General features: G+C 40.6%; 1 protein-coding gene and 1 pseudogene across 2 annotated transcripts; one reads left to right on the top strand and one right to left on the bottom strand.

Annotated features, from left to right (window-relative positions):
• Positions 1 to 24,800: 24,800 nt before the first annotated feature.
• On the top strand, positions 24,801 to 33,955 carry CRADD (CASP2 and RIPK1 domain containing adaptor with death domain). 2 transcript variants are annotated; one of them, XM_053472471.1, is made up of 2 exons: positions 24,801 to 25,179; positions 33,324 to 33,955. In XM_053472471.1, exon 2 carries the CDS (start codon positions 33,346 to 33,348, stop codon positions 33,937 to 33,939), a length of 594 nt encoding a protein of 197 aa, XP_053328446.1. In that variant the 5' UTR covers positions 24,801 to 25,179; positions 33,324 to 33,345; the 3' UTR covers positions 33,940 to 33,955. The 2 variants fall into 2 exon arrangements, with proteins under 2 accessions (XP_053328446.1, XP_053328447.1); XM_053472472.1 differs by having other exon boundaries at positions 24,801 to 25,414.
• Positions 33,956 to 39,863: 5,908 nt separating this feature from the next.
• Positions 39,864 to 56,791, bottom strand: LOC128503834 (zinc finger protein 106-like; annotated as a pseudogene).
• Between the last annotated feature and the right edge of the window lie 15,298 nt (positions 56,792 to 72,089).

Below are 72,089 nucleotides of genomic sequence, written 5' to 3'. Positions count from 1 at the left end.
CAAGCACCAACTAGAAAGGATTCTTGTCTGGATCTTGTTTTAACAAACAATGTTGATCTATTGTCAAACATTCAAGTAGGGAAACACTTGGGTAATAGTGATCACAATATGGTGTCTTTTGAAATAAACCCAAAAAAGAAATTGGACATGGGGAATACTAAAACAATTTTAAAAAGGCCAATTTCAATAAGATAAGATTGAACCCAATGTTGTTTAGTAAACTAAGAAATTAAAAATAAGAAAAAGGCTTTTAAAGCATTTACATCAGACAAATATAGAGGCATTCTATATATGATATAAGGAAGCCAATAATGCATGTAAAAATGTGATTAGATTGGCGAAACTAGAAAACGAGAGAGTGATAGCCAAAGAGAGCAAAACCAACCCCAAAAGTTATTTTAAGTACATGAATTCTTAAAAAAACAAAAAATGAAAGTGTAGGTACACTAAAAACAGGGATGGGAGTGTTTGTTAACGAGGACCAGGAAAAAGCAGAAACTTTAAGTAACTATTTTTCCTCCGTATATATTAAGGAGGAACCAATGGCGATGGATATGCAAATGACTATTGCAAAACATTTGCAGACAAACTTTGATTGGATGACTCGGGACAAGATGCTGCAGCAACTAAAGGAAGTTAATATCAACAAAGCTCCGGGGGCCTGTCGGTATTCACCCACGAGTACTTAAGGAGCTAAGTCTGGAAATAAGTGAACCTCTGTTTCTAATCTTCCGGGATTCTTTTCTTTCAGGATTTGTACCAGAGGATTGGAGGAAGGCAGATGTGGTTCCTATATTCAAAAAGGGTTCAAACTCTTTGCCTGAAAATTACAGACCTGGGAACTTAACTTCTGTTGCTGGGAAAGTATTTGAAGGGCTATTAATGGATAATATTCAGGAATTCATTGGGAAGAACGGTGTTATTAACAACAATCAGCATGGTTTTATGAAACATAGCTCATGTCAAACTAATTTAATTGCATTCTACGAAGAAGTAAGTAGAAGCGTAGATCAGAGTGTTGCAGTGGATGTAATCTACTTGGATTTTGCCAAGGCTTTTGACACGGTTCCACACAATAGGTTAGTATTCAAACTGAAAGAAACTGGTCTAGATGCAAGTTCTTATTCTTGGGTTGAACATTGACTTAGTGATAGAGCACAGAGAGTTGTTATAAATAGTACATTTCAAGCTGGACAAAAGTAGTAAGTGGTGTCCATCAGGGTTCTGTTCTGGGGACCGATTTTTATTCAACTTATTTATAAATGACCTTGCGATAGGCATTGAAAGCCATGTTTCCATGTTTGCAGATGACACTAAACTCTGTAAATTAATACAATGTGAGCAGGATATTACTTTGCTGCAGATGGATTTAGATAGACAGTGGGACTGGGCACACAAATGGCAGATGAAGTTTAATATAGATAAATGCAAAGTTATGCACTTCGGGGTAAGGAATGCACAAGCAACTTACACCCTAAATGGTAGTGAATTAGGGATAACAACAAATGAGAAAGATTTGGGAATTGTTAGACAACAAACTAGGAAACAATGTGCAACGTCAGTCAGCAGTTGCTAAGGCCAATAAGGTATTGTCATAAAAAAGGGGCTTCATGAAATACGTGTTACTTTATATATCTATACTTCTAATCTGTGTCATATGCTATGATGCACTGTTTTTCTAATGTTGTATGGCAATTTTCTAACAATATTGTGCTACAATCTCAGATCTCAATAAAATTTTATTTGAAAAAAAAAGGGGGGCTTCAATTCGCGGGATAAAAATATAATTTTGTCTCTTTCTAAATCAATGGTAAGACCACACCTTGAACATGCTGTGCAATTTTGGGTACCTATACTAAAGAAGGATATTATAGCAGAGGCACCCGATGGAATGCAACACTTTAGTTATGAAGAAAGGTTAATTCATTTAAATCTGTTAACTTTAGAAAAACGGCGCCTCAGAAGGCGATATGATAGCATTATATAAATATATTCGGGGCCAATACAAACCATTGTGTGGAAATCTATTCATGAACAGGACTATGCATAGGATGCGTGGTCACGCATTTAAACTGGAAGAACGGAGATTTAGTCTAAGGCAAAGGAAAGGGTTTTTTTTTACAGTAAGGACAATAACGATGTGGAATGCTCTCCCTGCAGAGGTAGTTTTATCAACAACTGGATGAACACTTGCAAAAACATAATATTCAGGAATGTAATTTTTTAATTATGGGGAAACAGGTTCTTGACCCAAGGAGAGATCTGACTGTCATTCTGGGGCCGAGAAAGATTTTTTTCCCTAGTTTGTGTAATATTGGAAAGAGCCACAACTGGGTTTTTTGCCTTCCTTTGGATCAACAGCAAGAAATTAACAGCTATGGTAAAGGCTGAACTTGATGGACGCATATCTATGTAACTATGGCCTCACAGTTACAAGTACCGGATGTTGTGGTTAAAAAACCATTTTTTTATTTTGTATTTATTTTATTTTACAAGACTTTGGATTTTTTTCTTTTATTAACAAAATACAAAAAAGATAAAAAGGATTACAAGAATAAATAACATGCATTCTTAGACATATAGAGGGGTTACATATGTTTAGTCAAGCAAATAAAGATATGAGAATATATCTTTCTCGAGCATGATCTTTCATTCTGCCTCTTATTAACTGCCTATTCTATCTAGTCTTCATAAGAGGAGATTTCAACTAGCTCTATCTTCTCCGCTGTGTGTGTTTGACCTCTCTAGGAATCCCCCTATTACATATATACAGCAATCATGGCACGGTCGGAGGGGAACAGTATATGTGTAAATGTAAAAACACTAGCTAAGAAACAGTAATTGCACTTATATGGTCAAAACACAACTCTTCGAGTATTTTAAACCAATAATCCCAACACTGGAAAGATTTAAAAGAGTTTAGGAAAGGCCAACTGATTGCTCTTTACATTTTAATCTGGAAAATTAATTGATTATAGAAATGGTTCCACATAGGGGGAGTAGAGAGTTTCCAGTTTCTAGTAATTGGAATTTTAATTGCTTCTAGGCAGTGGGTTACATAGTTACATAGTTCATAAGGTTGAAAAAAGACCTAAGTCCATCAAGTTCAACCCTTCTACCTAACCTTCCTATTCTTGATCCAAAAGAAGGCAAAAAAAAAAACCCTAATTAAGCTACTTCGAATTCTGCCATCAGGGGAAAAAAATTCCTTCTTGACTCCAAGAGGCAATCGGATTTCTCCTTGGATCAAGAAGCTCTAAAATATTAATGTTATTCTATTTATATCCCTGTATGTCATGCCTTTCTAAGAAAATATCGAGGCCCTACTAATAGTAGTTTATCTCTCTTACCTAAATTCGGCCAATTTAAGTGGAGTAAAGCCACTTCTGGTGATCTTCTAATTTTAGTTTTTATTAGAAACTCTAGTAGATCAAAAACCCTATTCCATATGGTGCTAATCCCTTCACATTTCCACCAAATGTGGAGATAGGTTCCCTCCTCATTAAATCTCTAGCAGATAGAAGAGCTAGATGGATACATTAACTTTATCCTAGATGGAACTAGGTACCATCTGTTAACGACTTTATATTTGGTCTCCAACAGACTTATAGAATGTATGGCCCTGTTTGTGTTCAACTGTGCTTGGAACCAATCAGACGGGCATGTTACAATTGAATTCTTTTTCCCATAATTTTATATAGGGGGTCTGATGTTTTGTCCCACTCTCATACTAACTTCAGAGCTTTGGCTATTACTCGGACTACTTTGAATTAAAGGTTTCACTAAATTGGTCAGTCTGAAAGGTAGATTGCATAAAAGATCCTCTAAGAGCATTCTTTATTCTCAAATATTTGAAGATCTCTATTGACGGGAGTTGAAATTCTGCTTGTAAATTTGGGAAGGTTTTTATTTCACCGCCTATGACCAGTTGATCAATAAGATGTATACCTTGTTGTTTCCATCTTTTTATATTAAGGTCTTCCATATTAAATGCAAGGATCTCTAGTCGGTGGAAGTTACCAATTTTTTATCTATCTTCCATTGTTTTTTTTTATTCTCCCAAATAGAGATCAACTGTTCGAGGATTAGACTGCCTCTAATATTTTCTTTTATATATTTTAGACCTCGTATATTCCAAATAAGGGAGTCTAAATCTAGTCCTCCCCTAGTTCGTTCTCTATCTCATACCAGCCCTCATTTGTATCCTGAGCTAGTTGCATTCTATAAACGTGAACAATCATAGTGGCTAGGTAAAGGTTTCTTATACTCGGCGAAGGCAATACCTTCACGTTGAGGTTTTTTAATTAATATGCTTTGTTTTAACCTAGGTTTTTTCCACCTCCAGATAAAATTTGAGAAACTTGTTTGGATCAGGGAAAGCTATTGACCTGAAATTTTCAACGGTATCATCTGGAACAAATATAGCCACTTAGGTAAAATATATACATTAATAGAATTAATTCTTCCCCACTGTGATAATTCTTTACATTCTTTTAGTTGTGGATTTGTGTCTTTCATCAAATTAAAAAAATTAATTTCCATTAACCTCTTAATGTCGGTAGAGATAAAAATACCCAAATATTTAAGGTCGCGTTTTGCCCAGATAAATCCATAGTGTTGACTTATTGCTTCTTTTATATCTTTATCTAGGTTTTTCCCCAGCAGGACAGTTTTAGTTGTATTAAACTTATAATTTGAGACCTTACTATAACTTCTGATTTTGTCCATCAAGGATTCGACCAGGTCAGTTAGTGTAATTAATACATCGTCTGCATACATATTCAATATTAGGCTATTAGTTCTAGTTTGATTTCCTGTTATCTTATCATTTCTTCTAATATTAATAGCTAAAGGCTCCATTGAAATTATATATAGTAAGGGTGATAGTGGGCAGCCCTGACGGGTGCCGCTTCGTAATTGAAACCATGGAGAGCATAAATTAGGGCCTACAAGCCGAAGGGTCTGAATACATGCAAAAAATTATATTTTAACGTCTACATTAAAGATATCGGACGGTAGTTTGTAACAATCGTAGAGGATTTACCTTCTTTTAGGATTGGTAAGACATTGGCTCTCATAATTTCTTGTGGAAAGCGACCCATCTCTACCGTGTCATTAAACATTGTTGTTAACTGTGGAACTAGTTGCGTCCTAAAAACTTTGTAAAAACAGGTTACTAAAACCATCCGGGCCCGGTGTCTTGTAATTGACGAGTTTCAAAATTTCTTTATCTACTTCATCCTCTGTTATTTAATATGTCCCTTTGATCATTGGAAATGTGGGGTATCTCTGTTCTCGCTAAATAGTTAATTAACTCTTCCTCTGAATTTAATATTGGTAGGTTATATAGTTCCCCATAGTATCTATTAAAAAAGTTACCTATATCTTTAGGAGTAGTTAGTGTTCGACTACCATCTACTAGCTTTATTATTCTATTAGTTGCTCTTTGTTTTTTAAGCTTATTAGTGAGCATCTTGTCAATTCTATTTCCTCTAGCATAGAATTTAGTTTTTGATCTTTCCATATTTCTGGTTATTTTTTCAATTAGTCTCTGATTAATCTGATCCTGTATTTCTTTTATTTTTTGCGCTAATATTCGTGATGGTGCCAATATATTGTCTTTAGAAGTTTTACTCAGTTGACAATATAATTCAGAGCTCTTCTCTGGTTGATATTTATTTCAATAAGCTGTCCTCTGATGACTGCTTTGAACGCACACCAATTATTTCTACTGGAGGTATCTGTTGGAACATTAGTTCCAATAATTAGTTATTGTATTGGAAAGGGCAATTTTTTCCTTTCTGGATTTTCAATATACAGTCATTAATTCTCCAGGTAGTTCTTGTCTTTGGGTATTGTGCATCTTTTAACACTAAGCAAACAATGCTATGGTCTGACCATGTATTATTTTTTTATACTGATTCTTTCTGTTTTATGGATCAGGTCTGCATCTCCCCACATCATATCTATCCTAGAATAGGAAAGATGGACTCGTGAGAAGTGGGTAAAATCTATTTCTTGTGGATTAAAGGTCCTCCAGATATCAAAAAAAATATTGTAGTTTAAAATCTTATTTAATGCTTTAGCTTGTTTTATTACCCTAGTATGTATAGTACTTCCCTTCGGTAGCTTTTTATCCATAAGAGGGTCCAAGACACAATTAAAGTCACCCGCGATCAAACATCTTCCTATCTTAATGTTTTCCCTTTCTCCTAGGATTTTATTTAGTAAAACTACTGGTGAAGTGTTTGGGAGATAGATATTAATATAGAAGAAAAAACAACCCAAATTACACGTATAAAATTGTAAAAAATATATAATAATAAATACTCCCCAAAAAAGCAGCTTCCAATAACACTCTTCCTCAAGATGTTTAGCAACACAATATGACAACCATGGAGCGCATCTATATGCGCTCCATGGTTGTCATATTATGGAGATAGATATTAATAAACGTATATTTTTCGTTATTGATTTCACAGATCAAGATTAAGTATCTGCCTTCTGGGTCTGATACTTGGTGATCAATTTTAACTTGTATCTTTTTGGAAAACATTATGGCAACCCCCTTTTTTTTTTCTTAGTCTTGTCTGAAGCATGATATACTTTAGGAAATAAATTCCCTATCTTTCCTATTTTCAAGTTGTCTCCAGAGTGTTTCTTGTAAGAAACAAATATCGACTTTTTCTTTGCATAGATAATTATATATTATTGATCTTTTTAGGGTAGTGTTTATCCCTTATGCATTCACTGAAATAATTGTAACCATTGTATCTGCTATGCATTTCCCACTCCATATCTCGCGCCATGACACAGACAACATATAACAACAGGGTCACATATTTAGTGACCAATCTACGCTTCCCGATCATTAGATGAACTCTGGTATCCCTTCTCAGAGTCATCCTTTCGCGTCTTGTTCCTTTCGATGCAAAAAATGTCTATTTTTAAGACATAAGGCAGGAGGCTTCCCCCCCGCCGTGAGTATACCCCACTGGAGAGACTGTTAACAATATAGGAAATGGAGAAAAAAATAAATATATATATTTTCTACAACTACAGCCTATAAGGCGTAATAAGGAAGTAACAATCATTTTATTCTTACTTTTTATTTTCTTTATTTCACCTCTACGTGTCCTTTTAATTATCTTTATATGTGTTTGTAAAAAATAATATGTCTAAACAAAGTGAGTATATTTGTCATGAATGGAATTTTTTCTCAGACCGAATCCTTTATATTTTTAAAAACTAATAAAGTTCTAAATTAAGTTAACTGTGTCCTCATTTAGTGCATCATAAATTGCATTAGTACTGTCACGGCACAGCGTACAGAGGAGACACCGTAGTCAGGTAGGACTGGCAAAGGATGGTCCAGAGAGCCGAGGTCAGGATACCGGAGAGCAGGATAGTCGAGGAGCAAGCCGAGGTCAGGATACCAGATATCAGGATAGTCGAGGAGTAAGCCGAGGTCAGGATACCAGAGATCAGAGTAGTCGTGGAACAAGCCGAGGTCAATAACAGGAACAACAGGAACCAACAAGAACGCGTACTGGGAAGGCACTACCGAGATAGGCACGACCATCAGAAGGCAAAGTCTCTGAGTTAGGAAGTCTCTTTAATAGGCACAGGAAATTAGGCACTAATTGGAGATTTCCCGCCAAAATTCAAAGTGCCGATACGTCACTTCCTGCGCGGCCATCTTGTGTTTGGCGATTACGTAGTCTTCCCATATAAGTCGAGGTAGTACCTGCCAGCGCCACTAGGTGGCGCGAAGAAGAACGAGTCCGGATTCCAGAGGAGGACCCATCTCCCGGCTGCAGCTGCTGGGGACGCACCGTGCAGGTAGGCGGTCTCCCTCTTCCTCGCAGCGGCGGCTGCTGTGTAGAAGCGGGGGATCTCCCCCTTCTTCGCGGCGGCTGCTGTGTAGAGGCGGGGGGTCTCCCCCTTCTTCGCAGCGGCTGCGGCTGGAGCTGCCGTGCAGAGGCGGGGGGTCTCCCCCTTCTTCGTGGCGGCTGCGGCTGGAGCTGCCGTGCAGAGGCGGGGGGTCTCCCCCTTCTTCGCAGCGGCTGCTGATCCGAAGCGGGGGGTCTCCCTCTTCTTCTCGGCAGCTGCGGTTGCTGCCCGGCGGGTCTAACCGCCGGGTATGTGACAAGTACATTACTTATTTATTTTACAATAGTTCCTTATATTAAGTGATAGGGTATCCTTTCTTGTTCAGAGTTCTAGTAATGAGTGGTTCATATTTAAAAAATTCCTCTTCTATTTGTTCCTTCGTTTTAGTGTAAGTAATCCTGTATGTATCTCTTAAATGTGTGCATGTTCAAATACTCACTCGTATAGTACTATAACCTTTCCTATGTGCATTTTTAGTACATATATGTTAATATATTAAGTGTTATGTGCAATCATATCATTACACACACAAATACAACCTGTAAGCCGTAATGGGGATGTAGCAATTATTTTATTCTTACTTTTTATTTTCTTTATTTCTTCTACGTGTCCTTTTATTTGTCTTAGTATGTATTTATAGAAGTTAACCCCTTCAATCCCCTATAGACGTACCGGGACGTCCAAAAAACGCCCACAAAGAAACCCCTATGGACGTCCCGGTACGTCCAGCCCTTCGTGCAGCGTCAGGGACACATCCCTGCCGCTGCACGGGAGACCAGGCTGTCGTTTGACAGCCTGGACTCCCCACTGACAGCAGAAGCCGGCTTTGCCTACTTTCTGCTGTCCGATCGCCCGTAACAGCTTCCGGCATGAAAGCCGGTAAGCTGTTACCGGTAAACTGCCCGATCGCGCGATCGCGCAGTTGCAAACGCGCGATCGGGCATTCCCTTCCCTTCCGGAAGGTCATCGGAGGACAGGATATCCCCTGCGGGGATATCCTGCCCTCCGATGAGGCACAGAGACGCTGCGATCTCTATGCAGGTCTGTGAGGACCTGCATAGAGATCACAGTGTGATCGGTGCAGGGGGATCGCGGGGAGGGGAGTGAGAGACCATCTCTCTCACTCCCCCTCCCGTCCTGAAAGAGAAAAGCAGGAAAAAAAAAACGGTTAGTGATTTAAAAATAATATTAAATAAATCATTAAAATATTAATATAAATAATACAAAAAAAAATTATAACGTGAGCTGCCCTAGGAGGACCTCTAACCATTTCTGTGTAAAAATAATATATAAAAAATAAAAAAAAATGTAAAAAAATTAAAATTAAAAAAAAATTAAAAAAAAATATATAAAAAAAGATAATAAAAAAATTATTAAAAAACCTTACTTCCCATTGCCCTAGCATAACATCTGGCCAGTATAACCCTCCTGCCCCCGTTCGCAACCCCCAAACCCGTTAAGCCATAGGCATAAAAATTATACAAAATTGTACACCTAATAGTATGCTCCCTGGAGCTGGCAAATTCTGGAAAATCTATATAAATTAGGTATTTCTGAAATCAGGACACCTGAACTGATAAACTTGGAGGGGATTTTCCATCACTTTACCTAATTTTGTGAGGATTCAGAGGGAAAATGTAAAAAAAAAAATTAGTTTATTTTTCTAATCTTCGCTAGTTTTTACTAAATTTCTCATTCTAAATTTTCAGCTAATCATCCAACTATGGTATCAAACGAAAGCTCTATCTCTCCTTGAAAAAACAATATATAGTTTACATGGGTACACTATTCACAGGAAAAGAGAATCATCGCTAAACCGACATACCCCAAAAATGGCAAAATTGCTCCGGGCTTTGAGGTACCAAAAACCCCTGGAATTGAAGGGGTTAATATATCTAACGAGGCGAGTATATTTGTGATGAACGGAATTTTTTCCTCAGGCCAAATCCTTTATATTTTCAAAAACCATAAAGAATTCTAAGTTAAATTAATTGTGTCCTCATTTAGTGCATCATAAAAATAAATTTATTGGGGGGCGTGATGACGTGACGACGCGCACGTGCGTCGAGGGAGGTGCCGTGAGGCCGGGACGCCGAGTGTTCTACAGCCCGTCTCGCCGCCAAGAGGGGAACGAGGAAAACAACGAGGAGACACTGCCATTTGCCGCTGCCCGAGTCACTGCTTGAACGTTACCTTCTGCCACCGGTAACACAGGAGTTCCGGAGTGCCGGAGCACCGGTGTGTTGAAACACCGAGTGCCGGAGCCCCGGAGTTGCGGTATACCGCAGAGCCGGGCTGTGGGGGTGCCGGAGTTTCGGAGTCGGCACGGTGTTCTTCTCCCGGAATACGGGAATAGAATCAGGTGCTGAAGGCCGACGGAGGGTCCCCAACAGCCTAAGTGAATGCAGGAGATACTCCTGCCACGAGGAACGTGAAGAGCATTGCTGAGGGCATAAAGCTGCCGTACTTGTCCACCATTCCTGGGGCTGATGCTGCTAAGAAGTTCCCCTACATGAAGTTGGGGTGATGTATACTTGGAAATATATTCTATTTTTTTTTTTTTTTTGAAATTACATAGTATTATTTTATATTATTTACTATATGCTATTATATTACTATTACTAATAGAAAGCTGGAAGTGGATGCAAAGAACATAAAATCATCTGTTTCTCACCTTTGGGATTACATTATGGGGCGAATACTTCTTCCAAAACTTCAAGGAATCAATTGAATATATATTATAAATTAAAGATAATTGAATAGACCAATACACAGTTTGATTTTATGCTGAATATATCCGATAAACATTCTGCCATTTGCTGAATTTTGTATTTTTGCTTAAAACTTGAAGAACCAATTGAATAAGAATAAGATTGAATACATTACAGAGAATATAATTCTATCCGAGATATCTTTTTAAAATGGCCACTAGAAAAATGGCTGAGCAAAAACTTCTTTCCAAACGGGACAAGGATAGAAAGGATAAGCAAGATAGACAAACAAAAAGAATGTCCAATTTTTTCTCGCCACAATCGGATAAAAGCTCAAGAGAACAGTCTCAGACTAACACTCCAGATAAAGAAATGGGACAGAAAGACATTCAAGATTCAGCTGAACAAATTTCAATGCAATTGTCTATGGATGATCAGGCAGTAACAACGCAATATATCAAACTGTGCTTTGATCAACAATTGACTTTGATTAAACAAGAAATTCAGGATAACATATTAGATTTGAAGAAAGATTTGGGATACATTGGTCAAAAAGTTAAGATAATGGAAGAAAAGTTGATGAGTCTAGACTTTACAATACTTACCCAAAAGGATACAATCTCTAAACAGCAATCTGAACTAAGAGATATGGAGCTGAGAATAGCAGAAATGGACAATAAATTAAGACGCAATAACTTAAGGCTCCGAAATATACCTGAAGATGTTACACAACAAGCCCTGGAGGACTATTTAATACAACTTCTTAAAGAAATAGGCCTGCAAGTGGGGGAGGGGAGCAGGGTTTTGGAAAATTATTATAGAATGTCAAAACCTACATCTGCACCGCCCAATGCTACCAGAGATGTTATGATTACTTGTCAGTCATTTAAAATGAGAGATAACATTATGAAAGCAATAAGAGCCTCCAAAGTAAAGGAGGGCCCATTCCGAGATATAAAATCTTTTCAAGATCTATCATTTCAAACTAGAAACGCTAGGAAAGCCTTTTCAGAGGTAACCTTGATAATGAGAAAACACAATATAAAGTATAAATGGGGTTTTCCCGCAAAAATTATCATTCTATTAGATGGTAAAACTGAAATCCTAACATCTCCGGAAGCTGTTAAGAAATGGTTGGAGCAGCGTGCATATTGCTGAGTTAAGTAATAGTAAATATAGATAGTAATAAGGTCATACAATAGGCGAGTACGATAGGCTCTTTTTTTTTATATATATATATACACAATGCACAGATTAGACACATATGGAAGTCAAACAAAATAGGAAAATATAATTGGGTCGATATATCCCACTAAAGATTATAGGGACTACATGCACTTAAAGGGATTATATAAATGGATAATCTCTTATGAGGTATAATATGAATAGTAATGAATATACTGATCACATTATTTGGTAAAAGACGACATATTGTTTGACTTCTATTAATAAAAGATTGTAGATTATATATCACAAGATGTTGAAATTCTAAATTATACACACATAATAATTCAAATGATATAGGGAAACACACTTGGGATGATATTTATTAATTTCATTAAAGACAGGAGGCTCATATTATGCTTTACTTTCTTTACTACTCCCAATAGCAGCAAAAATGGAGTAAACTTTTTTAAAACATATAGAAAGAGAAAAAAGACTTATCAAGTACATATACATGTGCATAACATAACCTAGATAACTGATAACCAATCACAGTGCAGCACAGGCTATAAAAGGTAAAGTCACAGAGTGTAGTTCCTCTTTCTTTGCTGCTCCAGCACAGAGATAAGTACAATTTTGTGTTTCTCTCAAGACAAAATTTTTTCTGGTGTTAGCCTAATTTCCTTTATATTTCTGTGATATATTATTATATTTATCATATTTAATACCTTTATTTTGAATCTCTGTACCTTTTATTTTATACATTTAGTCCCTGTATATTTGTATCGCCTCATAATTTGGGCGGGAAAACAGATCTTATGAATATTTATTACTGGGCAGGCTACATTTCCAGCTGTTACAGCGTTTTTCCTGTCAGAAATATCAGTTTAGCCTGTCAGCTTGCTTTTTCTTTCCCCTTAGTGTGGGAAGTTTATTTTTCTATTAGTTTTCATTGGCCTTTAGTTCCCTGTGGTCTTTTACCCTCAGTTATTAGTATAGTATATATAAGTACATTGTGGCAAAAATATTTCCCCTCAGATTATTATCCTTTATATCTGTCATGACCTCTAAAGGATCTGCACTGTCCTCTCAAGAGGACTTATCTAATATAGTTGATAACATGCCTGAGGAGCAAATTAAAGCCCTTTTGGATGCCTCTGTCCAGAAGTCTGTTCAGGATGCTGTTAATGCAGCAATGATTAATATGCAACATACCCTAACGAAATCTGTTGCAGCTGCTGTGGCAATGTCTAAGGCTAGGCCTCAGAGTAAGAAAACTAGTTTATCTCCTGCTGAAACCTTTTGGTCTGTAGCTGATGTTAATAGTGATTCGGATGAACACTATACCCCTCGCAAAAAACTCGAGAAGAGGAAACACATTGACGGTCCCACTACTCACTCTTCTAAAAAGTGTAACTTGGACCAAGACAAATCTAAGCGTATGCTGCAAAGTTCAAGCAGTTCTCTGACGTGTGCACAAAGTTCACACAAAAAACCCTCACCCCGGGAGGAGGAAAAAACCGGAGGTAAACCTTCTCGACGAGCGAAACCAGACTCGTTTGAAACTAGTGATAGCGAGGTGGATGATGATAAATCAGAGCCTGATCATAATTCTGACTCTGAATGGGAGGATGCCGACAATACTGGTGATCCTTCAGAAAAGGTTGGCTCAGATTCAGATTCTGGCTTAGTAGATTCCTTAGGGAATCCCTTTTTTAATCCTGAGAAGATCAGGCATCCTAGATCAGCCGAATGGATTCCAAATTCCACTGTAGCGAAATTTGTAGAGCATTGGGTCCGGAAAGCTTTAACCAAGGCCTCTAGGAATAAAATGCGGGCTGAATGCCCCCGTCCAACGTTGGCTAATAAGGCTTGTTGGACGCCAGAACTTGATCCGAAAATTGTCCAATATCTGAAAAAAACTGGCAAAGATCCCAAAAAAGGAATGGATAGATCATTTAGAAATTGCCAAGACAGGCTTTTGGATTTGGTTGGACCTGTCACTAAAATGCTTGATCTAACCGAGGAGTCCCTTAACACAGACACTCCTGTCGATGTCCATGTTATACGTGGATGGTTGCAACGATTAATGTGCCTATTAGGGAACGCTAATGTGTCACTATCCTCTGAAAGACGTAGGTCTATCTTAATAAAAATTGACCCCCAATTGGCCCATATGGCCACTGAGGAGCCAGGACCATCTGCTGATGGCTTATTATTCGGGGATGAGTTTCTAAAGAATATTGGGAAATTTGTGGGCATCTTCTCATCTCTGGACAAGGCCCAGAAATCTCTAAAAAAGGTTTTTCAGCCCCAAATTTTTGGCCGGGCCGGAAGAGGTAGAGGCCGCTCTTCCGGCCGCGGGGATTCATTCCAACAGGGTTACAGAGGCCTTTCCTCCTCAAAAAGAGGCAGAAGCTATTCCGGATATCAACCCGGGTATCAGTCCAATTACCAATCTGGGAACCAATCCTACCCATTCTTTCCGTCACGAGGAAGACCATGGCGTGCTCGGGGTCAGCGAGGTTTCGCTAGAACAACACCTTCCTCAGGTAAGACATTTTGCTTTGAATTCTTCTCGTGTTTTGTTGGGTGGCAGACTCGCCCATTTTTTCCAGACCTGGTCGGAACTCAGTTCCGACCTCTGGGTTTTAAACACGATCAAAGGATACAGAATAGAGTTTTACGAGTGGCCGGAACAGGTAAGTCTTCCGTCTCCCTTCCTTTTCTCCAAGGAAGAAAGCAGACTTGTAGACAACGAAATACAAGAATTGATCACCAAAGGTGCTGTCCAGCAAGTACCTTTTCATGCTCCAGGGTTCCTCAGCAACATCTTCTTAGTGAAGAAGAAAGAACAAGGCATGAGACCAGTCATCAACCTGAGAACTCTCAATCATTGGGTGAAGTACAATCATTTCAAGATGGAAGGAATCCACTATCTAAGGGACCTCCTGAAGCCCAACGATCTAATGGTGAAGATAGATTTAAAAGATGCATATCTTACAGTACCTGTTCACCCGGAATCCAGACCATTCCTTCAATTCATATGGAAACGGACAAAATGGCAATTCACATGCCTTCCCTTCGGTCTATCTTCAGCGCCTTGGTGTTTCACCAAGTTGATGAAACCAGTGGTGGCAAACCTCAGGAGCAGAGGGATATGTCTCATCATTTATTTGGACGATATCCTCATCATGGCCTAGGATTGGAAAACTATCCACATTCATACCTCTTGGACGCTCGCTTTGCTTCAGCAACTAGGTTTCTGCATCAACTGGGACAAGTCGAATCTCCGACCATCTCCCCATATGGAATTCCTGGGGTTTACGATAGTTTCTATTCATCAAACTCTCAGTCTACTGTCAACAAAACTAAAGATTATTCGCAAGGAAATCAAAGCAGTTCTTCGCAAGGAGAAGTTATCCCTTCGTCTGCTGGCACGAATAGTGGGCCTGTTATCATCTTCAATCCAAGCCATATTTCCAGCTCCGCTTCATTATCGTGCGCTTCAAAGGTTGAAGGCTCGACACCTTCGTCAAGGCTTAGCATATTCCGACGAAATTTCTTTGACCATCGAAGCCAGGGAGGAACTCCTTTGGTGGCTCAAACATATAACTGCATGGAATGGAAAAACCATTTTCAACTCTCTTCCAGACTTTATCATAGAATCGGATGCCAGCCTCATAGGATGGGGAGCTCGAGCAGGCCAGACCTCTACAGGCGGGAAATGGTCCATGGAGGAAGCGGATCTTCATATAAATTGTCTGGAATTATTGGCAGGGTCCTTTGCTTTGAAAAGTCTAGCCAAAGACAAAGTCAACTGCTGTATCCTCCTTCGCATGGACAATATCTCAATATTCGATCAGCTTTATCATCTCTGGGGTCCTCTCGACGTCGATCTGTTCGCGTCTCATTTAAATCGCCAATTACCGAAGTTTTTCAGTTGGCGCCCAGACCCGGAAGCGTCAGGATTGGACGCCTTCTTTCAAGATTGGCCCATCGGCACAAATTATGCCTTTCCACCGTTCGCCATGATCCCGAGAGTTCTGTCTCAAGTCGAAAATCAACAGGCGACTTTAGTCCTAATTACCCCATTCTGGACGTCTCAACCATGGTTTCCCCATCTTCTAGAATTAACCATGGACACACCTCGTCTACTTCCGAGGTGGCAGAATATTTTGACAAACTCCAAAGGGGATCATCACCCACTGATTCTACAGAACAACCTTTCTCTCATGGCGTGGCTGATCTCCGGGAATCCGGTTTCCACGAGCACTTTTCATCATCTACTCATGAACTCTTATCAGAGGCATGGGCACCAGGTACCAGAAGTACTTACCGATCAGCCTGGAAAATTTGGGTTAGCTGGTGCGTGGAACGAAACTTGGATCCCGTATGTGCACCTATTCCACGAATAATGAATTTCTTGTCATCCATTTACGACCAAGGCAAAGCATATCGAACCATCAGTGTATATCGTTCTGCTATTTCTGCCCAACATATGTTTGTGGACCAGGTGCCGATCGGAAAACATCCATTAGTCTGTCGACTGATGAAAGATATCCGTTTGAAGAGACCTCCTGTTCCTAAATATCAAGACACCTGGGATGTTAACTTAATCATTAACATGTTTCTATCTTGGGAAGATAATGATAGATTGTCTATTAAACATTTGACTTTAAAATTATCCACCTTGTTATGTTTGATTTCTTTTAAAAGAGTCTCTGATGTTAAGGCCTTAGATGTCTCAAATAGAATCTTTAGTCCTGATGGTGTACGTTTTAATGTCGTTAGACGCACTAAGACTAATTTAGCTGAGGTCTTTTACCCTGCTTTCCCACATAATCCAAAATTATGTGTTGTGCAATGTTTACAAATATATGAATCGTTGACTAAACCCTTGCGATCACATTCATGTACTCAATTACTCATTTCTTTTCGCAAGCCCTTTTTGCCAGTTTCCACAGCTACTATAGCTAGGTGGATCAGGTTAATTATGGCTAGGGCAGGGATTGATACTACTAAATTTGGAGCGCACTCTTCACGTGCCGCAATGACCTCTAAGACTTACATTGCAGGCGGTAGCTTACATGACATTATTAAAGCAGCCAATTGGTCTGCAGAGTCTACCTTTAAAACATTTTATTTTAAACCCATTCAACATGTTTCTAGTCACGTATTTGTATAGTTTTATTTTATGTCAGTGTTAGCTTTAAACTAGCATAATATGAGCCTCCTGTCTTTAATGAAATTCCAGATTTTTCGAACGAATAGTGACATAAAGTCACAATTTTATTAAAGACAGGAGGCGAGTATTATCCCTCCACTTACTATATGTCTAATGACTATATTTAGTAGTCCCACCGCAGGTTGTTATATATTTCTTAGTCCGGTTTACATTTGTTAATGGCATGTGTTTTATCCTTTCAGCTTGATTATTTTTTCCATGCCCTTCGGATTCAAGATTCATCTCTTGGATTGTCCCTCCGTTTTCTTCAAATTCCGGCTCCAGTACTCTTCTTATGCTGAGTTTCAAGGAAGAGATTATGGTTTTCTTCATGTTACCTGTTGTTTCATCATATACGGTCGCAGAAAGAAAGAGGAACTACACTCTGTGACTTTACCTTTTATAGCCTGTGCTGCACTGTGATTGGTTATCAGTTATCTAGGTTATGTTATGCACATGTATATGTACTTGATAAGTCTTTTTTCTCTTTCTATATGTTTTAAAAAAGTTTACTCCATTTTTGCTGCTATTGGGAGTAGTAAAGAAAGTAAAGCATAATACTCGCCTCCTGTCTTTAATAAAATTGTGACTTTATGTCACTATTCGTTCGAAAAATCTGGAATTAAATTTCACTACACTTAAGGGTTCTACACAAAGAGAAGGAAAAGAGAAGGAATTTTTTTTTTCTTTTTTATTAATGAATGTATTCTATTTTAGAAGATGGTAAAAAGGGATCTTAAGCACAGTATAATTTTTTAAGATGATTAATTAATAGTAATGAATATATTGATCACATCATTTAGGAAAAAATGACACACTGTCGGACTTTTATTAATTATAGATCGTAGATTATATATCACAAGACGTCGAAAATTTAAAATAAATGCACACAATAAAACAAAGGAAATAGGGAAACACATTTGGGATGATACATATTAACTAAAGTTTATTTAAAGGTTCTATATATAAAGTAGAAAACACTTGTTCTTCTGGTTTGTTTGTTATTTTTTGTTTTTTTCCTCTCTTTCTCCTCGGCCAACGGCCTCACGGTTTCACTTAATATCATATTTCTTATGTATAATTCGAAAATGATACTCTTTAACCGTGGTAGGGGGTTATTACCACGGAATATAGATGGATACCTTATAATTATTATAATGAGAAATGATGTTTTTCTATTTTTAATTATATGTAATGTGAATGGTCTAAATGTTAATTTTGTGTTACTTGAGATGAGCAAGGAAGGAATCCCTAAGAATCAAAGAAATAAGGATTATGGTTAAGATCATTTCTATAAATACCCAGGGTCTAAACTCTCCCAATAAGCGTTCAATTTTATTTGATTATATTAGAAAGGAAAGGGCTCAGATTGTGTTTCTACAAGAAACCCATTGGAAACAACCTGATTCTAAGAGATTTATTCCTAAGAAATTTAGCCATGTGTTCTGCTCTTCATTAGAGACGGATAGGAAAAGAGGTGTGGCAATTCTTATTAGCGATGAGCTTGACATAAAGATCATTTATCATGAAGCTGATGTAGAAGCCAGAGTTTTAATAGTTATAGCCGAGATTCAAGGCGAAATATATACCTTGATAAATGTATATGCACCCAATGGATCCTCTAACCTATTTTTTAAGAATCTTTTTCAGAAAATAGACAGATTAAAACAAGGTAACCTACTCCTGGCAGGGGATTTTAATCGAGTAATAGATCCGATATTAGATAAAAAAATTACTAGAGGTAAGCTTCTAGATAAAAATATAAAATCACAGGCGGCTCAATTTAAGAAATTTCTTAGAAGCTAAGGACTTTCGGAGCTTTGGCGGATATATCATCCTGAAGAGATGGATTTTACTTGTTTTTCTAAAACTTTCCTTTCTTATTCCAGAATAGATTTATTTTTAGGGGATGATCAAATGATTAAGAAAGTAAAAAATGTGCTGATTCATGAGATAACCTGGTCAGATCACAATGCGATAGTGCTTGATATCACACCCTAAACTCCTAAAAAAAGACAAACTGGCGTTTAAATGAAAATATATTACTTTAAAAGGAGAATAGGGAGTATATAGCGAAAATCTCAGAGAATTATTTTCTTGAAAATGAAAGTGAAGAAGTTACCTCAGGTGCTATTTGGTGTGCATATAAATGTGTAATTAGGGGGCATATAATTAAACTTGGCTTCATTTTAAAGAAAGCTAGAGGAGAATCCTTAGCAGATCTTTATGTGAATTATTATAGACTCTCACATGAAAATAAACTTTTTCCAACTCATCATAAAACCGAACAACTAGGTAAGATTCAAAATAAAATTAATGAATTACTTATTGAGGAAAATAATAAAAATCTATATTATTTAAAAACTAAATGGTATTATAAAAATAATAGAGCAGACACATTACTATCAAATAAATTAAAAGGCAAGAAACAATCTAAAAGAATCAATAGGATTAGATCTAATGGAGAGCTATGCCTTACCCCCGAGAAAATTGGTGCCGCTTTTAATAATTATTATAAGACTCTCTATAATTTAACAAGGAAAGAACAAAATCCACCTCAGGACTATTTTTTAAATAGGAAACTCCCTAGAATCTCAGAAGAACAATTAAGGGTTTTTAATAGACCAATTAATACAGTAGAAGTTAAAAATGTAATAAAGGAATTACAAATTAATAAGACGCCTGGACCGGATGGATTTAGCAATAAATTTTACAAAATATATAAAGATCTTTTGGCAGCTAAACTCACTAAAACTTTTAATGAGGCTATAGTGAAGGGGAATTTCCCTCTGGATATGTTAAGAACCAATATAATTCCTATTTTAAAACCTAATAAAAACCCGGAGATCCTTTCTAATTATAGACCAATTTCGCTATTAAATGGCGATATTAAAATCTATGCGGCTATATTAGCAAAAAGATTAAAAGGAGTGATAGTGGACTTAATTCACCGAGATCAATCAGGTTTTGTACCAGGTAGATCATCTAAAAATAATATTAGAAGAGTAATAGATATCTTAGATGTCTCCCAACGATTAAGTATCCCCATTCTGGCCCTGTCATTAGATGCCGAAAAGGCTTTTGACAGGGTCAGATGGGATTTCTTAGGACATACACTACAGGCATTTGGTTTTGGGGGTAATATATATCAAGCAATTATGGCACTTTATACTTGCCCTTCTGCTAGGACGATCGGACCAAGTATAGACGCTGAATGGTTTGAAATTAAGAATGGTACGAGACAGGGCTGTCCTTTATCTCCGTTGCTTTACATACTGACAATTGAGCCTCTTGCCTGTGATATTCGACAAAACCGGGATATATATGGTTTTAGATTGAAAACATTAGAGAGTAAGATTAGTCTGTATGCGGACGATATTTTAGTCTTTTTAGAACAACCAAGAAAGTCGTTACCAAGGTTAATTAAAGTAATTGAAGATTATTCAAAATATTCAGATTATAAATTGATTGTTAACAAAACTAACATGCTTGCATGTAATATGAACCAGGTTGAAATAAAGTATCTCCTCGACAACTTTAACTTTTCATGGGCCAAAGATAGCTTAGAATACTTAGGTATTAAGATCACTAAGGATCCGACAAAAATTATACAGACAAACTTCTTACCCCTTTTGAAATTTACAAATAAATCTCTAAAAGATTGGATGAAAAAAGAAATATCTTGGATAGGTAGAATTAACACAATCAGATCATATATACTGCCAAAATTGACTTACCTTTTCCAAATGTTACCATTAAAGGTTCCTAAAGCATGGTTAGGAATGGTACAAATGGCTTTTAACAAGTTTATTTGGCAAGGTAAGAAGCCACGATTGAGTCTGTCACTCCTTTCTAGGAAGACAAATAATGGGGGACTCGGGATACCAGGCATTAAGGATTACTATGAAGCCTGTATGATTGCGCATGTGATGTCTGTTCAAATTAAAGATAGAAAAGAGGAAGTTTGGTATAAAATTGAGGAAATAACAACAGGCTTGAAAAGCTTAGCATTTGCCCCATGGTACATCAGAGACTCAGACGGTAACTGTCAGGAGGTTTTAGGATCTTTGGTTGCTACAGATACCCTAGATATATGGAAAAAGATTAGGAAGAAGTTAACCACAAACAAGTCCATAGCGGATTTTCTCCCATTGGAACTTCTAGAGTCCAGTATGGAGAATATTAGCCTACAAACATGGAAACAGGCGGGCATTCGGACTATTTATGATCTCTGTCTGAATGAGAAAGTAAAACCTTTTTCTCAGATACAACAGGAATATTTACTTTCTTCTAAAGAAGGGTTAAAGGGTTTCTTCTGAAATATGGTATCTTAAACAGTGGAGAAAAATGGGCTCTTCTTAATGTCTTATACAATATGATAAATACTAAGGGAATGATCACTAAATGTTTAACTCTTATTAAAATTGATTATGAAAATAACCCAGTAAAGGTAATTAAGACGTGGGAGAGAGAATTGAACAGGATAATCCCTTGGGATAGTTGGAAATCTACAATTCAACTGGTTAACAGTGAGTTTCATTGTCTAAATATGAGAGAATTTTTATAAGATTTATCACAGATGGTATCTTGTTCCAACAAAGCTAGCAAAAATGTACCCACAGGTTAAAGAAACCTGTTGGAGATGTGAGAAAGATACTGGGAATTTCATGTATATCTGGTGGACCTGTCAACATATAGAGGTTCTCTGGAAAGAGGTCTATAATAGTATTGAACAATTAACGGGTGTATATTTACCTTTTACACCAGACTGCTTTCTTTTACACTTAGATTGGCCTAAAACTACTAATCTTTATAGAAGTTTAATAATCCATATCCTTGCATTTACTAAATTACTTATAGCAAGAAATTGGAAAAATAAAAGACTCCCCAATTGGGAAGAGATTAAAACAATTACAATTTATCATTGTAAAATGGAATTGGGTATAACTAAATTAAATGGATTTAAATCATATGAAAATTAATAAATGGGAAAAACTCCTAAAAATATTAGAAGCTTAAACAAGAGTGATTTGGGGTCCTTTCTTTCCTACCTCATCTCAAAGTAAAGTATTTTCTATGTTTGTATGGTCTTGTTGTCTTGATTATGGACTAAATGAAAAGCATACTTATGCAGTGTCCATAAATTTGTCGTTTATTGTTAAAATCAAATAAAAATTAATATAAAATAAATAAATAAATACATTTATTCCCTGTATCAAGTGATAGGGTGTCCTTTCCTATTCAAAATTCTAATAATAAATGGTTCATATTTAGAAAAAAAACATTTAAAGACCATTTAAGAAGGCAGTACAATGCATGGCTCTTTTCTGATGATTCTCACTTCAACAGGAAAAATTAAAAAGCAATCCATCACTCTTTTATGTGAATGGGCACTTCATGCCAGGAGTCTGGTTTCTGCTGAAAGCAGTGTTCTTGGCTTCAAGAAATGCTGCATTACTAATGCCATAGATGGCACGGGGGATGATATTTTGTGGCATGACACACCACAGAGCAGCACTCAAAACAAAGGAGATAAGGAGGACAAGGACGATGATGATCATTGATTAAAAAAAAAATATAGAAACAAACTGTTGTTTTTCCCTCTGATACATGCTAGGTTTTTTTTTCCATGTTTCCTACTTTACAGATAATCTGGTTGTGTTTTAATAATTAAACTATTTTTTTAGGACAAAAACAGAGGTTTTGATTTCTTCCCCACATGGTAGTCTTATATTCAGGCCATTTTTCCCCAATAAAATCCAACATTTGGGGGGTCATTTTACAATCTGGGTCATTTTATAATTGAGATGATACAGTATGCTTTGTCCTAAATAGGATGTGCATGCAGGGTGACTAGATTTGGAAAAATATGGTTTTATAAAAATCAAGACCCTACTTGTACATATTGCCCTATAACCTGCAAAAACTGTGGGTATTGCTAAGCTCTGGACAAATATTAGAATCTATTTAAACAGTTTTTTTCATTAACTTTTCTAGGTAAATATTTTTTTTTTTAGTAAATTTGATGATAAATAATGGTATCTAAAGAAAGCCCTTCTTGTCCTGAATAAAAACAATATATAATTTGTAAGGATCCTAAATTAGAAAATGACAGTTTAACACTAGCACGACAAAAACGTTATAACACCCACAGTCACGAAGGGTACAAAGTAAAAAAAACTGTCCAGCCCTTAAGGGGTTAAGTTTTGTGTCAAGAGACTACTTTGACTTCATATTCTCAGTTACTAAGGGACTTCCCTTAACCCCTTAGATCCCCTATAGACGTACCGGGACGTCCAGAAAACGCCCACAAAGAAACCCCTATGGACGTCCCGGTACGTCCAGCCTTTCGTGCAGCGTCAGGGACACATCCCTGCCGCTGCACGGGAGACCAGGCTGTCGTTTGACAGCCTGGACTCCCCCCTGGCAGCAGAAGCCGGCATTGCCGGCTTTCTGCTGCCCGATCTCCCGTAACAGCTTCCGGCATGAAAGCCGGTAAGCTGTTACGGTTGAAAGTGCCCGATCGCGCGATCGCGCAGTTGCAAACGCGCGATCGGGCATTCCCTTCCGGGTTACGTCAGCAGTGACGTAACCCGGAAGGTCATCGGAGGACAGGATATCCCCTGCGGGGATATCCTGCCCTCCGATGAGGCACAGAGACGCTGCGATCTCTGTGCAGGTCTGTGAGGACCTGCATAGAGATCACAGTGTGATCGGTGCAGGGGGATCGCGGGGAGGGGAGTGAGAAACCATCTCTCTCACTCCCCCTCCCGTCCTGTAAGAGAAAAGCAGAAAAAAAAAAGGTTAGTCATTTAAAAATAATATTAAATAAATCGTTAAAATATTAATATAAATAATACAAAAAAAAATTATAATGTGGGCTGTGATGTCATTGTGACATCACTGGCATGTTCAGGAGGTCCCTAGGAAGACCTCTAACCATTACTGTGTAAAAATAATATATAAAAAATTAAAAAAAATGTAAAAAAATTAAAATTAAAAAAAAATTAAAAAAAAATATATAAAAAAAGATAATAAAAAAATTATTAAAAAACCTCACTTCCCATTGCCCTAGCATAACATCTAGCCAGTATAACCCTCCTGCCCCCGTTCACAACCCCCAAACCCGTTAAGCCATAGGCATAAAAATTATACAAAATTGTACACCTAATAGAATGCTCCCTGGTGCTGGGAAAGTCTGGAAAATCGATATAAATTAGGTATTTCTGAAATCAGGACACCTGAATTAATAAACTTGGAGGGGATATTCCATCACTTTACCTAATTTTGTGAGGATTCAGAGGGAAAATGTAAAAAAAAAATAGTTTAATTTTCTAATCTTCGCTAGTTTTTACTAAATTTCTCATTCTAAATTTCCAGCTAATCATCCAACTATGGTATCAAACGAAAGCTCTATCTCTCCTTGAAAAAACGATATATAGTTTATATGGATACACTATTCACAGGAAAAGAGAATAATCGCTAAACCGACATACCCCAAAAATGGCAAAATTGCTCTGGGCTTTGAGGTACCAAAAACCCCTGGGATTGAAGGGGTTAAAAAGAAAATATTCTTCAAACAATCTGAAATTACTCTTTATGATGCCCCAGGGGGGGGGGAATACTGATTGAGGTCTGAATATGGGTGCTATCTGCTGTCTGATAATTTTAATTTGTAAAGAGATTCGCATGCATTTAACCTCATATTCCCTTTTGACGCCGGTTGCAGGAAGTGCGAATAAACCATTTAGTTTGAAATTACCGTACGTATTTATTTCAGTGCCCCTCCCCTGTAGAGTAACTACATCCGGTTAAAGCTCCACGCTTGGTCACATGACCTGAATGTCCGACCTTTGCACGTAAACGGGGCGAAACCACTAGTCAATGACAACTGTCAATAAAAAAAACGCTAATGTCACTGCCAATCATTTGATTATGTTTATCAACCCATTTAATATATTTTTAAAAAATAGAATTGATTTAGATTTCTTTTTATAGAATGCGGTGACATTGAATATCAGTTTGAGAGTGCCCGTTCAAGCTGTTGGTAGCGCTGTTTGAAAAAAAATACCAAGATGGCGCACCCTGCTTGCAACCAGGAGAAGCGGCAAATTAACTGACGTTGCGGTCTAATGAACGTCTAGCCAGTGGGGGATACGGTTTTGCTTTTACACTGGGTTGGAGGTAATGGTCAAACCCGATTAGAAGGAGCACCGTGCATGAGCGCTCATATAGTTTTGTTGTGACAGCCTTTGCTTGATGCAAAGAAACTATGCCTCCTCTTAATAAGGGTGTTTGCCTCGTCGTGTATTACATTAATATAATGCAAGAATGACTGGGAGGTGATGATACACTGACGCCTTGTTGCTAAGAGGGAGACTTTCGGAGGTGCTGACTTTGCATTTTGTCTTCAGCTATAGTAAAGTTGCAAGGGGTGTTTGAGTATGGTTGAGACTAGTTCCTATCCGGTAGAAGGACCATGTCCTTTACAGGGATAGGAAATAGCTTGCTCAGTGTGTGTGAGCTATTTTCTATCCAGCAAAATTACCTTTTGCCCCCTAGTGGTCAGGTCCTGTACAGGGATAGGAACTATCCAACTCATGTAAAGAGAGCTAGTTTCTATCCCTGTAAAGGACCTTTTGTTCCATTGTGGCCAGGTCCCGTTAAAGGATAGGAACTAGATGGTTCATGGTGAGAAATCTAGTTACCATCCATCTTAAGGACCCTTATCTCTCCAGCTCACACAGGTCCCTTACAGGGATAGGAACTAGACGGTTTATAGTGAGAAATCTAGTTTCCATCCAGCTAAAGGACTTTTATACCTTCAGCTCACACAGGTCCTTTACAAGGATAACAATCCCTAGTTCCTATACTGCGAAGGGACTCATATCTCCAGCTCACACAGGTCCCTTATAGGGATAGAAACTAGACGGTTTATAGTGAGCAATCTAGTTTCCATTCAGCTAAAGGACTTTTATACCATCAGGTAAAAATGGTCCTTTACAAGGATAACAATCCCTAGTTCCTATACTGCAAAGGGACTCATATCTCCAGCTCACACAGGTCCCTTAGAGGGATAGGAACTAGACGGTTCATAGTGAGCAATCTAGTTTCCATCCAGTTAAAGGACTCTTACACCTTCAGCTAACAATGGTCCTTTACAAGGATAACAATCCCTAGTTGCTATACTGCGAAGGGACTCATATCTCCAGCTCACACAGGTCCCTTACAGGGATAGAAACTAGACGGTTTATAGTGAGCAATCTAGTTTCCATCCAGCTAAAGGACTTTTATACCATCAGGTAACAATGATCCTTTACAAGGATAACAATCCCTAGTTCCTATACTGCAAAGGGACTCATATCTCCAGCTCACACAGGTCCCTTACAGGGATAGGAACTAGACGGTTCATAGTGAGCAATCTAGTTTCCATCCAGCTAAACGACTCTTACACCTTCAGCTAACAATGGTCCTTTACAAGGATAACAATCCCTAGTTGCTATACTGCAAAGGGACTGATATCTCCAGCTCATGCAGGTCCCTTAGAGGGATAGAAACTAGACGGTTTATAGTGAGAAATCTAGCTTCCATCCAGCTAAAGGACTTTTATACCTTCAGCTCACACAGGTCCTTTACGAGGATAACAATCCCTAGTTCCTATACTGCGAAGGGACTCATATCTCCAGCTCACACAGGTCCCTTACAGGGATAGAAACTAGACGGTTTATAGTGAGCAATCTAGTTTCCATCCAGCTAAAGGACTTTTATACCATCAGGTAAAAATGGTCCTTTACAAGGATAACAATCCCTAGTTCCTATACTGCAAATGGACTCATATCTCCAGCTCACACAGGTCCCTTAGAGGGATAGAAACTAGACGGTTTATAGTGAGCAATCTAGTTTCCATCCAGCTAAAGGACTCTTACACCTTCAGCTAACAATGGTCCTTTACAAGGATAACAATCCCTAGTTCCTATACTGCGAAGGGACTCATATCTCCAGCTCACACAGGTCCTTTACAGGGATAGAAACTAGACTGTTTATAGTGAGCAATCTAGTTTCCATCCAGCTAAAGGACTTTTATACCATCAGGTAACAATGATCCTTTACAAGGATAACAATCCCTAGTTCCTATACTGCAAATGGACTCATATCTCCAGCCCACACAGGTCCCTTAGAGGGATAGAAACTAGACGGTTCATAGTGAGCAATCTAGTTTCCATCCAGTTAAAGGACTCTTACACCTTCAGCTAACAATGGTCCTTTACAAGGATAACAATCCTTAGTATCTATACTGCGAAGGGACTCATATCTCCAGCTCACGCAGGTCCCTTACAGGAATAGGAACTAGACAGTTCATAGTGAGAAATCTAGCTTCCATGGTCTTGCCATGGTCATTAAGGCAAGAAAAATTCCAGAAACATTGTGTATTAGATTTTATTTACTCTAACGCGGTTTCACATATAACATACCCATAGATATTCCTAATAATAATTGTGTTAATGGGTACCAACATGTCCAATTGTCTTCCATCTGTCGTGGATTCACACCTTAACCCTGTGTGGTCCCTAATCTGAGCAGGAGAAAGACACAACCAATGGAGCCTTTCTTGGATATTCTCCCTTGTGTATGGCGGTCCGACGCACACAGCTGTTCCCACTAGCTTTGGACTTTACCGCTGCACAATACTCTGTGGGCAACAGTTTATGCCTGGCTCCTATTCCAAAAAGCCACCACCATGAGGACGTAATCTATTAATCTACCCACGTCACTAAAAAGCTAATGTTTTGTGAGTGGTTGAGATAGACTGTAGAAGAAGAAAAAAAGAGTATAAACATCTATTTAAAGAAAATAAACTGATTTTTAATTGCAATTCCAGATATATTATATGCGTTATGTTCATTTAATTATTTGTGAACATATATTATTATTATTACTATTATTTTGAAACATATACAGCTGTTGCTTTATTTTATCACATTCTCATATACATTGTGAAGATCTCAATTACAGACGTGGCATTTAGTCTATAACAAATGAGTCTATTCACTAAAAAATGATGTGCAGTAGAGTTGAGATCCCTGGCTTAACTAGAGTGAGTTATCTCTCTCTCGGCGCGCGCCCGCGCTCTCTCTCTCTCTCTCCCTCTGGGCGCGCGCACGCTCTCTCTCCCTCTCGAGGCGAACGCACGCTCTCTCTCGGCGCGTGCACATTCTCTCTCCCTCTCGAGGCGAGCGCACGCTCTCTCTCTCTCGAGGCGAGCGCACGCTCTCTCTCTCTCGAGGCGAGCGCACGCTCTCTCTCCCTCTCGAGGCGAGCGCACGCTCTCTCTCTCCCTCTCGAGGCGAGCGCACGCTCTCTCTCTCCCTCTCGAGGCGAGCGCACGCTCTCTCTCTCCCTCTCGAGGCGAGCGCACGCTCTCTCTCTCTCCCTCTCGAGGCGAGCGCACGCTCTCTCTCTCTCCCTCTCGAGGCGAGCGCACGCTCTCTCTCTCTCCCTCTCGAGGCGAGCGCACGCTCTCTCTCTCTCCCTCGAGGCGAGCGCACGCTCTCTCTCTCTCCCTCGAGGCGAGCGCACGCTCTCTCTCTCTCCCTCGAGGCGAGCGCACGCTCTCTCTCTCTCCCTCGAGGCGAGCGCACGCTCTCTCTCTCTCCCTCGAGGCGAGCGCACGCTCTCTCTCTCTCCCTCGAGGCGAGCGCACGCTCTCTCTCTCTCCCTCGAGGCGAGCGCACGCTCTCTCTCTCTCCCTCGAGGCGAGCGCACGCTCTCTCTTTCTCTCTCTCTCCCTCGAGGCGAGCGCACGCTCTCTCTCTCTCTCTCGAGGCGAGCGCACGCTCTCTCTCTCCCTCGAGGCGAGCGCACGCTCTCTCTCTCTCTCTCTCTCCCTCGAGGCGAGCGCACGCTCTATCTCAGAGAGAGAGAGACGCACTTACTGGCACAGATAGAGAGACACTCACTGGCACAGAGAGAGAGAAACACACTCACTAGCACAGAGAGACACACACTCACTGGCACAGAGAGAGAGACACTCACTGGCACACAGAGAGAGCCCATTTTTAGTCATTTGAACGTCCCGCGCTGCTGCTTCTTCCTCTTCCTGTAGTTCTTTGTACCACACTCACTGGCACAGAGAGAGACACACACACTCACTGGCACAAAGAGAGAGAGACACACACTCACTGGCACAGAGAGGGAGAGACACACACACACACTCACTGGCACACAGAGAGAGAGAGGCTCTCACGGGCACAGAGAGAGAGAGAGAGAGGCTCTCACGGGCACAGAGAGAGAGAGAGAGGCTCTCACGGGCACAGAGAGAGAGAGAGGCTCTCACGGGCACAGAGAGAGAGGCTCTCACGGGCACAGAGAGAGAGGCTCTCACGGGCACAGAGAGAGAGGCTCTCACGGGCACAGAGAGAGAGGCTCTCACGGGCACAGAGAGAGAGGCTCTCACGGGCACAGAGAGAGAGGCTCTCACGGGCACAGAGAGAGACGCTCTCACGGGCACAGAGAGAGATGCTCTCACGGGCACAGAGAGAGAGAGAGAGACTCAATGGCACAGAGAGAGAGACACTCGATGGCACAGAGAGAGAGAGAGAGAGACACTCGATGGCACAGAGACTGAGAGAGAGAGAGACACTCGATGGCACAGAGACAGAGAGAGAGAGAGACACTCACTGGCACAGAGAGAGACACTGGCACGCAGAGAGAGAGACACTTACTGGCACACAGAGAGAGAGACACTTACTGGCACACAGAGAGATAGACACTGGCACTGAGAGCGAGACAGAGAGAGACACTCACTGGCACTGAGAGAGAGACAGAGAGAGACACTGGTACACAGAGAAAGAGACAGAGAGACACTCACTGGCACACAGAGAGAGAGACAGAGAGAGACACTCACTGGCACACAGAGAGAGACACTCACTGGCACACAGAGAGAGACACTCACTGGCGCACACAGAGAGAGACACTCACTGGCGCACACAGAGAGAGACACTCACTGGCGCACACAGAGAGAGACACTCACTGGCGCACACAGAGAGAGACACTCACTGGCGCACACAGAGAGAGACACTCACTGGCGCACACAGAGAGAGACACTCACTGGCGCACACAGAGAGAGACACTCACTGGCGCACACAGAGAGAGACACTCACTGGCGCACACAGAGAGAGACACTCACTGGCGCACACAGAGAGAGACACTCACTGGCGCACACAGAGAGAGACACTCACTGGCGCACACAGAGAGAGACACTCACTGGCGCACACAGAGAGAGACACTCACTGGCACACAGAGAGAGAGACACTCACTGGCACACAGAGAGAGAGACACTCACTGGCACACAGAGAGAGAGACACTCACTGGCACACAGAGAGAGAGAGACACACTCACTGGCACACAGAGAGAGAGAGACACACTCACTGGCACACAGAGAGAGAGAGACACACTCACTGGCACACAGAGAGAGACACACTCACTGGCACACAGAGAGAGACACACTCACTGGCACACAGAGAGAGACACACTCACTGGCACACAGAGAGAGACACACTCACTGGCACACAGAGAGAGACACACTCACTGGCACACAGAGAGAGACACACTCACTGGCACACAGCGAGAGACACACTCACTGGCACACAGCGAGAGACACACTCACTGGCACACAGCGAGAGACACACTCACTGGCACACAGAGAGAGACACACTCACTGGCACACAGAGAGAGACACTCACTGGCACACAGAGAGAGACACTCACTGGCACACAGAGAGAGACACTCACTGGCGCACACAGAGAGAGACACTCACTGGCGCACACAGAGAGAGACACTCACTGGCGCACACAGAGAGAGACACTCACTGGCGCACACAGAGAGAGACACTCACTGGCGCACACAGAGAGAGACACTCACTGGCGCACACAGAGAGAGACACTCACTGGCGCACACAGAGAGAGACACTCACTGGCGCACACAGAGAGAGACACTCACTGGCGCACACAGAGAGAGACACTCACTGGCGCACACAGAGAGAGACACTCACTGGCGCACACAGAGAGAGACACTCACTGGCGCACACAGAGAGAGACACTCACTGGCACACAGAGAGAGAGACACTCACTGGCACACAGAGAGAGAGACACTCACTGGCACACAGAGAGAGAGACACTCACTGGCACACAGAGAGAGAGAGAGACACACTCACTGGCACACAGAGAGAGACACACTCACTGGCACACAGAGAGAGACACACTCACTGGCACACAGAGAGAGACACTCACTGGCACACAGAGAGAGACACTCACTGGCACACAGAGAGAGACACTCACTGGCACACAGAGAGAGACACTCACTGGCACACAGAGAGAGACAGAGAGAGAGACAGAGAGACACAATCACTGGCACACAGAGAGAGAAACACAATCACTGGCACAGAGACAGAGTGAGAGAGAGAGAGAGAGAGAGACTCACTGTGAATTATTTCACAGATTCAAGTTTCCTTCTGCGTCCATGATATTCTGTATTTTCAGTACTTCTGTTAAAACTGCATCCTCACATCTCACGTTATTGAAAAAGAAACAGCAGCCCAGCACAGCTCAGCTCAGCTCAGCTCATTTGTAGTCATTTGCACTTCCCGCGCTGCTGCTGCTACTGCTGCTGCTGCTTCTTCTTCTTCTTCTTCTTCTTCCTGTAGTTCTTTGTACCATGTGACCAAACAGTCACATGGTCTGCTGACATCACCAGAGTCCTTCTACTGGGTAGGAACTAGCCGCTACCCTTCTTTCTTCTTCTTCTTCTTCCTGTAGTTCTTTGTACCATGTGACCAAACAGTCACATGGTCTGCTGACATCACCAGAGTCCTTCTACTGGGTAGGAACTAGCCGCTACCGTTTGAGTATATGTATATTATATATGTATGTATGTATGTATGTGTGTGTGTGTGTGTTTTTGGGGCATGGTGTCCACGAAAAAACAATAAATCTAATGTGTAGTATTTGGGCAGCTGACTTTGAAGTAAATTATAAAACTGTATCTAGGACTCACACAATCTATAATTGACATGCTACAATATAGTGTTAACTAAAATCAATACACAAAGTGATCCGTATATATGACATCCATTATAAACGTGTAAAGGAGCATCATATACAATTTTTAATGAATGATTGTTCATAGGTTGCTTTTTAATTTTTGGGTTGTCCTAACTCCTATGCACAGGAGGGACATTGTGGCCGTCGTATGCATTTTAATGGCGATGATGTCGCAGAGCACATCACTTGGCATACTCGCCGACAGTCAGCTTGCTCCCTTTGAAGTCAATGAATGAGCAACTACTCACATGTATATTAGCAAAACAAATAAACATAACTGGCTAGTCCTCCTCCAGTTGCTTCTTTTAATCACATTTAAAAGATTGGAAAAATGCCTTTATATGCAGAGTAGTATAAATGTTTCTTCAAATAACTGTTTTACCATCGCTACTGTTGGTACAACTTCAAAGCTTGACTAAATGTAAATTCCAGTATCAGAAGTATTGTATAACCTTTATCTACCTTATTTATTATATTTTTTTATTACAATATTACAATTAAAAAAACACACCCACACACACAGCTATAGGTATTTTCCCAGTGGTTATGCCAGCAGAAGCCTTAAAACATACAGAAAAAGAGAAAACTGATTTTATTCATAAGTGTTACAAAGACTATGTATGGTTAAGTGGAACATTTGCATCGGGTTTAATATTGTTTTCAATCTATAAAATATTAACCATTTCATTGTAGCCTCATTTTCTCTGTAATGAAAAAAGGGTAATGCAAATATACAGTAATGATGATCTAGAAAGCTTCTGGCGCCAAAAACAGAACTCTTTACTTGAGATTCCTGTGCTCAAGCATTCAAGTATACAAACATTGCATCCTGGGTGTGTTCCTCAAGGCACCTCGATTAGTTGTTAGTTACTGAGCAGAAACCTACAGATGCAAGGAATGTGAAAGACAGAAGTCATATGTCACAGGGGTGTATGTGTCTTTTGGGTACCCCTCCTAGGACCCGGTGGAGTCTTTATCTGGGTTTGGTACTGTCATATGTAGGGTTATTAAGAATAATTTATGTTTATATTGCACTGTAGACATGTAACCTAGATTTATATAATTATTTAAATTATCTATGTAGACAGAAGTTCCATTTTCTAACTCCGTAGAAAAAAACATATTCAGTGAAATGAACGGGCAGTGTCAGATCATCAAAGTGAGAGAATATCCAAATATTATCTCTGATAAAATAGTTTAAACTGATAGTTTTGTTTATTGTGTTTACAGAATCTTATGGAAATCCTGCATAATGGATCAAAAGCATAAAGTATTGTTGACAAAGCTGCGCCTGGAGCTATGCGCAGAAGCCCTAGCTGATGGCCTCGTACCACAGTATCTTTTTCAAGAACTTATTATCACAAGTGATCAACTAGAGCAGATATGCACACAGACCACCAGCCAAAGGAGAACAATGAAGCTCCTGGATATTTTGCAAACCCGTGGACCAAATGCTTTTAAGGTTTTCCTTGAGTCCTTGTCAGAGTTTCCATGGGTAAGAGAAAGGATAGAAGGACTCTGCAAGGAAAACTTGGATCAGTTTACAACAAGAAGCCTTGAATTGCCTGAAATGCTCCGTCATAGCTGTCCAACTGATAAACAGTTGAATATCCTTGCAGGGAAATTAGGATCGGAGTGGGAGCACATACTGATTCATTTAGGACTGGATCACAATCAACTATACAGGTGTAAAAGTCAGTATCCATACAGTGTACACTCACAAGCCTTTGAAGGATTTATTAAGTGGAAGCAGCAGATGGGAAGCAAAGCCACAATGCAGAGTCTGTGGGAAGCACTAAATCAAACTGGGGCAGACCCCTCAGTAATGCAATATATAATGCAATAGCCATTTTTTTTTTTAAATGGAACATTTGACGATGCGATGCGCACAGACAGCCTCCACTACTGCCGGCACTTCCGCCGGAGCTTATATGAAGGAGCACCGGTGTGAAGTGAGCTTCCGGTGCTCAGTCATGGAGGTCCCGGTTAGGAATGGAGGTTGAATGCGCGCATCGCGCAGACGTTCACCGGCTGCCTCTAGGGATGCAACGGTAAGTCGGGGCGGGGGGGATGTAGAGGAGAATAAGGCATATCTGGGAGGGCATAGTTTTTATTAAATATGAAAAAATGGTTTTCTTGTGAATTCATATTTGCTTGTAAAACCTTTTCCTATAGGGTAGTCTTATATTCAACCTTTTTCTTTTTTTTCTAAATTAATATTCAAATTTTTTTGGGGGGGTCATCTTATAATCAGGGTCGTTCTCTAATCAAGCAAATATGGAATATACAATAATGAACCTCAGTGATGTCATTATGATGTGATTCCAAATGAGATCCATGAGGTCTTTAAAGACATCTACAGTCAAAAAGAATAGTACAAAAATGATTAAAAATAAGTGCCCAAACACCTCTTACGCCTACACCAAAACATCAAAGATAACAAAAACAATTGTGTATAAGGGAGCATGCACAAAAACCTATGCTGGGTATTAATCAACTTGGAAGGTGTTGCTACAGATAAATCAGCGGAATTAAAATTGCGTGTTTTTTTTTTTAGTTTTATTTTCTACTTAACATATTATATTAAATGATTAATTATACCTACAACAATCAATATTATTAACCCTATATGACTACAATTTTATAATGTATCTATTAGTTGGATTAGAAAACAAGCTAAAGCAAGACCTTTTTATAAAGAAAACAATGTAATAAGTATATATATATATATATATATATATATATATAATTTGTCAGACTTCCAATGTACAACACAGAGGTACTTTTAAAGTGAATCTGTCATTTTTCCAGATCGACGCTGTCTTTTTATATTTTCCTCTGCCTTTATAATTAATTGAAATAGTTTTACAGAGAAATTGGAAGCAATTATGAAACGTCCACAGAACTGCTTGGTTATGCTGTTTCTATTATATATAGAGAGAAAGGAGAGATACATGCAATGTATTAAAACAAATTTCAATTAGTACAACAGTTTTATTTAAGGACAGAAGCATGGAGACTGACCGAAATATAATTCATCATTAGCTCTTTCCTAGCCAATCATGTCTATGGTTTTTGCACTATTTGTATCTTATTTATTTGTTTAACCCCTTAGGGACAGGCTGTTTTTTATTTTAAACATTGTACCCTTTGTGACCAATGCTGTTTTTTTTTTTATTCACAATAAAATTGATAATACAGAATGTTGCATATGGCTTGATTGTAGTCCGTATAGCAAAACTTTTCATTTTAATTACATTGTAAATACAGCAAATACATTCACACATCATTCATTCTGTTATAGCTATATATATTCTTTATAGCTGAACTTAATTGAACAAATATTCCTTTTTGCACCTTAGTCCAATTTGGTAGATCTAAATAGAATAGAAACATTTGGGGAGTGATGAGGATACCGAATGCAGTAAGGGAATTCATAGATCTCTGAAATTTAACCCTCAAAGGGTCTAATTTCTCACAATCCCACCGAACATGTTTAATCGTCCCGATCTCCTTGTAACATCTCCAGCATGTTCGTTGGTTTGCAGGGTTTATCTTGTTTAATTTAACTGGAACCATATACCATCTGAACAGAATGTTGTTCTATCAGGTTGACAAGGTGAACGTTACTTTTTGCCAAGTGGATCCCTTGAATCCATTCCCTAAGCTCAAAGGTCATGGGCAGATCTTCCTCCCACTTTATTATAGGTGGATCCTTTGTTGCCTGTTCTAATTCCTGAAACAATCTAATTGAGCAGGCCACCTGTTTGGTCTCCTTATGGACCTCCAAAAAATCTATCACTACATGTGACTGAAGCATAATTCTGTAATTAAGGAGGTTCTTAAGCCTAAAATAAGAGTTCCTGAGATGGAAGCTTAAATTTATCTTGGATCTGAGCAAATGTCATTAAACTCGTTTGAAAGATAATATCTGAAATTCCCTTATCTTCCCAGCTCTTTAACCCCTTCATGACAATGGCTGATTTTATTTTTTGCGCTCCCTGTGTTTAGCTGTAATTTTATTCTTTCCCGTTTACTGAACCCACACAAGTTATATATATATATTTTTTTTCAGGACAAGAAGGGCTTTCTTTAGATGTCATTGTTTTGATCATATCATATTATTTACTATAAAAAAAAAAGTATAAAATGTGAAATTTTTTGAAAAAAATCACTTTTTCAAAAATATTTTACTCATCTATAAAAGCTAATGTAAAAAACCTGCGAAATAGATTGTACTATTTGTCCTGAGTGTTTTTTTTTTTATTTAGTTTTTTGCACGTTATGGGGCAATAAGTACAGGTAGTGTTTTGCTATTTCAAAACCATTTTTTGTGTGTATTTTTCCCCACACACGTACTTTAGATATGAATTTACAGCTCCTGGTATATGCTACTGTCACACAACACCCGAATATGTGTTCAGCAACATCTCTTGAGTACACTGATAGCCCTCATGCATCGGTTGGTCTGGTTTTGGGGGGGCTAAAAGGCCACATTTGGGGCATATGCATTTTTCAAACTGGAAATTAGACGTTTGGTCATCCTTCCCCCATTGTTAATTGGGACATTGTTGAACCCGGCCAATTCAATTTACCCCGTCAAAATATACATTTTTAAAAGTAGACACCCCATGGGCATTTAACATGCCAGTATTTTACCTCTTTCCATATGAGAATTGTTTATAGCTAAAGCGCTAATTTTAGGACTTGCTCATAAAAATATTTTTATATATATATATATATTTTTTTTTTCTTTGTTTTTTTTTAAATTTATTTTACTTATCACATTTTGATTAGAAAGCTGGGCTCCATTGACTTGCATGGTTGAATGCAGTACCTGTATTCAACCTGCAAGCGGACCCAGAGTTCTCAGGAGGGTCTGGAGAGACACTGGGAAACTTTTTTTTAGGGTAAATCAATGTTTATTGAGTATTCAGAGAAAATGAGGGATACAGAAGGAAAAAAAGGGGGTCTAATGAAAGTGAGACCTAGATGTAAAAGGTACCAAGTGTAGTATGCAAAGATGGCCTTCAAAACATAGAGCATGCATAACACAATTAGGGCTGCAACTAACGATTATTTTAATAATCGATTAATCGGCCGATTATTTTTTCGATTAATCGATTAATCGGATAAAAAAAACAATATGCAAATTTTTCGTTTATTTAAAAGAATTTTGCATTGTGCCCCCACCCCTTTGCACTGTGCCCCCACCCTCACTCTGCCCTGCATCCCCACCCCCACTCTGCCCTGCACCCAGTCTCACAGCCTGCCCTGCACCCAGTCTCACAGCCTGCCCTGCATCCCCACTCTGCCCTGCACCCAGTCTCACACCCTGCCCTGCACCCAGTCTCACACCCTGCCCTGCCCTGCACCCAGTCTCACAGCCTGCCCTGCACCCAGTCTCACAGCCTGCCCTGCACCCAGTCTCACAGCCTGCCCTGCATCCCCACTCTGCTCTGCACCCAGTCTCACACCCTGCCCTGCCCCCCCACCCCCACTCTACTCTGCACCCAGTCTCACACCCTGCCCTGCATCCCAACCCCCACTCTGCTCTGCACCCAGTCTGCCACCCTGCCCTCCCACCCCCACTCTGACCTGCATCCAGTCTCCTGGCCCCACTCTGCCCTGCACTCACATCCTGCCCTGCATCCCCTGCCCCCCCACCCCCTGTGCCGCGGACCCCCCACCCCCTGTGCCGCGGACCCCCCACCCCCTGTGCCGCGGACCCCCCACTGTGCAGCGCACCCCCCCCACTGTGCAGCGCACCCCCCCACTCACTGTGCAGCGCACCCCCCCACTCACTGTGCAGCGCACCCCCCCCACTCACTCTGCCGCGCGCACACACGCACACACGCACACACACACACACACGCACACACGCGCACACACACACACACACACACACACACACACACACACACACTCTGCCGCGCACCCAGTCTCGCACATAAACATTCGCACAGACAATAGACATAAAGAGTACTTACCTCCGCTACGAACTTGTTCCACTTCCAACTTGATAGTAGACGCGCGTCACATCCGTCGTCACGTAGCTTGAAGAAGGCGGAGACTGCAGAGCGTGGAGCAGAAGCGGGGAACGCTGGCGGAGGTAAGTAAAAGGAGCCTAGTGCTCCAACGACGAATCGATCACTCGATTAATCGATAACGGAAATCGTTATCGATGATTTCCGTTATCGATTATTATCGATTTTATCGATTCGTTGTTTCAGCTCTAAACACAATCACGATAACCACTTGTAACAGTACAAATTATCAGGGCAACAAATTATTGCAGGGCTTGATAACCCTTTGGCAGAGTAGCAATTTGGGGGGTCAATAGAAGGAGAGGGAAAAAGAGTAGTGAAGGAAGTTAGGGAAAGGGAAGAAAGAAAAGGGGGGGGGGGAATAGAAGAGATAACGGCAAAGGTACTGAGGGAGATCCCCAGGACAAACTCTATTGCCCCTCAGGCGGGTGTCACATCTAAGGGGCGGATCAGCGAGAAACTCCATTCAATGGAACCAAGTTATGTGGTGTTTACCAACAGCATCAGTAGCTGACTGTATCATCTCAAGAGATCGCTTCTGCTCAACCCGTAGGGGGGTCAACTCACCCCAATGCAAATGGATCAGCGCCTTCGCGGCCGTCACTAAGTGGCATATCGCCGAGGACTTGTACCAGGAGATCGAAAAGGGCATATGTTGAAAGAGGGAGGATTCGGGTGTGAAGGGGATATACTTATCAGTGAGGGTCTGAACATGTGTATGAACGAGCTTCCAAAAAGGGACTATGCGTGGACAATTCCACCATAAATGATGGAGCAGAACACCTCCAGCACTTATCCAACACATTGGGATTGTAACACGCTGCCGTAGGGGGGGCCTATACCATAAAGCCAACAATTTGTATGACGTTTCTTGGTCCCGATTACTAAGAGAACAGCGGTGCGTCAGGACACATATCTTTACCCACTGCTCCTCTGCGAGGGTGACCTGCAGCAACATCTCCCACTTGCCCATGTAATCTGGGGGAATGGGATCCCTTAAAACCTGGTGCCTCCGTTACAAGGAACGGAAAAAGTTACAAAGCGGAGTGTGTTTGAAAGAGCACCATATTCCTTAAATAGAGCTAATGAGGCTAATAAATGTGAAGGGGTTTAGAGAATACCCCTCTTTGTCTCATTAGAGATTTTTACCTTTAGCTCTCAGCAGCGAGGTGAATTAGTGTAGGACTCGCCTAAGAGGTTTGCCGTGACGTGGCAGGCGAGCTTCCATTTTAATGGCCATTGGAGTGAAACTAAAAACCTCCATTTGTCTAAATAAGCACAGGTGTTTGGGATAGTGCGCAGGTAACTATTTTTCGGTGTTTGTTCTATGTATTTTGGGCTGATGAATACTATAGCCGTTGCTGCCGCCCAAGAATGATGGGAGTTTGAGCGCAGGGCTTTCTTCTGTGTGTTTGTGTTTCAATTTTGTATCTCACAGCCGGGTTGCTATTGCTGCCGCCCACCCCATGTGGTCCCTATTAAGGGCTAATAAATGTGTAGGGGTTTAGAGAATAACCCTCTTGGTCTCATTAGAGATTTTTACCTTTAGCTCACAGCAGCGAGGTGAATTGTGTAGTGTAGGACTCGCCTACGAGGTTTGCCGTGACGTGGCAGGCAAGCTTCCATTTTAATGGCCATTGGAGTGAAACTAAAAACCTCCATTTGTCTAAATAAGCACAGGTGTTTGGGATAGTGCGCAGGTAACTATTTTTCCGTGTTTGTTCTATAGAGCTAATGAGGTCCTGGGCTGCGAAATAGTAACAAAGAGGTCATCAGCATAACCCAGGAGCTCATGATGGGTCCGCCCAACCTGTAAACCCCTGATGTCCGGGTTCATTCTAATGGCTTGGATGAGGGGTTCTGATGAGAGCACGAAAAGCAGTGGCGACAAAGGACAACCCTGTTCAGTCCCATTTCTTATACAGAAAGGTTTGGGAGCCATTATACAGAAAGGTTCGGGAGCCTTTAATGCGGAGCCTCGCCAAGGGGGTTGTATACAAGGAATGTACCCAGGTCAGAAAACCTGAGCCAAATCCCATGTGCCGGAGTGTAGTCAACATAAATGTCCAGTCCACCCTGTCAAAGGCTTTCTCCGCATCTGTGGATAGATGGCCGGAGTACAGGTGTGCTTTGTGTAATGTAACAGACTAAGGGCTAGGATGGTACCATCTGGCCCGTCTGCTCAGGATGTACCAGTGAAGGTAAAAAGTGGTTTCATACGATTCCCAAGTGTTTTAGCTAAGAGTTTAAGGTCAGAGTTAAGGAGTGAAATAGCGTGGTAACTACCGCAATGTTCAGGATCCTTACCCTTTTTGGGGATGAGAGTGATTAATGCCGTCATAGTGTGGGCATGAATCTGCCCACCTTCCAGAATAGAGTTGAAGGCGTCCACAAAGTGCGGACCCAGCAAGTCTTGGAAAAGGTAGCCCATATAACTCAGAGGTAGCCCATCCGACGCGGACACTTCCCAGCCTGAGAGGACTTAATGGCCAACACAAATTCCGAGAGGGTAATGCGAGCGTCTAAAACTGCCGCATCTTCAGCGGAAAGTCCCCCACGGAGCGTGCGCCTCAGATAGTCCGCTAGCCTGAGATCACCAGAGGGGGAAAGCGGGCCGTGCCTCGGGGGGTCAAGGTTATATAAGCCTGTGAAGTAGTCAAGAAAGCTACGTGAGATACCGGAATGGAGGAGACGTAAGCGGCCGTCTGCTGACCGGACTTTAGGGATATAGGTAAGATGTCGGGCCACATGAAGAGCCCTCGCCAAGTATTTCCTGGGGTTATCCTGAAGTATTTCCTGAAGGTCATTTCCTGGGTTTATCCCCATGGAACAAAGCTATACTCCGTAAGTAAGACCTATTGAATTTATGATTCAATATACAGTATCTCACATTTTTGTAAATATTTTATTTTATGTAAAGTAGTGAGTGTACAGTCTGTATAACTGTAAATTTGCTGTCCCCTTAAAATAACTCAACACACAGCCATTAATGTCTAAACCTTTGAAACAAAAGTGAGTACACCCCTAAGTGGAAATGTCCAAATTGGGCCCAAAGTGTCTATTTTGTGTGGCCACCATTATTTTCCAGCACTGCCTTAACCCTCTTTGGGCATGGAGTTCACCAGAGCTTCACAGGTTGCCACTGGAGTCCTCTTCCACTCCTCCATGACCACATCAAGGAGCTGGTGGATGTTAGAGACCTTGCGCCCCCCCCCTTCTGTTGGAGGATGCTCAATAGGGTTTAGGTCTGGAGACATGCTTGGCCAGTCCATCACCTTTACCCTTAGCTTTTTTAGCAAGGCAGCGGTCATCTTGGAGGTATGTTTGGGGTTGTTATCATGTTGGAATACTGCCCTGCGGCCCAGTCTCCGAAGGGAGGGGATCATGCTCTGCTTCAGTATGTCACAGTACACGTTGGCATTCATGGTTCCCTCAATGAACCATGAATGCCAACATGTACTCCCCAGTGCCGGCAGCACTCATGCAGGCCCAGACCATTCAGTCCGTGGGTTTAGAGAAGGTTTTTGAGCAAATTTTTTTCCCCGGATGTATACAGTGAGGTCTAAAAACTCGATTTGATTCCTATTAATGCAAGAGGTAAAGTTTAAGTTGTGTTGATTCGGATTAACATAAAGATTAAGTTGCGAGTGGTACGTATTTCTTAAGGAAGAAATCCACATATTGAGAAGTGTTGCTGGTAAGCAAATTGATTCCACTGACAATTGGTCTACCTGGAGGGGTAGTTATACTCTTATGAAGTTTTGGCAAGAAGTAAAAAAACTGCTAATTTTGGAAATTCAATGTTCAAAAAATTGTATTCATTTGTATTGAGGATCTTATTGTTTTTTCCGAACTGTAATAAACATCTAAAAAAAAAAAAAAATGTATAAAAAAGCCAGTATAACCCTTCTGCCCCCGTTCACAACCCCGAAACCCGTTAAGCCATAGGCAAAAAAATTGTACAAAAAATGTACACCTTATAGCAGTGATGGCGAACGCGTGGCACGCGTGCCGCTGTTGGCACGCCGAGCCGTCTCTGTGGGCACGCTGTGACTACAGTCATACACTGTAGTCTCGCGCAGGGCCGGTCTTTGGGGTGTGCGACCTGTGCGACCGCACAGGGCGCCACACTCCAGGGGGCGCCGCCGCGGGGTCCGACGCCGCCGCTCATCAGGGGGGTGCCAACTTGCGGCACCTGGCACCCCTCCAGAGACGGACAGTAATGTCCGCCGCTGGAGGAGCAGGCTCGCAAGGTATCGAAGGTATCGAAGGTCTTTAACAGATCTACGGCTCCCTTGAGTGATTTTAAGCCGGGTTGAACAAACAAAACAAAAAATGAGTGCTAAGCCCGCGAGTATCGTGTGTACTCTGGGTGTTTATACTTGCTACCTTGCCTTATCGTGTACCTGACTTCGGACTGTTTCCTGACTTCGCTCCTGTGCTGCCTGCCTCGACCTTGGATTGATATTTGGATTTTGCTCCCGTGCTGCCTGCCCTGACCTAGGATTGTCTTTGGATTTTGCTCCTGTGCTGCCTGACCTGACCTCGCTATCTCCTGACCTCGATTCTCTGCCTCTGGCCCTATTTGGTTCTTCCGCCTTGGACTTACACGCTCCGCAACTTGTACGTCTCTGCATAGTGGGTCCACTACTGGTGTTATCTAGGTCCCGACTTAACAGTGTTGGCACTTTGAGGTCTGCAACCTGTTTTGATGCACTCAGGCCCAAAAAAATTCGCCATCACTGCCTTATAGTATGCTCCCTGGGGCTGGTAAAGTATGGAAAATCTATATAAATTAGGTATTTCTAAAATCAGGACACCTGAATTGATAAACTTGGAGGGGGTTTTCCATCACTTTACCTAATTTTGTGAGGATTCAGGAATTCACGAATATTCGTCCGAAGAGAAGACAGGACCAGGCGAATATTCGCGGAATACGAAGTTTTGTTCTTTTGCCGAAGACGAACACGAAGAGCCCCCTGGTGCCCAAGTCTAGTGAAAACCTCTATATAATTGTAAGCTTGCGAGCAGGGCTCTCTCCACCTAATGTATCGGTTTGTCTTAGTCTGTCAGTTCTTCTCTTGTCATACCTCTTGAATATATGTATTGTATTAAGCGTTGTGTAAACTGTTGGTGCTATATAAATAATAGATGATAATTTTTATGTTCAGGGAAAAATGTGTCTAGTTTTCAAAAATATATGGTTTTATTCGGCACATTGAGTTGGCCAGGCTCAAAGATGTACCAAATAGGGCAAGGGCAAACCAATGCATGGGTGGTATCACTGTACTCGGGAGATGTTGCTGAACACATATTGGGATGTTGTGTGACAGTGACAGTGACAGATACCAGGACCTGTTAAATCATACCTGAAGTAATATGTGTGTGAAAAAAATGACTACCACAAAGTTTGACAAAGACTGGTGGTAGAATTAGTGCATGGAAAGTTAAAATACTGGCATTTGAAATACCCTGGGGTGTCGAGTCTTCAAAACTATATGGTTTATGGGGTAAATTGCATTGGCCAGCCTCAAAGATACCAGAAAAAGCACATGGGGGAAGAATTACCAGATGTGGAAAAATGGTTTTGAAATAGCAAAATGTACTTATTGCCCCATAACTTGCAGAAAAAAAGCAAAGGAACATAAAAACATTGGGTATTTCTAAACTCAGGACAAATAGAATCTATTTAGCAGGTTTTTTTTCATTAACTTTTATAGATGAGTAAAATATTTTTCAAGTTAAAGTCAGAAAGTCATTTTTCCTAAATGTTTCACCATATTTTATACTTTTTTTATAGTAAATGATATGATACAATCAAAATGACATCTAAAGAAAGCCCTTCTTGTCCTGGAAATTACAGCTAAACACGAGCACCACAGAAATGTTAAACCAGCAATTGTCACGGAGGGTACAAAAAAATAAAATCTGCCATTGTCACAAAGGGGTTAATCTTCCATCAATCTGGACGCAGGTATTTTATATTAGTTTACAGATATACAATGTCTTTGTTCAACTATAAAATCCACCTTCATCATTAATTGTATTCAAACAAACAAAAATTGCAGTCAATTTCTTCAACAGAATATGAGGAAGCAAAAAAGAATGGGAACAGCGCAGAAATAAGACAAAATAAAGAAATTCAAATATTCCTTCTTTTATCCCCAAACTCCTTGAGGCAGTTGTATTAAAGAAAATGACAATATAGGGTGATACATTAGGGATGGATGTGGCCCTCTAGAACATAAAAATATGTACTTGATTATTTGTAAAAAACACCAAACATTTGATTTATCTCCAAGTATACAATGTTGATCCGTTTTCCTGACATTGACGCAACTGAATTTATAAAAAACACATTAAGTACGAAGGTGATGTTTGATATATACACAAATGGCCTATAATATAATTCATAATACTGGACACCAAGGAGGCTGTAATACTGGAAGGATCAGCGATGTAAGATCCTGTATAATAGTAGACTAGATAGGTAGTCTAAGAGCGGTGTGACTACCCAAATACCTTTCTGATCTTCACACACCTTTGAATCCACGGAACAGCCGGAAATGTTAAGAAATTCGGAAGGAAAAGTACCAGGATTCAGCAGAAGCAAATAGCACAATACAGGAACCAACAGACACAAGGCGATATCACAGGAAAAAGCAGGATGTATTCTGAATGCATGCTCCCCAACTGTCCCGATTTGGGCGGGACAGTCCCGATGTCCCGCTTTACTACGAGGGGGGGGGCACAGCCACCCGATCAGCAGCTGCAGGACTAGTTGGGAGATCACAATCTCCCTCTAGTCAGCACAACATTAGGGAGCACAAGGTCTGTCACTTCAGACCTCGCTTTACTGCTCCCTAATCACTCAGGGATATGACATCGTACCCCTACGCTCTGTATCAATAGCCGGTGCGTAGTGATGAGGAAGCAGTAAAGCGAGGTCTAAAGTGATGGACCTGGCGCTTCCACCACAGGATGAAGGAAGATGAAGAGATGGGGAGAAAGGGGTGTAAGGGCAGTGTATGTGTATATATGTGCGTGTTTGTAAGCTTGTGTGTATGTATGGGCAGGTGTGTGTAAGAGCAGTATAGGTATTTGCAAGTGTATATGTGTGTGTAAAGGTAGTGTATGTGTATATGTGTGTGTATAGGCAGGTGTGTTTGAGGGCAGTATACATGTATATGTATGTGTAAGGGCAGTGTGTGTGTCATGATCCTACCCATGCTGTGGAGCTGCATATCTCACTCTTGTTTGTTTCCCTGTTTTGCTTCAATCCATTCCTGGATTTTCCTTTGCTCTGTTCTGATCTCCCATTCCTTGCGTCTGCTTCAGCTCTTTGCTTCAGCTCTGTTTCCTTCATAAGGTGTGCCCCACGCATGTGTTCTGTTTGTCTCAGTCTGCAGTCTACAGGTATGTCTCAGTGCTACGTGTTTGGATTACATGTTTGGTTTGTTTCGTACCTCTGTCAGCAGGGATAAGCGTTAGGACCCACCATCATTGGGGTACTTTGGCGTAGTGGTGGGCTAAGCATATTATGGCCATAAGATGTGACGGAATCTCCAATAGTTATCATTCAGTCCTAGGCTAGTTCCTGTATTTATGTGTGTCAGTCTGATGTAACCTGTATCCCCGGCAGCGGGGTGTCCTGTCCTGTATCCCCGGCAGCGGGGTGTCCTCTCCTGTTCCCTGTTGTGCCCTGTATTATGTATATCTTGTCTGGTTATGTTTATTCCTTGTCTTGTTCACTGTTGTGCCCTGTAACATGTATATCTTGTCTGGGTATGTTTCGTGCCTGGTCTCCCTGTCCCTTGCTTGTTATGTTTCTGCTATATTTCTCTGCTTAGCTTCCATACTCCCAGCCTGCAGCATCCCGCACGTGAGTCTTGTGTGATGTCTCATGCCTGTTCCAGGGTGCCTGCAGGATTTCACTTTGTTCTGGACTACATCCGCTGCTATATCAGGGCGCTGGTGTTTGGCTGCACAACCCTAGATACTCAACACCCAGGTGAGTGCAGTTACCCTGCATCAGACCCTGTCCATCTCCGCTACCGCGCAGTGACTCCTGAACTCCATCTTTGGGTGTACTGGGTCCTTTCAGTCATCAGCATGGAATGAAAGAAGGGATAAACACCAGGTGAGTGAATAGAAATAAAAATATATATATACTCCTCCTCACAGTACTGCCGCAGCCCAAGATAACACTCCTCTCAGTGTTCAACAGAAGACAATACAAACATAGGGGCGCATGTACATGTGGGAAAAAAGAAAAATAATAATAGTGTGATAATGTATGATACAAAAAATTATATGTAAGTGTTGTGAATGCACTCACAAAACGTAGAAGGTAAACAGGCTCTTCAGAATAAAATGTTTCTTTTATTTCTTCATATTTCTAAAATATCCAAATAAAAGAGAGAAAAAACCAATGGTGCAGTATTTTCTTATAATGGTTTAAGAAAAGTTGGATTGCACTTACAAGATAGTCGATAAAATCAGGCACTTCAGTATAAAGTCCACGGGTACAAATGAAAAGTCCTTTGAATAGTCCTCAACGCGTTTCGCCTTTAGGCTTCCTCAGGAGAACAATAAAAGGTTATATCCGCAATGAGAGTTCGTGAAAATGAGCGTCTATTTATACGTTAAATCCATGTTCCGTTCTGTCCATTCCGTCCGTCGTCTTCATTTCCGGGTGTGTTGTCATCACGTTCCTTCCGTCGTTGCTAAGCAGCCGGGATGTTATTTCATTCTGTTTATGCCGTCGTCTTCGCTTCCGGGTGTGTCGTCATTCCGCTCTCTCCGTCGTTGCTAGGCATCCGGGACGTTGTGTTTGATTCCATCTTTGGGTGTGTCGTCATCACGTTGCCTCCGTCGTTGCTAGGCTGCTTGGACGCTTATTCTTGTGTGTCTATCCGTAGCTCCTCCCGCTGGATAAATATGCATCTTCTCGCTTTCTTAGTGTGGAGAGTCACCGATTCGTTATTTTAGTCATAATGCTCGTTTCGTAAATATTTTATGGGGGGAGAAAAGGAGACATATCAGGGATCTAATCATGATGTCTATGTAGATCCACACAATATGTAGGAAAAAAACGGGGACGGTATGTATAAGGAAATATAGGTAAAAATCCACATAGAGTGGAGAAAGAAAAGGTAGTATTGTAAACCCAGACTGGGTTAGTATTCTAAGATTGGAGATAACAAATAGCATTATATAAGATGTGAATATAGAGAGACATATGTTAAGATATTATAAACTTATTATTTTTATTTAAATTCCTGTTTTTATAATGATAAAATTTTATATTTAATATTTAAATTCATATTTAAAATTATTAAATTATTTCTAATAAAGTGCTAAAAAAATAAATTACTATATGATGATAAGATGATGGTATAGAGATAAATGAATAAATAAAAATATACATATATATATATATATATACATATATATATATATATATTGATGAATGTCCAGATCAGTATATTAATAAATTAATCTATAAAAGTATGTATATATGTTGAATGTCCAGATCAGTATGTTAATAAATTAATCTATAAAAGTATATATATTGATGAATGTCCAGATCAGTATATTAATAAATTAATCTATAAAAGTATGTATATCCAAATCGGTATTCAGGCCACCTCTTTTGTAAGTCTGAAATTTAAAAATCCACTCTGTCTCTTTTTTGGACAGAGCCGAATTTATATCACCTCCTCTCCAGTGTGTTCTAACCAAATCTATGCCTAATATCTTGAAATCTCGTAATGAGAACATTTCACATGTATTACAGTGCCGAGGTACACTACGTTTGGTGTTATAGTTCCGTATTCCCCCCAGATGTTCTAAAATTCTGACTTTGAGTTCTCTTGAGGTGCGGCCAATATACTGTTGGCCGCATTTACATTCCAATAAATATATGACATTTTTGGTGTTACAATGAATAAAATCTTTTATTTGATATTCTTTCCCTGTGTTGTTACATTTGAAACCAGGAGATTTTTCTGTGAGAAAGTGATGATGGTCTTTCTTTTTATCTATGCTAGGTAGTGCACTTGGGGCCAATATGGTTTTTAAATTAGCTAATTTTTTATAAATGACTTTTGGTCTGTCTGGTAAATGACCCTGTAGTATATCATCTTCTTTCAAGATAGGCCAACACCTGTTAAGGGCTTTTTTGATTAGAGGAGCTCTATCGTTATACTGGGTTAAAAAAGAAAAATCATAGCCGTCTTTGTTTATTTGTTTTTTATTGTGATTTATAAGGTCTTCTCTTCCCCTTTTTTGTACTGTATGTAGGCTTTCTACTAGGAGGTCTTTTGGATAATTTCTTTCCTTGAATTTATTTAATAGAAGATGGCTTTGAGATATAAAATCATCTTCATTAGTACAATTCCTGCGTATTCTAGTAATTTGACCCTTTGGTATGTTTCTGAGCCAGCTTGGATGATGGCGACTCGAAAAATCGATAAAACTATTGCCGTCTGTAGGCTTGAAGAAAGTCTTAGTGTTTATTTTGTTGTCCTTAATAAATAAAGTGAGATCTAGAAAATCTATTTGTTGTTTGTTTATGCATGATGTAAATTTGAGATTATATTTATTATGGTTGATGTATGTTATAAAGTCGTTTAAATTTTCAATATTTCCTTGCCATATTATGAGTATATCGTCAATGTACCTTTGCCAGAGAACCAGACCATCAGCATGGACCCAGTTCCTTACAGTATGTGTATATATGTGTGTGTGAGAGAAGTGTATAAGGGTCCTGGGAGGGAGGCAACCATTAGACTTTTTCTTAATTAAAGAAAAAAATCTCTGCTGCTGTTGACTACTCTTCCAATGATACTCAGCCAGCATTATGGTGGACACCTGGCTGACTGAGATTCATGGGAATTGTAGTTCACAGCTAGCATCTGCAGCTTTACTGTTGACTGCACTTCCCATGTTGCTCCAAAAAATTACTTGATTCGTTGCCGGGAACCTGAGTGACATTGTCTGTAACATCCCCAGGAATAGTCCGTACGGCAGCTGGGCCAGAATTCCAGAGCCTCAGCTGGGTAAAACCAGGTTTCCCAAATGAGCTTCCTCTCTGTAACAACCTCTGTAGGGCAACAGACGTCTGTAGCGACTCAGTTCCAAATGTGGGCGGGCATTGCCACGGTTCCTAACCGCTTTAGAGTTTCATGGATTTGCAGCCAAGTCCCGGTCAGGCCCATGGAGAGTTTCCAGCCATGAAGAACCCCCATAGCTGGCTAGTCCATGGGAGTCGGGTTAGGGCAGACCAGAAGGGGTTTCCCGGTCACCCTGCGCCCCTTATGAGAACAGGGTGACTTAGACATAAGAGGGGATTGGGAGTCTCCATGAATCCATCATGGCCCCCCTCCCAAACCTATCCCCATGTGTGCTCAGCCTCAGGGGGTTACCGTGACAGTGTACAACTTTATTTGTAGAGGTAACTTGGGGTCCTTACCATGGACACATTAATATTATAGTGTTTTGTTTCTCCTCCACTTCCGCTGTGATAAGTGTTCTAGCAGTAGCTAGGGAAGTTATACTTCAGGATTGGTTGAACACAGACTTATTTATTTAATAACTATTATTAGTTATTAACTTTATTTCAGGACTTCTAAATGGACTGGCTGGATGACACATTTTGGCATCAGATCAAAGTACCTTTCAATATACTGTATATGCTGGTATAGTGGTCAGCTTTGAACTAGACTAGGGGACCCTGCAGGATGATTATCATGATTTGATTGTTGGGGCAACATTACATTGCATTGAGAGTTGGGGAGAAATATTAAATGAAGGAAATTACTCAGAGTACTTTAATATGCTTTCTCCTGTCATAGGGGGTATCCCTTTAGAAATCATAGTTAGTATAACCAAATATAATGTTAGCAGGGGCGTAACTAAAAACCACAGGGCACCGGTTCAAATATTGCCCCGGGGCCCCCAACTTCACCAAGCAACATGTCCCACAGTGCCACGTTTGTCCCCAAACAACTTGTGAGTACCTCCTTTGCCCTCAGCTTGTTAGTGCCACTTTTACCCCAAGCAGCTTATCAGTGCCCCAAGACTGCTTCTTTGCTCAAGTTTGTCAATGCTCCATGAGCTTCTGTGCCATATTGTAACTATGTGGTACTTACCTTCCGTCCGCCCGAACCGCCGTTCCACTGAAGTCCCTGGACGCCTGTAGCCGCTGGCAGGTCTCCTCAACGCCACCTTCTGTCGGCACGCGAGCGCCACCATGTGACCTCACTTACGCGTTCCAAGCCTTCGTTTCATGAAGGGCGGGAAATTCAATTAGTATGTCTATTTAAACCTGGCTGTTGCACTAGATCAGTGCCTGTGATAGTGCCTTGTGCATGTTGGCTGTGCTTATTAAATTTCTAACATTGTGATTTTGGCTTACGACCTTGGCTTGTCTTTTGACGTTCCTGTCTATCTCCTGCATTTGCAAACATGCAAAAATCCACTTGGGGGCGCTCGTGTAAACTGGTTTGAGTTATATGGGAAACAGAAAATCCTGATAGTGTAGAGATTAAAACAAATTATCTCTTGGTGGATAACTTTCAATCTATGCACTCACAACATATATATATATATATATATATACGTTGATCTAGATCCAATCAAATCAAGCCTCGGAATCCGTGTATGACGTGTATATAAGAAAACACAAACATAAAGATCCAATGGTGTAGTAACGTTTTAAGTTTGAAAACGCCGGGGTAGGGATACACTTACAATTAGGATGATGTATATTGCCCGTAGCTCCCGGTTACCATCCGGTGGTTGTTGCGTCTTCCTTTGCAGCTGGATACTCTGGATTACTTTGTAGCCCAGGTTCAGGAGGTATTTGTATATAGAAAAGAGTGACTATAGATTGTACCACCAAAAGGGTTGTGGTGTATAAAATATTTTATTCTGGATCCAAGCCAGTATTAAAATAAGACTAAATTTGCGTATTAACAACAAGAGGTTATTATTGTTACGCATAAAAAGTCATAAAATCCTAAGTAAAAAGTCCATATAAAAGTCAAGTGAAAGAGCTCTTTAAACCATCCACTCTACGCGTTTCGCCGGTTTGGCCTCCTCAGGAGTGTCTGCTGTAGTCCTTCGTCTGCCTTTTATGTGTGAGGCACCATCTTTACTTCGTCGACGTTCGCGCGTCAGCGTGTTTTCCCCCGCCGGATGTCGTCTGTCTTCAGTGGTCTGCGGCTCTTTTCAATCATCGTATGGAGACCCAAGGTAAGTATTTGGATACAGAGAGAGAGAGAGAGAGAGAGAGAAACAGAGCAACAAATGTTCAAAACTTCAAACGAACAAAAATCTTTTTCTCCTGCAGGGCGGTATTGAAAGACCCGCAAGACGGGGATGACTGTTATTAAACAAATAATAAAATGAAAAATAAAACAAAAGTGTTCTTATTGCCTGTGTGTCTTTGTAGGTATATTAAGCATCATTAATACAAGGAAGAAATGGGAATCCTAGCCATCATGGATCTCCCTAATAAAATATCTTTAGTCCTCACCTTGGGTGTATTCTTATTTACATGATTTCATGTGTGTATAATCCTCCATGCGTTTTTCCTGGGCATTTGAATCTGGTTATTCGATGGAATTGCTACAGTCATATGTCTGTTTTGTAGAACCCCTCATGACCAATATTCCTACTCTGGTGATTAGTTTTTAGATTTTTAAATATGAGCTAGAATATCCAGCTCCATATTAAGTCCTCCGTTTTTAACTTAAAGATCCACTCGGTTTCTCGTAGTTTTCCACTGCATTGCCCCCCTCTCCAATTTTGGGGGACCCAGTCTATTCCAATTATTTTTAGAGTTTCAACAAAGAAAAGTGGACATGCATTGCAATGTCTTGGGAAATTATGTTTTATACTTTTATTTCTAATGTTTCCCAGATGTTATAATATTATTTCTTTCATTGGTCTATTTGTTCTCCCCACGTGCTGTAGGCCGCACCCACATTCAAGTAGGTATACCACATTTTTTGATGAACAGTTGATAAAATATTTAATCATATATGTGAGGCCCATCTTAGAATTGATGAATTGGTCAGTTTTTTTAGGTAGAAACGTACACATTTTACAGTGCCCACACTTATAGAAGCCTATTGGCTTGTTCCCTAAAAACATATGTGGATTATGACTGGTTTCTTGTTTCGGCAGTACACTCGGAGAGAGGACGGTCTTAAGGGACCCTGTCTTTTAAAAAATAATCTGGGGTTTATCTGGCAAAAACGTGCCCAAAATCTCATCATTTTTTTTTTTTTTTTGACCTTTAACAACCTTTTATTTATATAACGGTTCTACATTCATGAAAAAAAAAAAGGAAATATTGAGACTGTCCTGCGAGGACTGCTTTTAAGCCCACCAGTTAGTAACATCGTCGTATAAACGGATAACAGTACCCTTCTAAAGCTAACCTTATAAAAAATTGTTTTGTTTTTTTTTGGTTTTTTTTTAAATGCTGTGCCCATGAAAAGAAAATTAAATGAGATGTTTTTGGTCAGCTGCTTTAGAACACTAAAGGTTGTGTAACAAAACAATGGATTTTCAAAGCTTACCAACAACATAACCGGTTGGCGCTTTGGAAGCTGTTGCTTTGTGCGGTGATTGGCATATAGATCGGGGCCGTGGCTTGCGAGTTTTCCCGCTGACGAGGGAATGTTGCCTTTCCGAATCAAAAGACGGCCAAGTTCTGTATAACAGCTCGACGTTTTTTTTTTGCTTAAACACAAACTTCCCAATATGGGAGGAGATGCGCTTGATTCAATGTTTAATCTGCTGTCCTTGTCTGCATGCTGTTCCATGTGTCCTACCGCATCCTGCTGGAGCCCCTTCGAGCCGTGAAGGCAACAGTTTTTCCATGGGCATTTCAGCATGGTGTGATCAGTAAGCAGATGCTGCTTCAGGTGGTCCACAACACCAAATATAAGGGAGCAGCCGTGCCGACCGCAGCAGTAATTCTGCATTAGGTTCAGGCGCACAGCTTGCACACTGCCATCGTTACAACCGGTGTAGATCATGCTTTTGTGAATCGACATACACATGATCTTGTCTGAATGTCCACCGTATACTTGTAATCGATCATGGGAATGGATGTTGTGGGCATGAACCGTCTGGTCACTGGATCCGCTGAACACAAGATCTTTGACGACCGTCATGCAGCGGACGCTCTTTGTATGTCCTTCAAGAGTTCGAAGCAGGAGACCATTCCGAGCATCTCTGACTCGGATGGTAGAATCGCAGGATCCCACGAGCAGAAATCGACGAGCCCACCCTTGTGCTGTTGCCAAGCAGCTAACCGCCCAGGGACCGTGACACTCAAATACATCAATCTGCTTGTTGTTCTTAAGGGAAACAGTAACCACAGTCACTCAGGGCCTTTGTACTGAAGTCTATGGATCTTCCGGCTGTGGCTCTGCACCTGTACTGTTCCTGGTTCCCTGCTATTGTGTCCTTCCAAGTGGACTCCCTGCTATTGTGTCCTTCCAAGTGGACTCCCTGCTATTGTGTCCTTCCAAGTGGACTCCCTGCTATTATGTCCTTCCAAGTGGACTCCCTGCTATTGTGTCCTTCCAAGTGGACTCCCTGCTATTGTGTCCTTCCAAGGGGACTCCCTGCTATTGTCTTTCCAAGTGGACTCCCTGCTATTGTGTCCTTCCAAGTGGACTCCCTGCTATTGTGTCCTTCCAAGTGGACTCCCTGCTTTGTGTCCTTCCAAGCGGGCTGATTTCTGCTTGTGGTGTCTTTGTTTGCATAATCATGCACCGTGGGTTACATACTGAACCCCAAGTATCCCCTGCGCATGGGCTCCTACCCGACCTGATCACCCGAGTCCTGACAGAGTACAAAGGCCATTACAAGGAGTCTGTGGGGTTACTTTCAGTCTTCAAAGTGATAGGAGAATGCTTGCTTGAACTGTGCAAATTAATGCAAATATGGGACTCCAACTCCAATCACTCTCATGAAGACCATTCACCTACACCTGTTACATCACCTGAGAAAACCAACAAGCCTGTTACCAGTATTAAAAAGGAATCTCCTAGGAAACGTGAACCCCTTACCACAACCGAATTGCAACAAAGGCGTGCTGATGAATCTTGCTTTTACTGTGGCAAAAAGGGACACTGGATCACCCAATGTCCTCTGAAACCAGCTAAACCCTCTGTACTGATTGAACAGTCTACGTCACAAGCACAGAGCTCTCCTAAAAGGGGAAGTAGCTTTATTCCCCGGGACAGTGAACCCATGGAGTATATACCACCCCTGGTGATTCCTAATGCTTCTCAAACTCCAGTGGATGTCCAGCTGAAGCCTGATGATGATTGTTCTGTGGTGGAATGCAGCTTCTGTGATTCTACAGTCTGTGGCAGTGTGGGTTGCTCCCATATGGATGAACTTCCTATTGCTTTCTGTTCAGCCATGATTGCAACTCCTATCACTACTACCTCAGCAAAGTGTGATACACCAGAGATTACCATAGCCCCTAATATCTCCTCTGGGCTGATAGCAAAGATACATGACCCTATTCCATCTCTGAGGAAGAAGGGGCCTTCCATCAGTGCTTCCCATACCACGTCTGCCACTCCAGTTTTGAACCAGTGCAGTTCTGGTACTACCCCCCTGCCCCCAGTAGTGCCCTGGGTACAGGGCAGCTATGTGACCCCTGGTACATGGAAAGAGAAAGCACTGAATCATACCTTCGCATCAACTTCTTCAACATCCAGTCCTACTTTAACCTACGATTGCACCACAGATAACCATTCTTTTGATTGTGTTATTACCTCTAATGGCAATATAATCAGAAAGGAAGACCTGGAGATCTGTGAACAAGCTTTACCAAAAAAGAAGAAGAAGAAATCGCGTTAAGTACACCCTTCTGCTCAGTTTATTAAAGTTGTACAGATTTTGTTCAGACTGTTCGCGTTCAGTGACCGCTCCTTGGGGAGGGGGTACTGTCAGGAACCAATTTTTCGCTGCCTGAACCATGGCTTTTTCATACCTGTGGCATTTAAGTCTGCTACCACTAGTGGCTGCCCTCTGGAGCACTCAGAACTCAGTACTAGGATCAGGTGTGCCTTGTTACCTGGGTTGAGCCCTAGCAATACATCCAGCTGGGCCTTGTTACCTGGATTACCCTGCCTTTATGAACCTGCCCTGCCCTTTACTCAGGGCCTTTGTACTGAAGTCTATGGACCTTCCTGCTGTGGCTCTGCACCTGTACTGTTCCTGGTTCCCTGCTATTGTGTCCTTCCAAGTGGACTCCCTGCTATTGTGTCCTTCCAAGTGGACTCCCTGCTTTGTGTCCTTCCAAGCGGGCTGTGTGCCTTTCGTACCCTTCCAAGCGGGATGTGTGCCTTTCGTACCCTTCCAAGCGGGCTGTGTGCCTTTCGTGCCCTTCCAAGTGGGCTCCCTGCCAAAACACTTATTACCGGTATTTATTTTGCCATACTTCCGATTTCTTGCTTTGACTGTATTACCCTTATTTGCTGGTCCTGTTATATACATAAAATACACTGCATTACCTGGATTTCTGCTTGTGGTGTCTTTGTTTGCATAATCATGCACCGTGGGTTACATACTGAACCCCAAGTATCCCCTGCGCATGGGCTCCTACCCGACCTGATCACCCGAGTCCTGACAACTTGTTCACTGAAGTCAATCTGCTCGACAAACTTCTGAGTCTTGACTGAGTAGCAGCGCATGGTGCGGTCGCAAGAACCTGTGAAGAGCATCGCATACTCTCTGTGAGTCTGCGTTACCAGAAGACAATTCACTTTCGATGTATGGCCTTCAAAGACGCCCATGCACTGCCGATTCACAAGGTTATAAGCGCGGACAGTTTTGTCCGCAGAGCAGGTATAAAGCAAGCCTCCGAATATCTGGATGGCGTTAACAGAAGCATGGTGTCCTTCAAAGTTGCCTTCTGTAGGCTCTTCGTCTTCTCTGGGTTCTGATGATACGTGGGAGGAATTCTTTAACCAGGAATTCTTTGATACTCTGATTAATGCCCACATTGGGTTCCTCCGTGTAATTTGAGCCGAGCTCACGGGTGGACGTCACTTCGTCATTCGCCTCTGTACTTCTGCCCATTTTCGACGGGCCATCTGGTCTGTCGTCAGAATCAGAGTCTATCAGCACCACTTCCAACTGCCGACTTGGAATCTCCACCAGCTCGACGCTGGAATTGCTGTCACAGTTCCCTCCGCCCCTGTTCCTGCCACCCTTCTCCAATATACGTCCAAGCTCTTGGCCTAGGGACGTCGAAGTGCTGACCGCAGTCTCCTTTGAAAGTGTCCAGCCCCTAATTTTGCGTATCGGTTTACTGGTACAGGCGTCTTGCTTGGTGTCGCCGTTTTCAGGAACATGCGTGGCTCTCAATGTCTTCTTCTTGTCAGCTTTCTTCTTGGTCCTGTTAAAAGTTGATTCTGTTCGTGGCTTTTCCGGCGGACGTGGCGAGTAGTTGTTTGCTTCTTGCGGCTGGCTTCGAGACGGTCTTTCCGGGAAGACCGATTGGATTTCAGAGTTGCACATTGCTTGTTCTATGTTGGTTGATGAACAGGAGACAGAAGTCGTCGGGACATCTGAATTTGTAGGCCAATCGACGGACAGAGGCATATCGCGTTGGGAAAAACCTGGTTAGCTTCGAAAGAGACATGGTAGCTGTAGTGATTGGATATACGAAAGAGCTCTGACAAGCTGCACCTTTTCTTTTTTTACTGCTTCTCTCCAAACTGGGAATTTCTGGACAGGAGGAACCATCCCCGGTTGCCCTTCTCTTCTTTCCAGCCCCTTGTCCATCATTCTGTTCAGTGCAAGATGCACAGCTATCTGTAGCTACGTCCACCGGCGTGCTGGTTGTAAAGACACCGGCTGCACCGAAACTCACATCTTCGCTAACACTCTGCGACACGTGTGGACCGTCCGAGGCGGTATGAGTTATTTTTTTTTATTTTTTTTTCTTCTTTTAAACGTTTATTTGAAAACAAATAAATCCAACATGCGTAAAGCGGTACAATACACATCGCGGTACAGAGACAACGATACATAGAATAGCTTGAAGATACTGCGAGATATAATTTGTGTCATAGTATTGCATAGAAACAATAAAAAAAAAAAAAAAACAGAACCGCAGTCTCTGAGTCGATGAAATATGTTGAAGCGAACCCCTCCCAGGTGGGTAAAGGGTCATTGCATGGTACGGAAGAAATAAAAAGAAATAACACATAACAACAAAATACACGGTACTTGCCATGCAAAAGGAAAAGAAAAAACACACATAATGCCCTCTGCGTTTTCGCAAAAGACGCCGCGAAACATCAGGTCCCTCCACCCCCCACATTGTCACGGAGCCATCACATACTCCACACTTTAACATGGGAGTCCAAATGATTTGAGGCCTCATGAGCCGCATACTCATATTGTTCATTCTCTTCAATGAGAGAGATCAAGTCCTCCTTGGAAGGAATACGAGTCGATCTCCACAGTCTAGCTATCAGTGTTTTAGCCGCTATAAGCACGTGCATAACAAGCTTACGAGTCAATTTCCCGATACATTTGGGAAGCATATCTAACAAAGCTATTTTCGCATGAGGTAATACTCTGTAATTAATGACATCGAAGACTATGGACCAGAAAGGCCGAAGTTTGACACAATCCCACCAGACATGGAGCATGGAACCAGGAGAGTTGTGGCAGCGCCAACACAGGGCGGAGGCACCTGAAAAGATGCGACCCAAACGGGAAGGAACCAGGTACCAACGGTAGAGAACCTTCCTATTCACTTCCCAGGGCGATACACAGCGAGATACACCCTGTAAATTACGAAGGGCTTTGTTCCAGTCCTCCAGATCTAACGGCATGCCCAGCTCCTGTTCCCACTTTACCATATAAGATAGTTTGGAGCCTGGGCCAAAAAACGTACGGTAACATACCGAGATGGTATGTCTCAGATAAGGGGAGGAAGAACAGTGCTTCATTAAGGGGTGAGTTTGAAGCACAGGTATACCAGTGGGCAACAGTTGAACTAGAATATGTTTGACTCGAAGATAAAGAAACAAATCGCCGGGCGGTAGAGCATATTGGGCCTGAAGAACAGCGAAGGGGCGTAACTGTAATTTGTCATACAGATCATCAACCGAAACTATCCCCTTATCCTTCCAACGGTTCAGAAACAGATAAGGTGAGAAGAAATGGAGAGAAGTGATCGGCATACGGCGCCTGACCCAGGGGGCATGTAAAACAGGCAACAATTTCCTGTCCCAAATACCGAAGGTATGTTGGAGAACAGGTCCTGTATAGGGAAGCTTAGGCCTCTCTCGCTTATAACACCACAAGAGTTGACGATAATTATAAGGCAAAAGAAGGTCATTTTCCAAATCAACCCATTTTGGGGCGGGGTTTGCAAACACCGTCTGTAGGGCCTGTCTAGCGGCATCATGATAATATAGCAAATTAGGGGCACCCATACCGCCGTGAAAAACAGGCATATAGAGAATGCGCTTCGCAAATCTGGGCGAACGGTTCAACCAAATGTGTGCATTGAAGGTTCGCTGATACAGTAACAGAAGGTGCCGTGGAACCGGCAGCGGGATAGCACGAAACAAATAAAGGAGTTGGGGAAGACACATCATTTTAAGGGAGACAATACGCCCCCACCACAAAACTTCAAATTTGCCCCACCTATGTATATCTTTCGTTATAGTGGCCCAAAGTTTATTATAGTTATATTGTACTAAAGAGTGGACAGATTTTGTCAGATAAATGCCCAGATACAGGATCGAATCGGTACGCCAATCAAAGGAGAAGGTCTCTTTAAGGGAGGCAAGCACATCATGGGGGAAGCCTATAGGTAGCGCTTGCGTTTTAGTAGTATTGTTTTTATAATAAGAGCATCGACCATATTCGTCTAACAGATTCTGAAGGTGGGGGAGTGCCGCAGTTGGGTTTGAAATGGCCAAAAGAATATCATCGGCAAACAACCCCAGTTTATGCTCGAGAGATGAAGAACAAAAGCCACGAATATCCGGGGAGTTCCTAATGGCGATGGCCAGGGGTTCCAGGGCAAGCACAAAAATCAAAGGAGACAGCGGGCACCCCTGCCTCGTACCATTAGTAATGGGGAAAGGGGCAGAGTGGAACCCGGCATATGACACCATAGCATGAGGAGAAGAATAAAGGGCCAATACAGCTTGAATAAAGGCTATGGGGAGTTTGTAACGAAGGAGAACTTCCCGCATGTATGCCCAATTCAGGCGGTCGAAAGCCTTTTCGGCATCAAGGGAAAATAATAGCATTGCGGCTTTGGATCTACGAGTATTGTCCGGGGCCTGCCTCCCCATAACAAAGCCCACTTGGTCCGGGTCGATTAGGGACGGTAAGACCTGATTTAACCGGGTCGCTAATATTTTGGAATACAATTTAATGTCAGAATTAAGCAAAGAAATTGGCCGAAAGTTTTCACATTTCGTCGGTGATTTGCCTGGTTTGGGAATCGTTATAATATGGGCGTCTAAAAGCTCGGTTCGTGCCGTGCCATGAGAGAAAATAAAGTTAAATAAGCAGGTAAGGTGAGGCGCTAATTGTGGACAAAGGCTCTTAAAGAAGATATTAGACAAGCCATCAGGACCTGGAGCCTTGCCAGCCCTGAGGGCTTTAATTGCAGTTTGAATCTCATCTACCGTTATCGGCTGTTATAAAAGATTCTGTTGGGCCTCCACCAGATGGCGCACCTTATGGGTATCTAAAAAGTTATTAATGTCTTCCCCCTTAGGTTGATGCGTATCAGCATCCTGATTAAGGTTATATAGCGCATGGTAATATGCAGCAAATTCCTCAACTATGGCTTTTGGATTGGCAACTCTATGTCCTGACTTATTGAGAACATAGGGTATTGCGGATCGTGCTGCTTGGGCGCGGAGTTTGCGAGCCAGCAGAGTGTCAGCCTTAATACTTTTACGGTAAAATAGCTGTTTCGATTTCCTCAAGTTAAAAGCAGTGTGCTGTAGAAGATGCGCCCGTAGTTCCGAGCGAGCCTTGTGCAGTGCCTGCGCAGAAACAGTGGTAGGATTGGCCTTATGCTGGGATTCCAGAGAGGTCAACGCATGCAACAACGAGAGGTAAGATTCCCTGCGCAAACGTCGAAGTCGGGAGGTATGTTGTAGGAAATGGCCCCGAATAAACGCCTTATAAGCAGACCAAACCGTCGGAACGTCTACCTCAGGGGTATAATTAATAGGGAAAAAATCTTTAGTCGCCGTGACGAGGGTGGAGACAAGTTCCTTGTCATTAAGCAAAGAGTCGTTTAAACGCCACGTTCCGTATCCCCTAACCGCTGCCACCGAGGGCAAGTCCACGAACATTGGAGCGTGGTCCGACCACGTGATATCACCCACAACGACCGATTTGACATCTTGTAAAGTGAGCTTATCTACAAATACAAAATCGATCCTGGAATAACTATTATGGGCCTCAGAAAAAAACGTGTAGTCCCTCTCTGTACTGTGACGGATCGTCCTGTGCCCCAGACTGGACACATCCGCCTGTCAGCTCCTTCCCTCTCCCAGTAAGCGGACACGCTGTGGCTGTCCGAAGAAAGCAGTCACAGACCAGCACTTCCCTCAATCATGAGACAGAACTTCATGCTTTGAGGTTAAAAACAGAACTCTCTTTATTACAAACACACAGAACTTATATACAATCTCCATTCACTGTGCACCGAACCCAACCCCCAATCCTATCAGCCACATCCCCTCACAAAGCCCATCAGCCACATCTCCTCACAAATCCCATCGGTATACAGGGGATGTATCAGGTGAGGGGATTAAGGGATACAATGGGTTCCCCCACCTGTGTTATCCCCCCTGTAGTGCGGGTGCCGTCTGGGCAGATAGGGCTGTGCTGGCTGATTAAGAGCCCCAGCCAGATTATAGGATCGTCTCTTTGAAGGCTGGAGCTGCAGCCACATTCAAACCGGGTACACAAAAATATAATAATAATAATAACAGTGAAGATCAGACAGGGTTCGTCACATGTACCATGTAGGATGCGCCAAGAATCATATAACCCATGCTGTAACAAGAGGTCCTGAAAACCCGAACATAATCTACGTAGGGGCGCACTGCGAGCCCTGGGAGCCGAAGAGGATGTATCCCATACTGGGTCTAAGGGGAGGTTAAAATCCCCACAGACCAAGATGCGACCCTGTGGGACCTTAGATAATTTCTCAAAGCACATTGACAGGAACGGGAGTTGGTCAGCATTAGGCGCATAGATACACGCCACGGTAACAACCTGTTGATTCAAGCGTCCCACAATAAAAAGAAATCTCCCTTGCGAGTCGGAAACCTTTTTAATCAATTCAAAGGGCCAATCTTTGTGGATAAGTATCGAAACCCCTTTCGTTTTAGTAGAGGCCATGGCTGAGTAGTGCATAGGGTACTGGCGAGAAGAGAAGGTCGGCGGGCGGGCATTTGAGAAGTGGGTTTCCTGTAGGCATACGACAGCGGTGCGGGCCCTGCAGGCCTCAGACAATGCCAGCCGACGCTTATGAGGGCTATTTAGGCCCTTTACATTCATAGACATAACCTTAAGAGTATCCTGAGCCATAATAGTGAACACTGAAGGGACAGCGAATTATGTGTAATAGAAACATAAGAATAGGAGCTGAGAGCGGGGCATAACCGCAGGCACCGTGTAGAACAGAACATAGAAAATAAAAACAAGAAAAACCAGAACAACCAAACCAAAGCAGGTGATAGCCACCTATGTGTTCTCCATACAGCCCCGTCACCAGAGAACAGGGCACTAGCCCCGGAGCGTGGCAGCCCATAATAGACGAGCACTAAGAGTGCAGTCGTCGTTCTATAACCCCCGAAACAGACAGGGTGTATATAAGATAGTGGACGCAATGGTAGAGGTACAAAATGAAAAGGTAACAAACGTTTTGGAAACCCCGTGCCCACCTGCACAGCATGGAAAATAACTCACAATCGCATTAGAGAAGAACTGTCCCAGTCCACTCAGATGACCCATAGGGGCCAACGAAAGTAGCAGGAGTCCCGCAGACGATCATCCGTGAGTCGCAGCAACGGTCAGCGGTAAGAAAAAGGGCCGGGTGGGCGACCTATGGAGCCCATTCGCGCCGCATCTTGATCAGGCGTTTCTTGGCTGGAGGGATGGACACGTCCTGTGGAAGGAGGACACCCCAGGCACGCAGCTTCTCAGGACAGTCAGAAGGAGAATGAATCGTATGCGTAGAGCCGTCGATAGTAACCAATAATTTTGTGGGATAACCCCACCTGTAAGGGATCTTATTCTTCTGTAGAGACTCCAAGAACGGTTTGAAGCTTCGCCTCCTGGCAAGCGTGTATGCAGAGAGATCAGCAAACAAAGTGATGTGCTGAAATTCCTCCGGAATTTTCTGTTTCTGTCTCACGGCCCCCATGATGGCTTCCTTCGTTTTAAAAAAGTGCACCCGGACTATAGCATCTCTAGGAACTGAAGCAGGAAGGTCCCGAGGTTTGGGCAACCTATGGCAGCGGTCAATCGTGAAATCCAAAGCAGCATGCGTAAGAGGGAGAGCTTTTAAGTAAGAGAGCACATAAGGCTCCAGGTCAGACGGTTGTATTGATTCAGCAATTCCTCTAAGCCTGATATTATTCCTGCGGGAACAATCTTCTAAATCCGCTACTTTTAATAAGAGCTGGGTATGGTCATTGTAATGGGTTGCTTAGTTAGGGTTATAGATACCCTATGAATCCTTCGTCTGTCCCTCCAGGATAGTCTCCGGCCTCAAAAGGCTAATAGATGGATCTTTGTCTTAGATCACAAAAGTAGTCACGACCACCATGATTGTGAAGAACAAATGGAACATTTTATTGTTGTAAAACATAGCCTTATAGAAAGATGACGTGACACGACGTGACGGATGTGAGTGAGCGCCGAGCGTGAGAGGCGAGCCATCTAGGAAGCATGGTGGTTTGCGGCACCACGATGACCCTGACAGCACCGACGGCACTGGGACCCGGGTGGCCACGGTATCGGCCACGACATCGGGGACCGGAGATGCCCTGAGACAGCCGAGAAAAGCACCCGAGAAGTACCCGCGAAGCGACGCCGAGAGGATGCAGGTGACTGGGCACGCCGAGGGGGCAGCTGCAGAGAAGGGATTTACCTTTCTCTACGTTTTTACTGCTCTGTAGTCCCAGAAGCAGATTTAGCCGGGTTGCTGCCGAGGAGGATTGACAACCGGCAGAGAATTCGGCATTATCTCGGGTCCCACTTGTTTTCGGGGTGTGCCATAAGTTTTAGCACTGATGCCACTTGATGCTTTTATGAATATTTAGATTATCATGATAATGATAATTATAATTACTCCTCCTCTCTCCTCCCACCTTCCTCTATCCCTCCCCTTCCGTATCCAGACGACGCCATATAAACGCCATTAAAATGCTGTTGAAACGCCGTTAAGACCTTAAATATATATGTGAAGTTGAGAAAACAAAGGAATTTCACACTTACTGAATTGTGTATAGAATCAAAAGTTGGAATATTGGAAAATCTACTAATCTAATCAAGCCTTTCAAGCCTGCTAATCGTGAGTAACCTTGAAATTTGGGATAAAATGGACAATATATTACATATATTATTATGCTTAATAAATGGAACAGATTAGCTTTAATTATTAAGTTTCCAAACAACTGAAAAAGACTTATATCTATATATATTGTTGGAAATACAAAGAAAGAGGATTAGAATGAAACATGTTAAGGAAGTGGAGGAAACTATTTTATGAACATTAGTTGTAATTGCGAAAATGGAATGGAGGATGAGAGGGGGAAAGCAATGGAAAATCAAACCACACACATAAATAAGTAATAAAATTGTCGAGGAGATTTCTTTGGTGGAGAGCTGAGGAGAGGAAGTAAAGGACAATAGAAAAAATGGAAATAATTAAATGAAAAATAACTACACGAATAGTTGGATTAATTAACGGATTAATCGGATGACTTCAGAATTAATAACATGTCAAACGCCTCATGATTTAAATAATGATTGGATCCGCTTGATAATAACATTGCTAATACTGTTGGTAATAACAAGCTAGTAATGGGTTATATTCTTTTTCTGAAACAGATATAATCTCAAATTAGATTGAGTCAAACTCCCTATTTGAAACCAGTATTGGGAAAACGGAACCTAATTGTCATCAATAAGGAATTTGGTACAATTAACCAAATTTAAAAGGAAAAGGAAAGTGAGAGAAAGTTGAAAGAACCCTAAGATGGGCCCAAAAAAAGAAAAAGAAAAATTAACCCAGGAGAAAAAGCAGGAAAAAACCAAGCCAATAAATGATTTCTACTCCCCTAAAACACATAATCTAGATGTAACACCAATTAATAGGAGGCTAACATTGGAAGGCCGCAGAGATTCGACCCAGCTGGGGAAAGATTTAACCCAAGTTAACGAAGAAGAAACACTACCTGACTTAATTAACAACCTCTATAAGAAGATTAAATTAGATATAGAAGAAAACAGTTATCAGATTAAAGAAGATGTTTCTAAAGTATTCGAACTATTGAAAGTACAAGAAGAAATTATCGGTAAAATAAAAGAAGAACAAAAGAACTCACAAATAGAATATAATCAATTAAGTATGAAGGTTAGAATATTGGAAATTAAGTTAAAGGATCAGGAAGATAAATACCGAAGGAACAATTTAAGAATTAGAGGAATCCCGGAATTAATTACCCACGAAGAACTAGAACCCTACTTAATGGAAATGATACAAGAAGCAGTCCCGAACCATATATTCAAGTACACTCCAATTGAATCATATTACAGAATTAATAAGCCAAGTCAAATAAATCAAGATCTACCAAGGGATGTACTTATGAGATTTATTAATATATCTGCGAAAGATAAATTTAATAAAGGGATAAGGAACAACCCAAACTGGAATGATAAATTTAAAAACCTAAAGTTCTATTCGGACATTTCACCAACAATACGAAAAGAAAGGAAGCAATTTGAAGAATTAACTGTAATATTAAGGCAAAGAAATATAGAATACAAATGGGGATTCCCTACGAGTATTAAAATGAGATATGAAGGCGCTTCAGTGAACATTAAGAACAAAGAAGAGGGAAAAGAAAAATTCAAACAATGGGGACTTTTGTAATAAATAGTGTTGAAAGTGAATTATATTGAATATTTGACGAATTAGTGGGAACAATGTATCTCATAAATGTATTTAATTTTTTTTTTTTTTTTTTTTTTTTTTTTTTCTATCAAAGGTATCAACCATCTCACTGGAACTAATACACGATTAGAGATATATATTTTATTAAATTATACACAATTTATTTTTTTTTCACATGCTTCAATAGAATGAACAATTATACAATTATATTCACTCCTATTATTAATTTAAATTATTTTTATTTTTTTTCTATTTTTTTTTTTTTTTTTTTTTTTTTTTTTTCACGAACACATTAACAACGAAATATTGCATGATGCTAACCTTAACTATATAAGGTTTATTAACCTGAACACTTAAATATATACACAATTTAAAGAGGATATATTACTATCTCATTTCACTAAATGAAATTCACATTCAAGATTAAAGACAATACAATATTTTTTTTTTTTTTTTTCACTGGATTTAATACACGACTAGAGTTATATATTTTATTAATTCTCACACAATTTATTTTATTTTACATGCTTTAATAGAATGCACAATTATGTTCACTCCTATTCCTATTATTAATTCAAATTATATATATATTTTTTTTTTTTTTTTCACGAATACATATATAATGAAATATTGCATGATGCTCACCTTAATTATAGATTATAGAAGGTTTATTAACCTGAACACTTAAACATGTACACAATTTAAAGAGGATATATTATTACCTCATTTCACTAAATTTAATTCACATTTAAGGTCAAATATAATCCAATTTTTTTTTTATTTTTTTTTTTATTTTTTTTTTTTTCGTACGGATATATACATATAGAAAAAATGAAATATTGTACCTTCGTTTATCTTTATTATAGAAGGTTTAGCGTTCAGTGTTAATCTTAACACTTAAATATACATATAATCTAAAGGGGATATAATTAATTTTTTTATTTAATAATGAATTTTTTTTTTTTTTTTTCTTTTCTTCTGAAATTTAATTAGCTAAGGTATTATAGATTAAACATGAACTTAAAGAGTTATTAATTATGAGTAAAGGTGACACGGAAGTTAATTGGCAAATTATAATATTACCATATTATGTATGTAATGTCTGTTTATATCATTCTTTCTCTCTTTTTCTGTCCTGTCCCTGCACCCGCTCCAACCCCTTATTTATGAGGGAAGGAACGGATGCAGAGACAAGAGTAAGAATAAGAACTCACCCGATTATTTTTTTTGAATTTATGGAATTTCGCCTCCGCGCCGGTAAACTCCTGTATTAGAAACAGGATGGATTTTGAGAAAGTGCTTCTTAGAATCGGAATATGTTTGTTTATATGTAGTATGGATGTTTTAATTAAAATTAGTAAAAGTAGAGTAAATAATAGCAAGGTATCTCAAAAGATTTATAAGGGAGAAACAAAATGGTTGCTCTTGTAAAACTAGTCTCTATTAATGTGCAAGGGTTAAATTCCCCACAGAAAAGGAGTCTTTTGTATAATATGTTAAGTGAAGAAAAAATAACTATCGCGTTTATTCAAGAAACTCATTGGATAGAAAACCCACAAAGGTTATGGAGATATAGATCCTTTCCGGAAATTTTTTATTCTAATTTAGAAGGGAATGTAAAAAAAAGAGGAACTGCAATTATGATTTCGAATAACGTTAAATTTGAATTTATATACCATGAAGACGATAATCAGGGCAGATCACAAATTTAAATTTGCAAGATTAATGATATACTATATACATTGGTAAATATTTACGCCCCTAATAAGAATCCATCTAGGTTCGTAGTTAAAGTCTATAACAGAGTACAACAAATAAAAAAAGGAATATTATACATGGGTGGAGATTTCAATTGTGTTATCGATCCAAAAAAAGATAAAAGAATATCTACAGCGGTAACAATAGACCCACAAATAAAATTAGAAGCAGAGAAAATGAACTCCTTTATAGAAAATAACCTACTATATGATATTTGGAGAGTCCAACACCCCAATGAATCAGATTTTACCTTTTTTTCGCATTCACACACATCTTACTCTAGAATAGATTTTATCTTAACGGAACTACAAAATTTGAGATCAATTATAAATTCAAATATAGGTCAAATTACCTGGACTGACCATGCTCCAATATTTGTTAAATTCAAGGACAACCAACAATATAGAACAAATCGGAGTTGGCGGTTAGACGATTCATTATTAAACAATCCCGAAATTTTAGATGAGTTAACAAAGCAAGCTGACTTATTTATAGAACAAAATAACAACGGAGAGGTGAACAATTTGATACTGTGGAACGCATTTAAATGTTTCATGAGAGGATGTTTTATAAAAACCTCCTATAATATCCGAAAGAAATTGGGTCAGAGTTTAGCCGATTTATATATTGACTTAGCAAAAAAAGAAAGGTTAAATAAGGAAAATCCAAATACAATAAATACATCAGAATTCACTAAAATCAGATCTGATATCAATATAAGATTACAAGAGAGAGTAGATAGGGGACTCTTAAAAATGAAACAAAGGTGGTACTATAGCAATAATCGTGTAGGTAAATACTTAACCAATAAGTTAAAATACGAACGGAAAAAAAGTGTGATAAAAAAAATTATAATAGGAAATAAAACCTTCCTAAACCCTTCCCAAATCACTAAGTGTTTTGAAGACTACTATAATTCATTATATAATTTAGAAGGCTCCGAAAAGTCTCAAATAGATATTAGAAAGTATTTACAATCTCTTAATTTACCGAAACTAAAAATAGAATACCTAGAAATGCTAAATGCTCCGATAAAAGAAGATGAGATTAAAAGAGTGATTGAAAACTTGGAAAAGAAAAAAGCTCCAGGTCCTGATGGATATACAGCGTCATTTTATTTAACATTTAAAGACATTATCATACCATTATTATTTAAATCCTTTGAAGAAATAGTAGACGGTTCAAAAATTCCCCCTGAGATGCTATTGGCTTCCATAACTCCGATACCGAAACCTAATAAAGACCCAAGTAGGGTCCCGAATTATAGACCTATATCATTAATAAATATTGATATTAAAATATACTCAAAGATAGTCGCAGAAAGACTAAAAATTTATTTACCTGAAATAATACACTCGGATCAGGCAGGTTTTATTATTGGTAGAGGTTTAGCAGATAATACCCGCAAAATGATAAATTTGATGGATATAACTAGTAAAAGATCAACATATACAGCGTTTTTGGCTCTCGACGCCGAAAAGGCTTTCGATCGTGTGGACTGGAAATTCTTATCTGAAACTTTGGAGTCCTTTGGCATATCTGGGAAATTTAAAAATAATATTTTAGCATTATATCAAAATCCAACTGCTCAAATTGTAGGTCCAATGATAACATCAAAATCCTTTAGAATTAATAATGGAACGCGACAAGGATGCCCATTGGCACCTCTATTATATGCACTGTCAATAGAACCTTTAGCACAATCAATAAGAAATTCGAATGAAATAATGGGGATCAATATTGGGCAAAATGAATATAAGATAACACTCTTTGCTGACGATATTATATTAACTCTTTTGAACCCAGATAAATCAATGAAATATGTATTAAATTTAATTGAAGAATATGGGAAATTTTCTAATTATAAATTAAATGTTAATAAAACACAGATCATCTGTGCTAATCAGACTAAAGAACAAGCCAAATTAATGAGATCACATATAAATGTAGACTGGAGCATGGATTCATTGGAGTATCTAGGTATAAAAATCAAATATAATCTTAAAGAAATGGTTAGAGACAATTACAATATATTAATCAAGAAAATGGAAGAAAAATTAAGTAAATGGAAGAACCTTGAAATTTCTTGGTTAGGAAGAATAAACGCTTTTAATGCATATTATTTACCTAAAATAATTTTTTTGTTAAGAGCGATACCACTGAGAGTCCCCTATCTTACTCTCTCAAAAATTCAAAAAATAATTTTAAGGTATATCTGGCAAAATAAGCCATCTAGAATATCCTTTAGTAACCTAGTTAGACACACGCAAAGAGGAGGCCTCTCGGTTCCTGACATCAAAGATCTGCATGAAACGTGTATGATAACTCATTTATTACTTTTAGATAGACCAGAAAGGGATAAAACTCCATGGTTCATTATAGAGAAAGAAACTACAAATCTCCTACATTTATCAAATATTATTTGGATGACCCATGAAACAAATAAATATATTAAAAGTGATAATTTAATAATTAAAGATTTAATTATAACAGCTAATAAATTTAAAAAAATTATGAATATAAACGATGGGCTCTTTTCCACAGCTCCAATAGAAGTTCTGACTAATTATATAAGCGATTTAGACTTGGCTAAATGGGGTCATACAAATATAAAACTTATATCGGATTTATATAATACAGGATCCTTCTTATCTTGGTCAATGTTAAAAGAGAAAGGGGACCTACCTAATTCAGAAATATTTAGTTATATTAGAATAAAATACTATCTTCAAACGGTAGAGGTAATATCTTCCCCAGGATATGAAGAATTTCTTAATAAACACTTTAAAACTAGACTGATTCACCGAGTAGGTATATTGAAGAGAAGTATTGGAATGGACGATTCCATGCCTAATAAAGAGAAATGGGAAAAAGATATAGGTGCTATCCTCCCTAAAGAGGAATTGCTACAAGCTTACATAGAAATTAAAAAATTTTCCCACTGTCTTGGGATGCATGAACTCTATTACAAAATTATTCATAGATGGTATAGAACGCCTGTTCAAATCTCTAAATACGACAAAAACTCTTCAGGGCTTTGCTGGAGATGTGGAAAGGAAGAAGGGACAATTTACCACATGTGGTGGAAATGCGAAGAAGTGAGATCAATCGTATTAACCCTTTTTAAAATAATTGATGAACTAGTAGATGATAGAATTGAACCATCTCCCCAAATATTTATTTTTCATATGGGCCTTACCAATTTCCATAAAACACAGAGAAATCTGATAGTTCAATTAATTTTGGCTTGTAAACTCGTTATAGCGAGAAATTGGAAAACGAAAGGTAAAATATCTTGGAACGAGATACACGCTCAAATTCAATTTCAACATAAAATGGAAAAAGGCTACTATGCAAATATAGCTAAAAATAAGATATATATTGATATTTGGAAACCATGGGTAACCCGTACACATGTAGAGCTAGAAAATGAGAACTAATTATAAGCAACCACAAACTTAGAGATACTTGCTTGCTATTAAATATTTACTTTTAATTTTAATTGTTTTAGCGAGAGATTTATAGAAATTAGGAAATGTGCAATAGAATAATTATACAACATAATCTAAACAATTCATGAAATAATTTAAGATAGCAGTTAAATTATAAATTTATTTTATTCGGTCAAATATTCTAATGTTATATACACGATCTACTTATGAATTTATCTATGACCGGATATACATGTTTATAATCTACTGATAGAATCTCTTGTTTTAAATATGTTGATTGTTATTTATGTAATGTATTTATGTATGTCTGTCTTTTTGATATGTTTATAATAAAAAAAAAAACAAAAAAAAAAAACATAGCCTTATATATCCACATAATTCCGTTAACATTAATAAACAGGTACATGTAGACGACCCAACCTTTAATCCCCTTTGGCTACTGAATATCCTCCTGGCAGTAATCCTGTTAATGGGATTTGTTAACACAATGGAGTAACTGCTTGAGCCATGTTTGTTATGCAGCCAGGCTGGAGCCATCTCTGTCTACCTTGGGGCCCTGTATGACAGGTCGTTCTGTCACATCACTTCCCCCTTTTGGGAGAGCCAGACCCAGGGTTACTCACACGAGTAAGTTCGGGGGTGGCTTACAACTTCAACAATAACAAAACATTCAGGGTAAAAGTTATACATCCAGTTGTCGGGATAGTCCGTCAGCATTCTGGTTTTGCCTCCCGGGGCGGTATTGTACCGTAAAGTTGTAAACTTAAGTTGGTTGAAAGCTTGGCTGCACTCTGGCGACCACAGTATTGTCTTGGGCCGGGCTTTCTTGGTGAGGTCTGTCAGGGGCTTAGCTATGGAGCTGTAGTGGGGTACGAACTTTCTGTAATACCCCGCTGTTCCTAAGAACGCCAAGACTTGCTTTTTGGTCTGTGGCACCGGCCAGTGGACTATACTGTCTATCTTGGCAGGGTCGGGTCGCTGTTTCCCCCCCCCCCCACTCGGTGTCCTAGGTACTGTACCTCCCCCATACCTAGCTGACATTTATCCGGTCTGATTGTCATCCCTGCCTGCTGGATACGGTCTAATACTTGCTCCAAGTGCTGGAGATGTTTCTTCCAGGAGCTGCTAAAGACCGCTATGTCGTCCAGGTACGCACATGCAAACTCCTGCAGCCCCTCGAGGAGTTGATCTACCAGCCTCTGAAAAGTAGCAGGGGCGTTCTTCATCCCAAAGGGCATGACCTTAAACTGGTACAGTCCGAACGGGGTGATAAACGCTGACTTAGGGGCAGCGTCTTCGGTCAGAGGAATTTGCCAGTACCCTCGACTTAGGTCGAGGGTGGATACCCATTTGGCCCCGGACAGTTTGTCAAGGAGGTCATCTACTCGGGGCATCGGGTAAGCATCCGTGACAGTCTTTTCATTAAGTCGTCTGTAGTCTACACAGAACCGGGTGGAACCATCCTTTTTGGGGACGAGGACTACAGGGGAAGCCCATGGGCTGC

Source organism: Spea bombifrons, chromosome 8 (assembly GCF_027358695.1).
Source record: "Spea bombifrons isolate aSpeBom1 chromosome 8, aSpeBom1.2.pri, whole genome shotgun sequence".
Classification (NCBI taxonomy): Eukaryota; Metazoa; Chordata; class Amphibia; order Anura; family Pelobatidae; genus Spea; species Spea bombifrons.
The sequence above is the reverse complement of the archived record's forward strand: the minus strand, read 5'-3'. Positions and strand labels throughout refer to the sequence as shown.

Bases quoted from the DNA above. Each gene is read 5' to 3' on its own strand.
- CRADD (XM_053472471.1), top strand. From the start codon at position 33,346: ATGGATCAAAAGCATAAAGTATTGTTGACAAAGCTGCGCCTGGAGCTA.